Source organism: Lygodium microphyllum, chromosome 11 (assembly GCF_053477565.2).
Source record: "Lygodium microphyllum isolate KBCC chromosome 11, Lygodium_microphyllum_v1.1.10, whole genome shotgun sequence".
NCBI classification, from domain to species: Eukaryota; Viridiplantae; Streptophyta; class Polypodiopsida; order Schizaeales; family Lygodiaceae; genus Lygodium; species Lygodium microphyllum.
The window spans coordinates 80421215-80493303 of record NC_141145.1 but is presented as its reverse complement, the minus strand read 5'-3'; the positions used below and the strand labels follow the sequence as shown (position 1 = coordinate 80493303).

At 39.8% G+C, this 72089-nt stretch overlaps 1 protein-coding gene across 1 annotated transcript; it reads right to left on the bottom strand.

Annotated features, from left to right (window-relative positions):
- Positions 1-34526: 34526 nt before the first annotated feature.
- On the bottom strand, positions 34527-64837 carry LOC148029013 (perakine reductase-like). Its single transcript, XM_087688517.1, has 5 exons — positions 64643-64837; positions 36871-37043; positions 36500-36599; positions 35076-35232; positions 34527-34960 (listed from the first exon to the last, which is right to left on the bottom strand). Exons 1-5 carry the CDS (start codon positions 64835-64837, stop codon positions 34779-34781), a joined length of 807 nt encoding a protein of 268 aa, XP_087544643.1. The 3' UTR covers positions 34527-34778.
- Between the last annotated feature and the right edge of the window lie 7252 nt (positions 64838-72089).

The following is a 72089-nucleotide window of genomic DNA, read 5'->3' as shown; positions in this document are numbered from 1 at the left end:
ACTAGGTTGCCCCCAGAAACCCTAATGCAAACTCCATAGCCAAAACTCAAAAGCTTCATCTCTCCTTCATTTTCTCTCTCCTGCCACTTAAATCAACCTCTTGCCACTCTGATATGACATCCTACTTAGTTCCCAGCAATTACTTTGGCATCAAATCAGCAAGGAGGGGAGATCTTGGTAGATTTGCAAGCATTTCAAGAAGATTCAAGCATAGTGTCTCTTGATACTTATCTAGTGACTCTTGTCACTCATGTAAGCTTTGGCTTACATCAGATCTGAGATTTTTGGGCTACTCCAGCATCAAATCAAGGAGGGGAATACAACATTGAAGATCTAGAAGTTCTTGAAGACCTATTGAAGATTTTCCAAGCATTTGGCTCCACAAGTATCTCTTGATACTAGTCACTTAATATTTTTTGGAAACCCGTACTTGTTAGCACACTCAAGATCATTTCTTTTACTGCTAAAATTTGAGAATTTTGGATTTGATTTGTTATTGTTCCTACAACTCTAACATGGGCAAGGACTCTCCAATAGTTTGCTTTAAGGGGGTCAGGTCTCACTCCTGGCAGACCCGCATCAAGCTTATCCTAATGAAGAAGGGTCTCTGGGCCATCACAAGTGGCAAAGAAAATAAGCCTCATGATGTGGACTTGGTAGTCACTTGGCAAAATCTCAGTGAATAGTCTAAGTCATCAAAGTATGGTCTCTTGATTGAATTTTTCAAGCTTGACATGAAGTCCAACACATCACTTGCCACACATATAAATTACATGGAAGGACTTCTAACCTAGCTTATATGAATCAACATTAAAATGGAAGAAGATGTTTGTATTGGTGTGCTGCTTAAAAGTTTTCCTCTTGAATATAATAATGTATCAACAACCTTAATCAATATGCCAAACCCTAAGCTTGTTGATATCCATGCATCACTGCTAGAGGAGGAAAATAAGCTAAAAGCTAAGGAAGAACCAAGCACCTCTAGAGGTGAACAAGCATCATATGTTGGCAATAGGTACAAAGGCAAGAGGGACCACCTTTTTTGTGATTTTTTCCAAAGGACTAAACACACCGAGAAGTTTTGCCACACCAAAAAAAGGTCCCAAAAGGCCTATCTTATTACAGTTAAAGAAGAAGCAGACCATGGAGCAAAAGAAGAAGAAGAATAAGAAGAAATGGCTAAAGACTGCTATAAAAAGCAGAATGACATCATGAATGGAAAATTACAACAAGGGAATTATGCATCTTCTAGTAGACAGGGTGATGACAGAAATGAGCATTTGTTTATGGTGCAGCACATGAACAATTCTGTGACAAGTGCAAAAGAAAGCAACGATGCGTGGTATGTTGACTCAGGTGCATCAAACCACATGACAGGTCATGCAGAATGGATGGAGGATGCAAGGAAAATGGAAAAACCAGGATTTGTGGAGACTGGTGATGATACTACACATCCTATTGTGCAGATTGGAAAAATTCCTTTGTCTATGCAGGATGGGAAAAAGAAATACTTGTCCGATGTATTTCATGTCCCGAATATCACCAAGAATCTAGTTTCTGTTGGTCAAATGGTTGAGCAGGGCATGTAGGTCAGATTTAATCCTCATGGATGCTTTGTTGAGGATATAAAAAATAAAGGCCGCTTGATAGCAAAAGGAAAGAAGAAGGGCAAAATGTTTACATTGGATGCAAACATGTCTGAATTGAGTGTAGCAATGTTTGCACATGGGATCGGTGTAGTTGCAGATATTGATATCTGGCATAAACGCATTGGTCATGTTAATGTACAACGACTAAAATCAATGCAGGCCCAAAATATTGTTGCAGGATTGCCAAAATTCAAGGTTGCAGAAATGCATAAGGTATGTGAAGCCTGTCAGTTTGGAAAATAGGCAAGGAAACCATTTCCTAGACATGTTCAAGAGAGTAAGAAGCCATTGGAATTAATCCACTCTGATGTGTGGACTACTAAAGCTGCATCTCTTGGAGGCTGTCATTATTTTGTCACTTTTATTGATGACTATAGCAGAAAAGTTTGGGTGTATTTTATGAAAAAAAAAGTGAAATTTTTGGGCATTTCAAAACTCTTAAAGCTATGGTTGAAAAAGAAACATGCCTGCAAATAAAATGCCTAAGGTCAGATGGAGGGGGAGAGTACCTCTCAAATGAGTTTGCAAGGTTCCTGCAGGAGCATGGCATAAAGTAGCAATATTCATGCAGTCATACCCCACAACAAAATGGAATTGCAGAAAGGAAAAATAGGCATATTGGAGAGGTATCTCGTGCCATGCTCAATGAAAAAGACCTGCCAGATTTTTATTGGGCTGAGGCAGTTACTACAGCAGTCTACATAATGAACAGGACTCCCACTGCAGCAATACATGGGATGAATCGAGAGGAGAGGTATACTGGTAGGAAACCAGATATTTCTCATTTGAAATTTTTTTGTTGCATTACCTATGTTCATGTGCCAGATGAGTTGAGATCCAAGTTGGATCCAAAAGCTGAGAAGTGCATCTTTATTGGTTACTCTTTGCAGCAGAAAGGGTATAGATGCTATAACCCTTCTACTCGTAAGTTTACAGTGAGCAGAGATGTTGTTTTTTATGAGATGAGTAGCTGGTATAAACCAGTAAATGTGATTGATAATGTAGATGCACAAAATGGTAATGCTACATAGAATTCACAACAACTGTCACAAGATATTAGTGGACCTGGAGCGTCCTCTAGCAGTGGTTCACATTCTTCGCCATGGATAGACAGATTGAGATCAGGAGAATCTTCTCAAAGCAATGCAGATAGTGGTATACAGGTATCACGAAAAGGAAAAGAGAAGGTAGATTAGCCCATGTTTGATGTGAATGCAGGTCACTCTTATGTGGATGGTGAATCCAGTGGCTCAGAACAAAGCATTGATGATGAGTTGGGTATTCCTTCTATTGTTACACCTGGAGTAAGGAAGACCAGTGATGTTTTGAGAGCATTTGGGAGTGAACCTACTTTGCGCAGGTCTACCAGAGCTAGGTATCCTGTGGATAGGCTGAAATATGATGGATTTACAGCCATTCACTATGCATATATGGTCAAAGTGATACAGGAACCAGAACCCACTTCTTTTGAGCAAGCCATGGGAAAAGAAAAATGGAAAAAAGCCATGGATGAAGAAATGGATGCCTTGGAAGCAAATGCTACATGGGATTTGGTATCTTTGCCTAAAGGTAAAAATGCAATTGGCTGTAAGTGGGTTTATAAGGTGAAGCACAATGCAAATGGTTCTGTGAATAGATACAAGGCAAGATTAGTAGTCAAGGGGTATGCACAAATATATGGCATTGGCTATGAAGAAACATTTAGTCCGGTTGCAAGGATGGCAACCGTAAGAGTAGTCATTGCTATGGATGCATCAAAGGGATGGTCTTTACATCAGATGGATGTAAAGAATGCCTTCTTGCATAGTGATTTGTAAGAAGAGGTCTATATGGAGCAGCCACCAGGTTATGTGCATGCTGTTCATCCTGAGTTTGTTTGCAGGTTGAAGAAAGCCTTGTATGGCTTGAAGCAAGCACCTAGAGCATGGTCTGACAAGATAGGACAGTATCTTGTCACTATTGGCTTTCAGATTTCCAAGGCAGATTTCTCACTTTATGTGAGAAAAACAGAGAGAGGTATTATGCTGCTTGTCATTTATGTTGATGATTTGATTATCACAGGTGATAGTGATGAAGATATCCTTCATGTAAAAATGCTATTGAAGCAAAAGTTTGAGATTAAGGATTTAGGAGAGCTGTGTTATTTCTTGGGCATTGAGGTGATTAGATCACCAAGTGGGATATGGCTCTTGTAGAGGCAGTATGGATTGGACATGCTGTCCAAATATGGGATGACAGGCTGTAAGCCTATTTCAGTTTCTTTGGAGCAGAATGTGAAGTTGAGCACAAATGCACGTGAGCTTCTCGAAGACCCTACTATGTACAGACGCATAGTAGGAAGTTTGATTTATATAACTATTACCGGGCCAGATTTGAGCTATGTTGTTGGATTGGTAAGTCAGTTTATACAGGCTCCAAGGAAACCACATTTTGATGCGGCTAGACGCATACTCAGATATGTGAAGTTCACATTGCAGTATGGACTATTTTATGAGACTGGGGTTCAGATACAGTTGCATGGATACACTGATGCTGATTGGGCTGGTAGTATTTCTGATAGACGATCTACCAGTGGATATGTGTTGTTCTCTTTTGGGAGTGCTGCAGTCACTTGGAGCAGTAAGAAACAGCCTACAGTTGCCTTGTCGAGCACAGAGACTGAGTACAGGGGTGCAGCAATGGCTGCATGTGAGGTAACTTGGTTGCATAAGCTACTTTATGATATGCATCAGCCTACAGATGGGCCAGTTGTCATTTATTGTGACAACATGAGTAGTATACACTTGGCAAATAACTCAGTCTATCATGCTAGAACAAAGCATATTGAGGTGCATTATCACTATGTGCGGGAGAGGGTCTTACTAGGTCTTATTGATCTAGTTTATGTCAGCACAGAGGATCAGGTAGCTGACATATTCACGAAGGCATTGGGCGCAGAGAAGCTGCGCAAGTTCAGAGACCTGCTTGGTGTGCAGGAATTGGGATTGAGCTCGAGGGGGAGTGTTGAGATATTGAGCTCCACTCGTAATATGCCAGGGTAACCGTTGTGCATTTATGTCACCGACTTGTCAGTTGTAGATGCGGTTGGTACACCGCCCATGAATAATAGCTACATGACAGCTATCCTTATCTACTCTAGTTCGTGGCTTAGTTAGTATGCCACCTTAGTTAGTTGAGTTTGGTTTGAGACCCATATATAGGGTTCTTCTATTTCTTTGTACTTGAGTTCTTTTGGCTTACACAAACTAAGAAGAGAAAAAACTGTTTTCAGCCTCCACCTCTGTGTGTATTCCCCCATTGTGCAAGCAAGAAAGCTACAAGTGAGACTCCTTTCTTCTCTCCCACAATCTTGACAGTGACTCATAAGCAACTTCACACTATGGAATAGGAGTGTGTGTCAAATCCAAAATGCTTGTGAGTAGTTAGGTAGTAAATTTTGATTAGTTGAAAAAATAATACCATTGTGTGAATCACACTGAGTAAGTAAGTTGTAGATGGAATGGACTAATTATTTTATTAGCCACACTTGAAACATAAACCCTTGGAATGCATATCTCATACATTGTCAGTAGAGAGGTATTTTCTTTTAGTAGCACTAGGTGAAAGTTTTTCCATATCATCACCTATGTCATTAGCCCTTTTAACTTCAATATAGGATTTGAAAGTGGTGCCATGTGTTGATGTGTATACTATAGGATAGGTAAGTACTTTTCTAAGTGAAGAAGTTGGCCTTCTATCATACTTATATCCATCGCTATGCTAGCTAAAGTAATTTTTTATTTCAATGAATTGTTTAGCTTGATAAATACCCCTTGCATTGGGATAAATATTATATATGTCCCTTTTGTATTTACAATTGTATCTCTCAACCAACTAGATAGCTTCATGTATAGTGGCTAGGTGCATAGTTCCCACTTTGCACGTGAGAGCATCAAGTCAAGACCAAAAATGTATTTATTTAGCTTGGCTAAGTTAGAGATGCCCTCAACATACATGGGCATGTTTAAAACATATTGGAGTAATCTCATGTGGTTAAGCCTCTTTTTTGGGGACCATACTATTTGCACTCTAATTTTTCATTTTCCATACATGACCAAAAAATTTCTACCATTGCTTTCTTAAATGTACCCCAAGTTGGAAATCTATAGGCAATCTTATCTCTATATCTCCACCACATATGTGCATAACCCTTGAATGTAGGGCCACATAGCATATTTTGGCCTCATCCATCAATGGACAAAGAGTAAAGTACATTTCCATCTTGCTTATCCATTCTTCTTATTTTGTTGGTGAGGGATTATCCCCTCTAACATTTGTAAAATTGATCTTTTCCTTTTACTCCTTATTAGAATAATGTAGATTTCTACCATTATAAAATCAATGCAAAATTATCATAGCCATTGAGACAGAAAGCTTGCCTATCATGTTCCACATTTCTCCAAATTGTAAGGATGTTAGGAAAGAAATACTAAGAAGGACCTTTATAAAGGCAAGGAAATATGAGATTAACTATGTAGCACAAAGAATACACTTAACCCTCCCAAATGTGTAAATAATCACAACAGCCACAAAAGGGAACCTAAATAGTCCTGAAGGGAAAGACAAGGAACAAATCCTTGACAAGAAAGAAAAGCTTGGTGAGGAAACCAAGGAATTGAGACAAGCACACAAGGAAGGAAGAGAACTAGTTTAGCACGACCAATCTTCAAATGAAAAATCTAGTGAATGATGCTAATTATATGGGCTAGACCTACAAAACTATTAGAAAACTATGAAAAAATCACAAGCCTTATATGCGAAGACATCAGTAGAGAGCTAACACATAGTGATGGGTTTCAAATCTTCATGCTACCTTAAGGGCACTATGCAAGAAATCATTGGTTATGGATGCCTAAACCAAGTGTAGGAGCACCTTTGTCACATCACGCACAAATCCCTTCTCATTGAAGGAGGAACAAACCTAAACAGAAAAAGAGGCTTGAAAAGGGCCAATGGAGAAAATTCACTTTGGCCAATGCCCCCAAAGATAGGCAAACCACAATTGACTAGGATCAATTCCTAGAGTTAACACCTAAGTGTAAGTAGGAGTATCCATCAACATCAAGATGCAACATGCTTAATGTAGGAGAAATGGTTGAAAATGCAGACTCCCCAAAACAAGGGAAAATTGTATTATCATAGCCTAATGATGTCGCTCAAATTTGACTTAGCAAAATACCATGAGGAGCTAAACAAATAAGAGAGCATTGAGGACAACCAAGCACCTTCCCTAATAACCTAGTTGAGAGCATTGAATCTTCAAATTCCACGCCATCAATGTCCAAAAGAAAGAAGAAAAGTAATGAAAACAATAATAGTAGTTGCAAGTAGCTATAGAAGCCATGAAAACTGAGCCCAAGGACAAGGAGTTGATAAACATGTTATCGAGTCAAACTACAAACAAATCCACACCCACTTCTCATAAGAGTGATAAGACTTTGGATACTTCCAAGAATTCTAAGAATTCTAAGCAATAGTAGCCATTAACAATTATTTACAAAACTTATTCCACTAATAGCTCATGATGATCAATCCAAAGTGGACATAACATAGTAATCACAACCATTAGTCATGGCTACACTTGTCACTGTAAAAATTACATGGTGCAGCGAACAGAATCTGAGAAAGAGATAGAGATAGAGAGTACACAATAGATAAGAGGAGAATTAGAAACTTTCTTTAGCTTCAAACAAATGATACAGACATGGCTCTGTCCACCCGTGCGCTGTCGTATTGCTGCGCATTCGAGGTGTGAAATCCACCCAAAAGTTGTGTATGCGGCATTTGCTACTTTGTACATACTTAATCGATGTGTTAGAATTGTTTGAAAGAATGCAACATGAATGCATCAACATGGATATCACCACTTATTTCTATATTTTGAGAGCTTGTAGCAACATATGAGTAGCCAGTAAGAGCAGTCCCTTGGCAAGGTGGCACAAATGTCAAGGTTCTATCAATAATTTTGCATTCTCTGCAAATGGCTTGTATTTAGCGAGTGTTGCACTAGTTGGCTATCTCAGATTTTGATTTCAAGACTGAACAACTAATTTGTGGAGGCAAAAGTTATTTTGGTTCCCTTCTTTGCTGATCTTGAAGCCCAGATAGCAAATATGTCTTGGTTGGAGGTGAAGATGACCTTGTTCAAATTTGGAGTATAGAGGATCGTGCTGTTGTTGCTTGGGGTGTAATGATTGATGGATATGTGACATGTGGTGATTAAAAGATGGTTAATCAATGCCTTCAGCTTATGCAACAAGAGGGCCTGGCACTTGATTATCTTATATTTACATGTATACTTCTTGTATCCATGTATGGGAAGTGTGGAAGCATTGCAGAAGCAGAAAAGGTTTTGATAAGCTATTTGAACATAAAACTGTTGCATTGAATGCGATGCTTTGAGTGTATTTGGCGCCCTGGTCAAAAATGGGTATATGAGGCTGAAATTATGACTCATGATGAATAGCTGAAAGACATGATTTAAAAAAAGAACCGTTTCTATGGGGAGAAAAGCCAATTTGGGGGAAAAAGAGAAGCTTTTGTTTTTGAAAAGTGTTTTGGAGGGAGAGAAGGAGGATAATACAGCGCAGAATTCTGAGGAGAAAAAGGGAGTCGACGCGCAGGGAATCTCGGAAGGGAGGAAGCTAATTAGCTGAGTCAAGAGCTAATTAGGGGGGAAGAGAAAAAAAAACAGAGGAGTGCTCTGGAAAACGGAAAAGAGGAAGGAGCTCTGGGACGGGAGGAGGACAATCATGAAAGTTTAGCAGTCAAGAAGCTCAAGGTGTTGAAGCGGAAGAAGAAAAGGCCGGAGTCGAAGAGCGATCAGGGGAAAAGTCTGTAACGAAACGTCGACCAGGACTGCAACGCCTTCGACTCTATGCTTCGAGGAAGCAAGGCACCTTCCTCAACAGATGGCAATTCTCTTCTTTTTCTCTGTTATAAGAAAAGAGACAGACGTAAAAAAAAATTGTCCGTCAATGAGAGCATCTTGCAACAGTATGCTGCATGTTTTTGGGAACTCGCAAAAGGTCGTCTCTAATCTGCAACAGCTTAGAGGAACGAACATTGAAGAGGATGAAAGGAACGTATTATAAGGAGTAATCGACATCTTCTGCGGATATTGAAGACATTAACCTATCATAGGGAGGCGTTGGCATGACTGGGATACATGAGGTGGTTGTGAACAAGAGGACGCTGTCTGCAGTTCAATCTGCTGCCCAAGCTGGTAGAAGCTTATGGAGGGTATGGAGGGTCTCATCAACGGTTTTTGGGCTTATTGCATCAGATACTATTCTACAACCTTTGGGTCATTTTGCTGATACAGCAGATGCACACAAATATCTGGCAATATGTGCTGGTGATTGCGAAAAAACAGAGCTTGCACTAATTAATTGAAAAGCAAGGCCGTTTGATGCGAAAGGAGAGGATCAGATCAACTGAATGATCTCGCAAACTCCGATTATAGAAGAGAGACGCCAATGAGCCTGTTGCCATCAAGAGTATATGCAATGTCTTCAACAAAAACATTACTGTGATGCAAAGAAATTGGAAGGCTGCAACAGAACTCTGATCCATGCTTCCATGAGAACATTGGGATTATTATGTCGTGGTAAATCAACAGGCTATACCTCCTGTATTTCCAGCTTGGCATCGCTCTTTGATGCGAAAGATGAAATTGAAGACCTGATTTGAAGGGGCCACTCTGAACTCTTGAACTTGGTTTTAAAATCTTAAGTGAAGCCATATATTGCAATTGTTTTCTGAGTGTTCCGACCAGAGTTGGAGTGCAAGCTTGCCAAGTTTGGCATTTTAATGAGAAATCCGTCCAAGATTCTCTACTAAGATAAAATTTCCTAAAGTACTACCTCCTTTGAAATGTACAGATAGTGCAGATAACCAGGTTAAGGATTGTGATAAATAAGGATCCTAAAACATCTCCAAGTCATTGCAGAAACAGTCCGATAAAGAAACCAAGAAGGAGAGAATTGGCCTTGCTCATCATCAGTGGAGGGCACAAACAGGGAGAAATTGCTTGATCTTGCTCTAAAAATACATAGTATCTCTTGGTGGTTCGTGATCCTGGGGTTGATAACAGAAGATGCAAGAGAACAACAATCAAGAGACTGCATATGGTCTGAAGATCTTTAAAAGGGTACAAAAGCCTTAAGTTGGTGTTACAACAATTCAATGGCTGTTTAAATAGTGCTGAAAGATGAAACATTGAAGATTGTTCTTTATACATGCTCTGAGGGTGAAGAATTTTGCTAGATTGGATGCTTCAAAAGAGATTCACCATACCTGAGAAGTATTACCTTTGTTAACAGATTGGAATAGCCTGATCTCACTTGTTTAATCTTCTAGCCTAAAATTTATCAAGGACTTCTGAAGTTGCGACATTGCTTTCGAAACCCTTTTACATCTTTGGTGAACCCGACGTGAAAGCGTCGCAGAAATTTCAGGATGGGAGACACTTCAGCCTCTATTTCAGCTTCTTCTACAATTCCAGCTGCCTCTACTTCAGCTCCATTAATGACTGTTGCGTCAAGTACTTCAACGGAGGATCTAAAACAGATTTTGCAGAATATGTCCATGTATATGCAGCTCCAAAATCAGCAAACACAAATGTATATGCAGCAGCAACAACAATTGCATCAACAGCAGTTGTCTCAGCAAAGGCAACTCTACTCGGAGCAGGAGAATGCAAACAGCGCGACTAAGGCTATTGAAGCAGTTGAGAGTGAGAAGAAGCTATTTGACGGGCGTAATGTTTCAGCATATTTGAAGACATATGAGATCAAGATGGGATTTTTTGGAGTTCCTGCTGGACTTATGAGTAAGTACTTCCTTCGTCTTGTCACACCTGCTTTGAGAACAAAAGTGACTGATCTTTTTATTCAAAACACACATTGGCAAGATTTTAAGAAGGCCTTGAAAGAAGAATACTTCCTTGAGGACTTTGGTATGACTACTCGGCGGTCATTCCGAGAGTGGGTCTACATGCCAAACAAAGGTCTTGCTGCTTCAGAGTTGATTCGTAAATTCGAAGAGAGGTATAGTCAGCTTGATGCCATTGAACAAAGAGCATTGGATGTTGAAAAAGTTGAGCTTTTCTTGCAAGCTGCAGATCCTGCTCTTCAAGAAGAATTGGGTGAGCTTCTTGAAGATCGCACGAAACCTATGGGTCTTAAAACTGATTGGCAGGATGCTCAGGATGCAGTCTCGACATTGACCAAGAGGAGGATATGGAAGACTCGCCTACAGAATGGTTCCATGACACCTACACCATCATCTACTTCTATGCCTACTTCTATCCCTGTTATTTCTTCTCCTCCTCAGCCAGTTTCTTGGCCTATGCCAGTGCCTACTATTTCCACTCCACCTATTCCTCCTGTTCCACGACCGATGCCTACACCTTCTGCTCCAAAACCATCCGCTCCATCGGTGCCTACCTCTATTGATGATATAATCAAAGGCATCACAGATTACACTTGAGTCAGTCAAAGCAGAGTTAGTGGGAAAGTTGAAGGAGCAGTTTGCTTCAACTGTGCCTACTACTTCTTCTAGTGCTCCTACTGCACCTAGGAGTGCTCCTAGTGCTCCTAGGAGAGATCGGAGATGTATTTGGTGTGATAGTACGGAGCATCAGCATTGCAGGGATTGTGACTCTTTCCAGGATGCAAGGAGGCAGAATTTGGTATATTGGGGGCAAGATGGTAAGATTTGGTTGACTGAGACAGGAGCTCCACTTGCTACCAACTTTGGTAAAGGTGGAATGAAGAAGTTAGTGGAGGACATGGCTGCGCGTACTTCTTATGTGACAGCTAGAGGTGATGCTTCTGCATATGGAGTACAGATTGAGAAGGGATCAGAGACTCAGTCCGCACTATGGACTTATGCTATGGAGACTGCAAACAAGGGGAAAATTCAGCAAACTGTTTTGACTAGCGCAGGCTCTAGCATCAGATCAGAGACAGGTTGGGACTCGCCTGTTGACAGGTATTCTATTTATGCTTATTTGGCTAAATCTCATGGTGCAGATGTATTTGTTGAGGAGAAGCGTAAGAGGGATGAAGAAAATCCAAGTGCAGCTAAGAAGACTAGAGGGGGTGAGTTTGTTACTCCACCTACTGCAGGACCGTCTTCACGATCAGGGCCAGATCGACAGATGGAGGATGCTCAAAAGAGAGAAAAGAGGCAAGAGCCTAGAGAGAGAAAGCAGCCAGGATTCAGATTGATGTCCGATATTGAGACATCTACAGACATGAAGAAAATCTTTAATGATAAGATACTTGGCAGTGAGGTGACTTTCACTATTTCCGAGATTTTGGGCATCTCAAAAAGAGAGTTTCAGGATCAGTTTCAGGAGGTCCTGAAGAGGAAAAGACATGCATTGGCTACCACTGATACACAGGGAGTTTTGATTGGAGAGTTGGATGAGGATGATGATGAGGTTATGGTTGATAATGCTTTTGTTTTGCCGCAGGTAGAGAAGAGGGTTCAGCCTATGCATTATGCTGAAATTGATGAGCCTGCCATGATACCGCGTAGTCACTTTTCGCGGAGCCATTGGGCTAGGGCAACTACAGAGACGATGGTAAAGATTGGAGAGAAACAGGTGCCTTATGTTGCATTGGTTGATCATGGTTCAGAGATTAATCTCATTGTTCGTGGAGTTTATGAGAGTAACAGATGGCCTATGGATGTAGAGCATGGGTGGCGTATGAGAGCCGCCAATAACACTGCAGGTGATTTATATGCTGCTTGCCCTAGTGTCAGGGTTTCTATTGGTGATGTAGAGGAGGATTTTCATTTCTTTGTGCAGGATTCATGCTCTTATCCCATAATTCTTGGTCAGCCATTCATTACAGAGATGCGCATGGAAACAAAGGTCATGGATGATGGATCTGCTTATGCACGGATTCGCAGTAAAGATGGTATGAGAGCAGTTCAGTTTATGACTGTATGTGTGAACCATGTTAGAAACAGGGATACTCTTAGAGATGCACCCTTACCCACTGTGAGGGATTCGGGTTTTCATTAGGTACCGCCGTTTCGCGAGACGACGGTGGTACAGAGGAGAGGAGATTGGAGTTCTCGCCTCCTGGCAGCGGTGTTTTCTCCGCCGGTTATGTTGGGATTTCAGCAAACAGTTCAATGAGTTATCAGAAGACTTCTAGGTTGCCTAGAGCTGCCAGGCAGTATATATGCAGGAAGGAGAAAAATTTGAAAAATGTAGGAATTTTGGAGGATGATGAGCACATAGATGGTATGTATGACAGTGTGATTTGTGCAGATACGATGACAGAAATGGGAGATATGCTGAAAACTGATATGCTGAATTGTCATGGTAATGTATTAGTGCAGTCCCTGGACATGTTTCATGAAATTGCAGATTTTATGTCACAGATTGAGTTAGAGGCTGAGGTAACTCAGCAAAGAGTGTTGAGTGCTGAAGAAATTCAGCAAACAGAGTTTCCAGCTGATTCAGCTTTCAGAGAGACAGAGGGCTGAAAATTTTCAGCCAACAGAGTTTACTGCTGAAATATTTCAGCATTCAGAGTTTGGGGCTGTTTCTATGCAGTCCATAGAGCAGAGGGCTGAGAATATTCAGCCATTGGAGTGCAGAATTGCTGATTTACAGCAAGGTTTATGTAATGCAGAAGAGCATAATGAAGCCAGGGTTGACACGAAATACAAAACTGTGGATAAGAAGGTGAAGCCGATTGCTGTACCGCTTCCACCTGACAGTGATCAGCAAATAGAGAGGGCTGCTAAACAGCAAATTTTGAGGAATCCGGAGCATATTGGTCATAAATTTTCAGCAGAGACACTTGCTGAATTGAAAATTGGAAATGGTGATTTCTTGTTACCCATGGAGAAGCAATGCTTTCAGGAGATGCTTGAGCGTCATGGAAGGGGATTTGCTTTTGTCCCACATGAGATTGGATGTGTGAATCCTGATATTGTTGCTCCTATGGTTATTTTTACTATTCCTCATATTCCATGGAATCTCCGACCTATTCCAGTGCCTAAAGCACACTTGCCAAAGCTGATTGATTTATTGAATGAGAAAATCAGGATGGGAATCCTTGAGCCTTCATCTGCACCATACTCAAACAGGTGGTTTACAGTTCCAAAGAAGAATGGTACTCTTCGATTTATTCAGGACATGCAGCCAGTGAACAGAGTTACTATCAGGAATGTTGGTATAGGTCCAGTTGTGGATGAGTTTACAGAGGCATTTGCTGGACGTGCCATCTATTCTTTGGGTGATTTGTATTCAGGATATGATCAGTTTCAGCTGGCCTTGGAAAGCAGGGACATAACCACCATGAGAACTCCTATTGGGCTTGTCAGGATGTGTACCTTGCCTCAAGGTGCCACTAATTCTGTTGCGCATATGATGAATGCCATGCATAAGGTCCTTCGTGATTACATACCTCAGCTTACTATGCCTTTCTTGGATGATGTGCCCATTAAGGGGTGTGCAGAAGAAGAGAAGAATGAGAGCCTAAATGAGCAGGGATGCAGATACTTTGTGGCTGATCATATTTCAGCATGTGAGAAGATTTTGGCCAGGTTAGAAGAAGTGAACTTGACACTTTCAGGGCAAAAATCTGTTTTTGGAGTGAATGAGGTTGTTATTGTTGGGCATATGTGTGGATATTATGGCAGGAAACCCTCACCTGATAAGGTGAATGCTATAGGCAAGATTGCAGAGTATTGTTCTACTACTTCAGAGGTACGGAGATTCATTGGTGCTTGTGTGTTTTATATGATTTGGATACCTCATTTTGCACACATAGCAGATTGTTTGTATCAGCTGCTTCGAAAGGGGCAGAAATTCTATTGGGATGAGAGCCACACTAAAGCCATGCGGAAATTGAAGAAGTTATTGCAGAATGCTCCTACTCTCAGGAAAGCGGATTATAATTGTGATAGGCCTATTGTATTAACAGTTGACACTAGTCCAATTGGCATAGGTTGGGCTGTGGGTCAAGATGATGCAGATGGAAATAGGTATGCTATTCGGTTTGGGGCGAAAGTCCTAAACGAGAGACAGAGGAGATATCCGCAAATCAAGAGGGAGTTATTGGGGATTGTCACGGCTCTCAAATGTGACAAGGAGTACTTTATTGGAGCTTCAGTTGTGGTAGAGACAGATTGCTTGCCATTGATTGGTATGATCACGAGTTGCTCTACTCCGGATATAGCCATGTTGAGATGGATTGCATACATCAAGTCATTAAATCCGGAATTTAAACACATAGCAGGGAAGGATAATCCAGTGGCAGATATGTTGTCTAGAGCCAGATATGATGATGAGGAGACTCTACTTGCAGAAGAGGATGATGCAGAAATTTCAGCCACTATGGTTGATCATGTTTGTCATGTTTATGATATTGTGGCTTTCATAGAAGAACTCTATGTTGGAGATTGGTTGCAGATTGGCAGGTACCTTAGTACACTAAGCAAAAGAGATGAATGGACAGATGAAGAGTTTAAGAAGATCAGAAGGAAAGTCTATGGTTATTTTCTCAAGGACGGATTTCTTTGGAAGCATCCGAAGAAAAGAGGCGGATTACCTTTGCGGGTTGTCTGCGATAGAGAGACACAGTTACAGGTGATGAGGGAGTTTCATGAGAGTCCTTGGGCTGGTCATAGAGGAGTATGGGCTACTTATGAGAAAATCAGGGAGAAATATTGGTGGAAAGGCATGTACAGAGATGTTTCTCACTTTGTTGAGACTTGCAGAGACTGCCAGATGTATTCAGTAGTGCGTCATAGAGATGAGCTTCATCCGACCTATCCGCTATGCATTCATTATAAGTGGGTAGTTGATTTGGTTACCATGCCTATGGGTCTATGGCAGATGAGATACATTCACTACAAGGGACTGGGGCAATAGCGACGCCGATTAGCGACGGCGTTTATCGGCGTCGCTATTGGCGTCGCTATATGCGTCGCTATTAGCGTCGCTATACGCGTCGCAAAATAGCGACGCATATAGCGACGCCGCAGGGAAAAAAGCGCGGCCGAAACCAGAGCGCCGTTTTCATTTTGTTTTCTTCGCCTTTTGAGAGCGAGAGCGAGGGAGAGAGCCAAGGCTTTGTGAAAGAAGAGGAGGAAGAGACTTGTTGCCGCCGCCACCGCCACCGCCACCGTCGTTGTTCGCGAAGGAGAGGAGGAGCCCTCGTTGCAAAGAGAAGCCGCCCACGCTCGCCATATCTCATTGGTGAGTCTCCCTCTCTCTTTCTTTTACTTGTTGAAGGTTTAAATCGTTCTCTTTTGTTTATTTAGGAGAGGAAAAGAAAGAGAAGGAGAGGGAGAGAGAGGAAGAGAAAGAGAGGGAGAGGGAGAGAAAGAGAGTGAGAGTGCATTCTCTCTCTCTCTCTCTCCCTTTTGCTTGTTTAATGTTTAAATTACTTTCTTCTTTGCTTGTTTAGGAGAGGAAACGAGAGAGTAAGAGAGAAAGAGAGGGAGAGGGAGAGGGAAAGGGAAAGAAAGAGAAAGAGAAATAGAGGGAGAGGGAGAGGGAGGGGGAGGAAATAGGAGAGGGAGAGAAAGAAAAAGAGAGGGAGAAGGAGGGAGAGTGCATTCTCTCTCTCCCTCCCTCTCCCTTTTGCTTGTTTAATGTTTGAATCACTTTATTTTTTTCTTGTTTAGGAGAGGAAATGAGAGAGAAAGAGAGTGAGAGGGATAGGAAGGGGAAGGAAATGAGAGAGGGATAGAAAGAGAAAGAGAGGGAGAGTGCATTGTATCTCTCCCTCTCCCTTTTGCTTGGAGGATGTTTAAATCACTTTATTTTTTGCTTGTTTAGGAAATGAGAGAGAAAGAGAGATAGAGAGGGAGAGGGAGAAAAAGAGAGAGAGAGGGAGAGGGAGAGGGAGGGGGAGGGGAAGGAAATGAGAGAGGGAGAGAAAGAGGGAGGGGGAGGGAGAGGGAGCGAGGGAGCGAGGGAGAGGGAGAGGGAGAAAGAGGGAGAAAGAGGGAGGGAGAGGGAGAGGGAGGAGGAGGGAGGAAATGAGAGAGGGAGAGAAAGAGAACGAGAGGGTGAGGGAGAGGGTGAGAGAAAGAGAGGGAGAGGGAGAGGGTGAGGGAGAGGGAGAGGGAGAGGGAAGGGAATGAAATTTAAGATAATATACGTATCGATAATGGTATGCAATGTGCTTTGCATACGGCCACGTACTTCATCAAAATTAACCCAAAATTATTGTTATAGAAGTGGAGATCCCTTAAATTGAGTATAGGATAATTTCTCTCAGGTCTTATGACTATGAGTAGAATTGATTGAAATAAATTTTATTACTATAGTTGTAAAATTTCATAGATGGCGCGCATTAATTTTAAAATGGATTACTTATACTCAAAGCCGAGATATAACAAAAAATTATCTACCGAGACAAACAAATCGTTGAGCATGATACAAGGCCGAGATATAACATCGGAAAATCTCTCGACTACTATATACAATGCAAGGTTTATGGTCAACTTGCAAGTTGACGTACATCTCCAAAAAGCTATCCATTTAAGCCTCGTTTGCTGTAATGTAGATAAGATGGCAAACGAAGAAGGTCCTATTGTTCAAGACCGCGAGTCGTATCTTAATCAGCGTGTCCCATGTCCTTGCTCTCAATGCAAGTTGGCAATTAGACGAAAACGCCGATTGTCTATAGAACACGTACGACGATTTGGCGAGTTTCAACCTGAGATTATTGATCAGGCGATTGCAGATTTTCAGCAAACGGTATTTTCAAGTTAGCATTTTTCATGCATTGTACTCTCAAGCTAATTGAAAACCATACACAATAAGATTGGGTCTTGTTGGCAAATTTTGTGTCCAGGGGGGTGATGTCTCGACCCAAGGGGGAGTGCACCCTTTGCGGCCAATTAGAAGAGTTCGTGGACGTGAGATGGATGGATGGCAGGAGCCAATAGACCACTCGCAAGGCCCATCTATATCGTCAATGCCAGAGAAGACAGACAACCTTCCCGACTTGCCTACAATCTTGGAGCCTGAGATGGAGGCAATGATCGATGCATTGATTCCCATGGATGTTGAGACATCTGACCCGCTTAGAGAGGAAGCATCCATACCATTATATGATGGGTGCCGAGTATCTCGGTTGAAGACATTGCTTGCACTCTTAAGTGTGCAAGCGAAATACGGTTGGAGCGATACGAGTGTGACTGAGTTATTCAGGTACCTTGCATACAGACTTCATTGTTTTTTTTTTAAACAGTATTATTGTAAATATGGATGGATTTTTCAAGGTGTTTTATGATGTTTTCAGGTTATTGAAATATCATATATTGCCACCTGCAAACACCATGCCTGAGTCTCGTGATGATGCACGACATGTTTTACGGAAGCTTGGCATGGACTACAATAACATCCATGCATGTATCAACGACTGCATATTGTTTCGAGATGAATACGAGACTATGGAGACATGTCCAAAGTGTGGTGCTCACAGGTATCGACAGGACTTGCAAGGGCAGACCATCCCTCAAAAAGTCCTCAGACACTTTCCGCTCATCCCCCGCATAAACCACATGTTTCGCACGTCTGCCATGGCAAGCTTGACAACGTGGCATGTGCAGAATAGGTCTACGGATGGAGTGCAATGAATATCAGCAGATTCGCGCGCATGGAGCCACATTGACTCTACCTTCCCAGGCTTTGCGCGAGAGCCAAGGAATCTTTGGCTCGGTCTCGCCATGGATGGTGTGAACCCATTCGGTCTGCGCTCGACTTCTTACAGTGTGTGGCCTATAGTGCTTGTCAACTACAACATTCCTCCATGGCTTTCTACGAAGAAAGGACATCTCATCCTTAGCTTGCTCGTCCCAGGCCGCTACAAAGTAAAAAATATGGACGTGTATCTTCGTCCATTAGTCGATGAGCTTAAGATTTTGTGGGAGGAGGGGGTCACGGTGCAAGATATGAGCAGGCGCGATGGTCGGCGGTCAGCCAACATTCGAGCCATTCTCATGTGGACGATGCATGACTTTCCGGGATTGGGAGAGTGCTCAGGTGAGCAGACCTTTGTTCACGCCGGTAATATCTATATTTTATTTCATTCAATCAAGTATTCACTAGGTCGTGGATCGCCTTGCAGGTCTCGTTACCTCAGGTTATCATGCATGTCCATTGTGTGGGCCACAGTTAGACTCCCGAAGGTCACGAACCATGAAGAAGATGGTATATCAAGGACACGCCACTTTCTTGCCGGAGGATCATGAACTCAGGGAAGGTTTTCTTGGACGACCTCCAGCACGTATGAACGCTGCAAGCTGGTACGAGCTGAAAATGGTAAACCCGGAATCACATCCAAATGGAATGCGACGGTTCTCAGTTTTCTACGAGTTGCCATATTGGACCCACTTACAGGTCAACCACTTGTTGGATCCCATGCATATTTTCAAAAATGTGGGCAGCTTGCTATGGGACCACATCACAGGAAAGAGAGACACTATAGGGTCACGAATGGATTTAAAGGAGGTAGGTAAGATGGAGGCGCTTTGGCCGCAGTCGAGTGCTGAAGGGGGAGTGCAGCTTCCTCGCGCTCCCTGGGTTTTGTCTACCAAAGAAGAGCGCATTGTGAAGCAAGTAATCAAGTCTATCCGCACTCCGACGGGTATGATGCGTTCTCTCAGGTCCGCATTTTCTAAAGATGACCAAATGTCTGGGCTAAAATCCCATGATTGGCATAAGATATGTCAGGTTTGTGAACAGAATGGATTTTAATAAGCGTGGACATTTTGAAATTTGAAAAGTGACCATTATTCTCAATGCTTTCTCATTTGTGGCAGTTTGTCCTACCGATCGCGATCGCGGGATGCCTAACTCCAGAAATTCGCGGGGCCATTTACAAGCTGTCGACTTTGGTGCAATGGATCTCACAGAAAGAGATTAAGACGTCCTCTATTGAATCCGCAAGGCGGGGAGCAGTTGAGACGGTCTGTCTCTTTGAGAAATACTTGCCCACTAGCATGCTCACGATACAAGTTCACCTTCTTGTGCATCTTGTGGACGAAGTGGAGATTGCCGGACCTGTCCATACGCGATGGATGTTCTTCCTGGAGCGCTTCATGAAAACCCTGAAAGGCTTTGTGCGACAACGAGCTCGTCCGGAAGGTAGCATGGCGGAGGGTTGGTTGGTGTCAGAGGCATTAGTGCATATCTCACAATGGCTACCAACGGTGGAACCAGACAATGAAATGCTATGGACGCTCAAGGACGATGACAGGCTGACTGGAGATGTGGTGGTTGGAAATGGGGTAGAAAAAAGAATGGATGCCTCAATGGAAGAGAAAGTGAATCGCTTTTGTATGTTGCACCATGCCTCCATGGAGACGTGGCTCGCCAAGTACCAGATTGCAAGGCAAGATCGAGAGGAAGCGCGAGCTGAATTCCGACGCAGTACGCGTCACCGACCGATTCGATATCCCGAAGGCATGGAGGAGATGCCGCGGTTTATGTCAACACGATGGTTGCATGGAGCCTTGATCGCAGCTTCCAGCGAAGGGGCAGAGGTCTCAATGGAGGAGTGGGAGTTCTCGAGGGGATGTAGTCCAAAGGTAATGAGGGGTTTAGAATGTGTCGTATCTGAATTTGTTTGCTACATCTAATTTGAGTGTTTCAATGTGCAGTACAAAATATATAGTGCAGCGTGGTCGCGCGGACGGCATTTTCGGGTGGAGCGTATTGACAAAATGCGCTCCACAATGGACTGTGGTGTCATGGCAAGGTTTGAGCAAGAGAGCCGGCGACGAGCAACGGATCCGAACACGGTTGTGGATGAGATGGAGTATTTTGGGAATTTGCAAAGTATTATTACGGTGGATTACCGTAGCTTCTCCATGATAATATTCGATGTGCAGTGGTTCAAAGTGGTACTTGGAGGAGCTGGCGCAACGGTTCGACGAGGTCCATCTGGATTTCTCGAAATAGATTCCGAAAAAAAATGGATGGATTTGCGCGACACCTTTGTGTTGCCGGCACATTGTGAACAGGTAATCTTCTAGTCATTTGCTTGCTAATTGTAATACGACATGCTTTATGTCACAATGGTTTGAAGACGGTTTGTAAGTGTTTGTGAACAGGTAATCTTCTATCCAAATCCCCGACAACCTCGATGGTGGTATGTTATACCTTCAACTCCTAGAGGTGCGAGAGTATACGATCAAAGCGATGTTCCAGGCATAGATGAAGAATATATGCAAATAGAGGGATCGAAATTACAAGGGGTGGAGGCCACCGCAAGCTTGGAGCCCGCATCGGCTAACAATGATGGAAATACAGAAGTCGTAGAATTTTTTGAGAACGAGGCAGACTCGTTCTTTTGTGGTGACATGTCTATCGACCTTCCAGTGTATGCAGAGTTATGTCAGGAGATTAACATGGGACCATAGAATACTTCATTCTTGGAGAATTGTATTACTCAATTCGTTGTTTAGATCTTCCATAAAGGTAGATAAGATATGCATTTTAAGATGGATTTTTCAAAAATGATTTATATTAATGCGCTTTGTATAGTTTCAATTGATTATTCTAACATTATTTTTTATCTCTGCAGGTATCTTTATTTTCAGGATGAGTCGAGGGATGAGCGATGAGGAGTTTCAGGAGATGATGGCACGTATGTCTCCAGATCAGCTCGCGAGATTCAGAGAGATAGCAGATCAGGAGCTGTCTCGTTCTTCGTCAGGGCGCTCTGCTAGATCAGCTTCAGTGCGATCAGATGCTTCAGCTTCGAGCAGACGATCTCGACGCTCGCGACTTGGGCCAGAGGGAGGGACTGCGACTGCAGGAGGATCAGGGGGGTGCTGCTGTGGAGACACGGACGCGGTGTCTCCGTCTCGTCGTTCAGCTAGAGCTCGGTCACCTCCAGGATTTGTCACACCTGTGGGGACGTCCACTCCAGTTACTCCGGCTTTTGCGCAGCCGTCGGCAGATGTCACGCCTTTTGGTGGCACTCCTTTTGGTGGCACCCCCTCTGGTGGCACTCCTTTTGGTGGCACCCCCTCTGGTGGCACTCCTTTTGGTGGCACCCCCTCTGGTGGCACCCCTTTCAGTGGCACTCCGGGAGAGGGTACCCCCGTCGGTACACCGGATGTTCAGGGGTCTCCTGGATATGCCCAGGAGCGTGGACGGAGATGGGAGAGGGCCCATACGAGGCACACTCCTAGGGATTATGGATACCTAGTGGATGGCAGGTCAGGAGCTATCATCATGAATGATGAGGGGAGGAGGGTGATAGCTCGCATGAGGGAGTTGTGCCAACAAGTTTTTCGGCACAACGTCCTGGATCATTGGAGGAACATACCGGAGGGGAGCAAGGAGTACATAGTAGCATCCTTGCATGAGGAGTTCCCGGTGCCAGCCGCAGTGGATAGATTCTCTACGGGCTGGATGATGGATTGCATGCGTGCATACATGTCACATAGACGATCCGACGCACGCAAGGCAATCAAGAGTGGGGCTCCAAAGCCCGAGTGGTTAGATGCAGAGGACTGGCGCCGACTGAGGGAGGAGGCTACAAATTCGCCAGGACGTTGGAGTCAGCAGCGGGAGGCGGCGAGGGCACGAATCGAGGCCGGATCGGTACATCATCTTGGGAGTGGCGGCCACAGGACATATTTGGAGGACTTTGTAAGTTTCTCTTTTGTTTTGCTTATTTGTTTTTTTGAGATATTATTTGTACTGACAATCATATTTCTAACAGTTAGCATTTTGTTTTCTTTGCAGCACTCCATTACAAATCGTGATCCGCAAGGCCTTGAGACTCAATATGCAGAGAGGCACGGTCTCAGATCATTGATTGACCGATTGTACAGACGCGGCGGCCCAGTAAGTCTCTCATCTTTCATGTCCGTAGTTACCATGAGATATTTGAATGCATTATTGTATGGTGGATTGATATGTTGTTTCTTTTTCTGCAGAATCCGTTTGATGCTCCTTTGCAGAGGGACGAGCTTTCGGGGGACGACGATTTGTAGCTCGCCCTCGGATCCTTAGCGCTCACATACCTTTAGTTTTTAGTCGCCCGATCTATGTAGACATTTTCTATGTATTAGTGATATTGTTTTATGATTGTACCAATCGCATTTTATGCGATATCATGTATTTATTTCATCTATCAGTTTTATGATTTCAGTATAGATTCTTTTTGTTTGCAAACGCTTTGTATGCAGCAGTGCAGAAACTATTTTGTATGGCTCTCATACAGCACACAGTGCTATATGTGGTAGGGCAGCTTGCTGCCCTGCCACAAAATTTTTTTTTCCTCTGTTACCGTCGCTATTTGCGTCGCAAATTTACTGCAGGCGTCGCTATTGTCGTCGCTATCAGCGTCGCAAATTCTCTGCAACCGTCGCTATATGCGTCACTATTTGCGTCGCTATATGCGACGCATATAGCGACGTATATAGCGACGCAAATAGCGACGTATATAGCGACGCAAATAGCGACGCATATAGCGACGCAAATAGCGACGCAAATAGCGACGATTCCATGGCGTCGTCAATAACGACGCTTTTTGCGACGACGGGGGCAAATTTTGTTGTTTGTATTTTCGTCGCTTTAAACGTCGCTATAAGGTCTATATCTTGTAGTGATTGTTTTGGCTAGAGAGGATCTTTCTAATCATGTTGAGGGCAGATCTTTGAGAATGAAGACCACTAGTGCAGTGTGTAAGTTCTTATTGGAGGAAATTTTCTGCAGGTATGGTTGTGTGGGTAAGATCACTGCGGATCGTGGTGAATTGGATGCAGATGAAGCTAGGGGGTTTTTCTCTCAGCTAGGAATCAAATTGGCTCTAACCACAGCATATAATCCAGAGGGAAATGGAAAGAGTGAAAGAGGGCATCCACCGATAGTGAAAGCATTAGCCAAAGCATGCAGAGGACGGATTGGAGAATGGCCAAGACTTCTACCATTTGCTTTATGGGCTGATCGTACGACTCATAGTGTTACCACAGGATATATGCCTGTAGAGTTGATGTATGGTCAGAAACCTGTTATGCCGATTGAGACTTGTGCTTTGACTTGGTCAGTTTTACCTTGGCAGGAGGATTTGACGAGAGAGGAGCTCTTAGCTCTTCGGATTCGACAGTTGGAGAGGAGACCTGAGGATATTCAGCTAGCTATTGACAGGTTGAAAGTTGCTAGACTAAGGAATAAGGACAGGTTTGACAGCAGGCATCGCTTACGGCCAAGAGCAATAGAAGAGGGAGATTGGGTATTGGTCTTTGATAGCAGCCTTGAAAATCAGCATATTGCACTTCGGAAGATGGTGAAAAGATGGTTTGGGCCGTACATAGTCAGACATGTCTTTGATAATGCAACATATGAGCTGACTGAATTGGATGGGACAGTGCTTAGAGTGCCTATTGCTGGAAAAAGAATCAAGATTTTCAAGAAAAGAGATGATGAGGATTATGCATTGGAAGAATTTTCAAGAGAAGAGCAACGACAAGAAACTCCAATGGAAGAGACAGATGATATGGCTGAAAATCTTGTTGATCTACCGGAAATGCTTAACGAAGAGCTTGATTTGTTTGTGGAACTTGATGATAACGATCATGGGTAGTTGGCCCATCCGGAGGATGCGCAGGATTAGAGGGGGTGGATGTCGTATTGCTGCGCATTCGAGGTGTGAAATCCACCCAAAAGTTGTGTATGCGGCATTTGCTACTTTGTACATACTTAATCGATGTGTTAGAATTGTTTGAAAGAATGCAACATGAATGCATCAACATGGATATCACCACTTATTTCTATATTTTGAGAGCTTGTAGCAACATATGAGTAGCCAGTAAGAGCAGTCCCTTGGCAAGGTGGCACAAATGTCAAGGTTCTATCAATAATTTTGCATTCTCTGCAAATGGCTTGTATTTAGCGAGTGTTGCACTAGTTGGCTATCTCAGATTTTTGATTTCAAGACTGAACAACTAATTTGTGGAGGCAAAAGTTATTTTGGTTCCCTTCTTTGTTGATCTTGAAGCCCAGATAGCAAATATGTCTTGGTTGGAGGTGAAGATGACCTTGTTCAAATTTGGAGTATAGAGGATCGTGCTGTTGTTGCTTGGGGTGTAATGATTGATGGATATGTGACATGTGGTGATTAAAAGATGGTTAATCAATGCCTTCAGCTTATGCAACAAGAGGGCCTGGCACTTGATTATCTTATATTTCCATGTATACTTCTTGTATCCATGTATGGGAAGTGTGGAAGCATTGCAGAAGCAGAAAAGGTTTTGATAAGCTATTTGAACATAAAACTGTTGCATTGAATGCGATGCTTTGAGTGTATTTGGCGCCCTGGTAAAAAATGGGTATATGAGGCTGACATTATGACTCATGATGAATAGCTGAAAGACATGATTTAAAAAAAGAACCGTTTCTATGGGGAGAAAAGCCAATTTGGGGGAAAAAGAGAAGCTTTTGTTTTTGAAAAGTGTTTTGGAGGGAGAGAAGGAGGATAATACAGCGCAGAATTCTGAGGAGGAAAAGGGAGTCGACGCGCAGGGAATCTCGGAAGGGAGGAAGCTAATTAGCTGAGTCAAGAGCTAATTAGGGGGGAAGAGAAAAAAAAACAGAGGAGTGCTCTGGAAAATGGAAAAGAGGAAGGAGCTCTGGGACGGGAGGAGGACAATCATGAAAGTTTAGCAGTCAAGAAGCTCAAGGTGTTGAAGCGGAAGAAGAAAAGGCCGGAGTCGAAGAGCGATCAGGGGAAAAGTCTGTAACGAAACGTCGACCAGGACTGCAACGCCTTCGACTCTATGCTTCGAGGAAGCAAGGCACCTTCCTCAACAGATGGCAATTCTCTTCTTTTTCTCTGTTATAAGAAAAGAGACAGACATAAAAAAAAATTGTCCGTCAATGAGAGCATCTTGCAACAGTATGCTGCATGTTTTTGGGAACTCGCAAAAGGTCGTCTCTAATCTGCAACAGCTTAGAGGAACGAACATTGAAGAGGATGAAAGGAACGTATTATAAGGAGTAATCGACATCTTCTGCGGATATTGAAGACATTAACCTATCGTAGGGAGGCGTTGGCATGACTGGGATACATGAGGTGGTTGTGAACAAGAGGACGCTGTCTGCAGTTCAATCTGCTGCCCAAGCTGGTAGAAGCTTATGGAGGGTATGGAGGGTCTCATCAACGGTTTTTGGGCTTATTGCATCAGATACTATTCTACAACCTTTGGGTCATTTTGCTGATACAGCAGATGCACACAAATATCTGGCAATATGTGCTGGTGATTGCGAAAAAACAGAGCTTGCACTAATTAATTGAAAAGCAAGGCCGTTTGATGTGAAAGGAGAGGATCAGATCAACTGAATGATCTCGCAAACTCCGATTATAGAAGAGAGACGCCAATGAGCCTGTTGCCATCAAGAGTATATGCAATGTCTTCAACAAAAACATTACTGTGATGCAAAGAAATTGGAAGGCTGCAACAGAACTCTGATCCATGCTTCCATGAGAACATTGGGATTATTATGTCGTGGTAAATCAACAGGCTATACCTCCTGTATTTCCAGCTTGGCATCGCTCTTTGATGCGAAAGATGAAATTGAAGACCTGATTTGAAGGGGCCACTCTGAACTCTTGAACTTGGTTTTAAAATCTTAAGTGAAGCCATATATTGCAATTGTTTTCTGAGTGTTCCGACCAGAGTTGCAGCGCAAGCTTGCCAAGTTTGGCATTTTAACGAGAAATCCGTCCAAGATTCTCTATTAAGATAAAATTTCCTAAAGTACTACCTCCTTTGAAATGTACAGATAGTGCAGATAACCAGGTTAAGGATTGTGATAAATAAGGATCCTAAAACATCTCCAAGTCATTGCAGAAACAGTCCGATAAAGAAACCAAGAAGGAGAGAATTGCCTTGCTCATCATCAGTGGAGGGCACAAACAGGGAGAAATTGCTTGATCTTGCTCTAAAAATACATAGTATCTCTTGGTGGTTCGTGATCCTGGGGTTGATAACAGAAGATGCAAGAGAACAACAATCAAGAGACTGCATATGGTCTGAAGATCTTTAAAAGGGTACAAAAGCCTTAAGTTGGTGTTACAACAATTCAATGGCTGTTTAAATAGTGCTGAAAGATGAAACATTGAAGACTGTTCTTTATACATGCTCTGAGGGTGAAGAATTTTGCTAGATTGGATGCTTCAAAAGAGATTCACCATACCTGAGAAGTATTACCTTTGTTAACAGATTGGAATAGCCTGATCTCACTTGTTTAATCTTCTAGCCTGAAATTGATCAAGGAATTCTGAAGTTGCGACATTGCTTTCGAAACCCTTTTACAGCGCTTCCATAATGAAGCTTAGATGGCGATCTAGATGGATAGAAGATAGGTGAAGAGCTTAAGGCTAGCTGGAACAACTCTGACTGGGTGAAAGATAGATAATCGATGTCTGTGAAGGGATTTAGCTTTTATAGCCCATGAAGGCGGTTAGGTCGACCTACCATATGAGCCTTCACTAGTCGGCCAGGGAATATTCCCTTTACCGTCGAACCGAGGGGGGCCATTGTGAAGGAAAGTCAATAGATACTTTGAAAAAGTGTTGACAAAGAAATGGGCCAACTTAAAGAAAAGAAAGTATATAGTATGGGACGCTGGTCCCCCCTGGGACCCCCTAGCCAAGGGCCGCTTCCGCAGGCCCTCAAACCCCAAAATAGGGGCCCCTTTTAACTCCCTTCCTCGGCAACTCGATGCAATGTGCCTCAAGTTACTACTAGCTTAACTAAGTCCAACCCAAAGATTAGACCCACAATGGTCACCTTTTTTTGCCATCCAATCACATAGACCTCATCTGATATACAAGTCAAGACTCAACCAATGTCCATGCTCACATTTGGCTTCTCCTCATAATGGGGGCCTTACAACTTTGAGCACCATGGATCATTGGTGGCACCTTATGAGGGTGGGGCATTGAGCATATCTAACTATTACGTCCAATAAGAAATGCAATGTGATAGCCACAAATCCTCATGAGATGAATAGGAAAACCTTGAAAGCGCAAGAAATCTCTCACTTGACCAATCTTGCTCATCTTTCCTTGAACCTTCAACCATGCTAAAGTCCAAAGCAACGATCAAAATGCTAAAGACAATGGCAATGGAACAAGCCCACTTAGAAAATAGGAATGCCATAGAGAGCCTTATCAAATTGGATGCTTGGCTAAAGATTTTCACATACATCCACATCCATGCCAATATGGGCATGCTGCCAAAGGAACATGAGGAATATGTAGCATATCCCCTAACATGAACTACAACATGCTTCTAGATGTTCTAATGCGACACATTTCAAATGAGGAAGCCAAATAATGCCACTTAACTCTCACATTCAACAATGTGCTCTACTAGCAAAACCCATTCTATATAGAACAACTAAAATGATAAGTAGAAGGATGAAGTTAGTTTGAGAAACATTGGTTTTATAATCAAGTTTCAATGGCTAAACTTGGAGGGCCAATTAACAACTCTCTCTTGGAGGAGATATGAGCCATATGGTAGTCTTAAAGAGACTCAACAAGTATAGCCTCTAATTCTTTTCATATACTTGCTACTGTTTGGGATATGGACTAAGGTGGCCTAATGCTAGAATATCCCTTGCTTGATGAACTCCTTATGAAAGAGGAGCTTCATGTGGCTATTAGGCTAGGGAAAGGAATTGTAGTAGTGGATATTGCACAATCTTTATTTTTGCATATTTTTATGCACATAAGCAAAAAACAAGTGCTTTCAATGATTGTGTATAAATAAAACTAAGTAGAGAAAACCCCAGACACTCCTACAAGCAATGGCTATCAAGTCAAGGTAACAAGTGCTTTTAGTGATTGTATATAAATAGAACTGAGTAGGAAAAACCCCACACAGCAATTATTATGAAGCTAAGATATCAAGGATCAATGTTCAACTGACTTTAGAAAAGTGATCATTTTTTCATTCGAGCCCTTTTTCTTTTGTTCAAAGTGGATCAATTGCATATACTTTCACATCTTTGCCAAGTAAATGCATGACAATGGAGGTTATTAAGTTGGCAGATCAAATGTTCAAAGCCTCCAAGGACTATTGTTCCCCTTGAAAAGCCTCCAAAAATTTTCCAAGTAGTGGAGGGAAATGCAAAATACCTCACTAGAGGAGATGTGAAGACCATGCCTATAGAGATCATCCTCCACACGCAAGTATGTCTCAATAGGCATATCTATCAACTACTCTCTCTTCCCATAAACAAGGTCCAATTCCAATGAGAAAACAAGCTTCTGTCAATGGTGAAATTTCCCTTCATTGACCAAGCCTCAATGTCCAAGATAACCCATCTCAAGTCCCAAGAACCACTCTATCACTTTCTCTTTGACATCAATCGATTTATTCCTTCTATCAAGCTATGCTGAGTCTGTTCAATGTTACCATCTTATCCCATGCATAGAGCTTGAAAATCCTCTTCTAATGCATTGTGTATCAAAAGAAATGAAAGGAAAAAAGTAATGCTCGCAAAAACACAGCATTGCATCTAGGGGTCCTCGAGTTGGAAATGCCTAGTGACCTCGGTTGATCAATCCCTAACCCCTTAGTATTGCTTTCTATTCCACTATGTAAACTCGAGGCATATCAAGGGAAATACATAATTAGGGATTCTCAGCTCACCTACATTGGTTATGCCTATTTCTCTATGTCACTGCCCTGGCACAAATTTATAAAGTGGCTTACCTAGCTCCTATGTTGAGAATAGCAAATGATGCTTGATATGTGTGCCCAAAAGAGGCTGAAAGATAGAAATATGATGCATGCTCTAGGAAGAGATGTCCAGAATCCAATAAGCATAGTGAGGTACAATGGTACTATCCAAAAGCTATAAAGGCATGTACTTGTTGACACTCATTTCAATGTAATGGAAGTATCCGTTTGAGTCATTGTCAGTGTCATTGTCCATCCTACACAAGAATGTGTTTATGAGTCCAAGCTTCCATCTTGGAGCCTAATTTACTTGTGTAACAATTATTCTATCTAAGTCTATGTCACCATGAGTTGTGTATTCATCTTCCATCCTCCATAGCTCTTGCCATGCTCTAAATCTGTGTTTTGACATGGTATCAGAGCTCAGCTAAGCATGGTATAGCTCCATACAGTGCTTCTCTAGTCTCTCTTGGTCATATTTGTCTAGCTCACATCTAGCTCATGACTCCATCTTCAACTTCATCTTCATCTTCCACCTTGTGGCAGCCATAGCCACACTACACCTACCCACCTTGGAGCTTCTAGATCTCTCTCTATAGGCCATATCTTCCAATGATTCCTTCTAGAGATATCTGTCACTACTCAGGACACTTCCTCCTAGCACTTCAAACATAGACATTGGTGGTCTACAGCTTCAACAATGGCAAAATTCATGGTCGTTGTCCTCATTGCGCCTGCGTTCATTAGACAACTGAATCTACGCATATGTGCTGCGACGTCCAATCAAACCATAGGGCTTTGAAAGGCCACTACTCAAGCTTCCTTCTCACCAAATCTTGTGCCAAATGATCCATCCCACGAGCTTTGCAGCAGTAGACAAAAAATCAATCGGGTTCAAAAACCCTAATTGTGGACTCTATAGCCTCTTAACCTTCAAGCTCATTTGTCACTTCAATATCTTACCTCCTTCAACTCAAGCTTGTCAATGCCACTCTAGCCTATTGTAACACTGAGTTTTCAGTAAGGAAATCACAACAAATCAGCAAGCAAGTGCTCCAACATCAAGATTCAACTCGGAGATTCAAGAACAAGATAGTACTTTTTGATACTCATTCAATGTTGATACATACTAATCTTCTTGTGTCTATCGACACATTGAAGTATAATTCTTCTGCTGAGTAGACTTAGAATTTGAAGCTCATTCTCAATTGTGGGAATGACCAAAATCAAGTTTTTTATGAAGATACTTGTTATGAAGAGTGATACAACTCTCCTTGCGAAATTGTACTACATAGAAGGTGCCTTTATTCTATCAACATGAAGAAATGTAGATGCCTACTCTAAAGTGCAATCAATGATTTCATTTGAATTTTTTGAAGTCATTCCAGCTGCCTTGGTCATCATACAAAACTCAAAGTTGGTGGTACCTTTGCTTGAGGGGGACAAGAAGAGCAAAGTCAAGGTCAAAGAAGCTACAAGCAAACTAAAGAGTGACAAAGCAAGCAAAATGAAGGACAAGATGTTGTATGATCTCAAAAGAAAATCCCATGTAATGTCAAGCCATGATTCAAAGCCATATGAAATCCCAAAATCTATGTATCCCAAGATTTATGTCATGGTTCAACAAGTCATGTCAAGTCACAACAACGTACCTATTTGTATCCATCTCAAACTCACTAAGAAAAAGAACCGTACAAAGAAGACTAGAGCACAAGATAATGAAAAACAAGCCAAAGATGAAAAGCATGAAGAAAAGACCAAGAAAACCAAAGATAACAATATGAAGATCGAGGACATCACCAAAATTTTCCAAAGAAGCAAACGAAAAATGAAGAAGATACATTCCACTGTTAACATAAAAAACCTTCCCATAAGTGGATCATGTTTTCCCATAGTGGATCTTTGTTTCCCGTAGTGGATCTTGTTGCCCATAGTGGATGTAAAAGCCCTTACCAAAGATGTAAAGTTTCAAGCTTTAACTTGACTAGGCTACCTATGAGCTAGTCTCTTGGGCCATATCATCATGTAGGGGGGGGCAAAAGCCACCAAGTGTAGAAACTCATAATTTGAGGGGGGGTGTTGAGAATAGCAAATGATTCTTGATATGTGTGCCCAAAAGAGGCAGGAAGATAGACATATGATGCATGCTGTAGGAAGAGATGTCAAGAATCCCATAAGCACAGTGAGGTACAATGTTACTATCCAAAAGCTATAAAGGCATGTACTTGTTGACACTCATTTCAATGTAATGGAACTATCCGTTTGAGTCATTGTCAATGTCATTGTCCATCCTATACAAGAATGTGTTTATGAATCCAAGCTTCCATCTTGGAGCCTAATTCACTTGTGTAACAATTAGTCTATCTAAGTCTATGTCACCATGAGTTGTGTATTCATCTTCCATCCTCCATAGCTCTTGCCCTGCTCTAGATCTGTGTTTTTGACATCCTACTCCTACAAATCCTCACAATGTGTAAGGCATGGAAATATTTTGAATAATTTTGCACAATGCATTCAATTTTATACCCTTCTTTCAAATCAACTGACATGGCCAACAATTTCAGAAACTTTTTTTTACTTTGTTGTCTTTTGTGACCCAATGAATTCGATTAATTATGGGAGAAATTTAAAGTAAATATGACAAATGACATTCTCCATGGCTTAGCTTGTGGTCATGGTGATTTTCTTTGTATCCAAGAAATGGCCTTTAATATTGGATGGATGTATTAGGAAGACATATTGTCGTAACATGGATGAAGTCTTGATCAATTCAAGGGAATGCATAAGATGGATAGATCATTGGTTTTAGCTACTAATAATTCTTTGATTTATGAGAAGATGGATGCAGAGATGATGCAATTGCAAAGCATAGCCTCTTTAGTGGACTCCACTTTCATTGGGTGTCAAGGACATTTTTGGATGTGCTTGCTATTGTGAAAAATTTGCAGAATATTGTGTTCTTTTGGATGATCTCGGAGGATCAAGAAAAACATATAATTTGCCTATTAGCAAGATTATGGGGAAAAGATAAAGTTATGCTAGCAACAATATCATGGAATTGCAACATTGTTGTTGCCAAAGGGACACATTGGTTTCCCTGAGGAGATACAGTGGAGTATCTATGCTCTATATAAGACAATGATAGGCAACATATAAGCCATAGGGGATATCTTGGATCTAGTTAACTACACTTTTTGAGTGAAACACGGATACCCACTACCACCCACTTTGTTTAGGCTCTATATAGACGAAGTCTCAGACTATGTTGATAGAGAGAGGGGTGGAAGCTAGCTTAGTTGGGGTGTTAATGCCTACATTGATTTATGAATATGACATTGTGCTTATATCTAACTTACCTAAGGGCTTACTAAGACATTTGGATGCACTATCACCTTTTTTCAAATATAGAGATCTTGGGGTGAACCTTGAGAAAACGAAGGTTATGATTTTCAATACCTCTGCCAATTAGGTGGCAAAGTTCAAGTATCAATTTACTTTTGATGGAGAGCCAATGGAGTTTATCAAATAGTATGAATACTTGGGAGTCACTTTCAAAGGCCCACAATTTCTTGGAGAGACACTAAAGGCTTGACAAGCACAAGCATATGCAACATTAAGTGCATTGGAGAGACTCTTTACACACATACAATTAATTCCATGAACCATGTATCAAATTATGACTCTTTGATGCACTAGTTACACCTACACTCCTCTACAAGGTTGTCATTTGGGACCCAAGCCTCTTATCGTACAAGGAGACGAGCACTCACATATTATGATGGACCAAAGAGAGTTTTATGATGGAATCATGGGAGCATATGGAGTAACCACTAGCCATGACGACATCACATATGATACAAGTGAAGAGCTCAACTCTACGCAAAATTATCAAAGCTAAGATGGGACCAACAATTATGGTGATTGAGGTCCTACTCTAGACATTGACTTTTTTACACAGATTATGGGAGCTCCCTAATGATAGATATCGATGGCTAGCATTGGCTTCATCTAAACAATTAAAAACCAAGGATAATAGCCATTGCTGAAATTTTTAGATGAGTATATGGATGAGTTTGCATGGTTTACATGTTGATATATTATCCCCCTATGATTCAACTTGGATTGCCTTAGACTCAAGCTTAGCCAATCAAAGTTGAACCAAGTGATTAAAGCGAACATTTTGAGACTAGACACAAAGAAGACTTAGACTAGATCCCTTTCCCCACATGGCAAGAGGATGGCACACTACCACAATCAAATTATTCAACTCTCTAAGGATAGCTTCATCACCCATCAAGCTATATGGATACGTAGCTGCCACATGGAATGTGCACAACTATTGGTAAGATCCTACCTCAACACCTCACCTAAGGATTAAGGCAAGCAATGGAAGGGTATCAAAACAAAGGACCACATGTGCCAACTTTGTGATAGAGAAGCATTAGATTTGTCCATGTATGGTACTTTAACATTTGAGGCAAATACCACTGTTTCTTTTGAGAGATTCTTGGTCCTATGTGACAAGTGATGCAATTTAAGAATTGGTGATGTTTAATATTCTTCCTCTAAGAGCTCCAGAGATGGAAAACTACTATTGAATGGGAGAGGAGTCTCCCATAGTCAAGTCCACCCAAATAGAGAGTTGTTACCAACTTTTTCATTACTCATAATCGAACACATGATTGGCCACCACCATTACTAAAAGACAACTAGCAAGGCTACATCATAGAAAAGCTTCATTTTCAAGGGAGGGATGCCTCCTTAGAGTAAGACACCCATGCCCATCAAGAAAAGATCTGAACAACTTGATCGTAGACAAATCAGAGCTATCATTAAGCGCCATAAGAAATGTTTTATTTTTGCGTTGCTTTGTTTTATGTCTCAAAGTTGTAAGTTCTTGTTGCTTAAATGGTTGCCTCACTTCACTTTTTAAATTCCTCCCACTACTAGCCTATATGTTGCATACGTTTTTGCATCACTAGGCATTCTATGTCACACACACACACACACACACACACACACAACATAAAGGGCACCAATGTATGAGGTTCAAAATTTGTATGTACTAGTTTGCTTGATTGACCAACATGGGTTCGAAAAACAATTATGCTTTATACTCAATACTCTTTTTCTTGCTTAATCTAGACCATTCTAACATTCTTGATATTTTGCAAACTATCCTAGCTCTTGATATTATGATGGAGCTAATAATAGCACACAAGGTTCACATGTTCCAAGCTCTAATTAGCCTCACTTGAGTGCCTGCTTTTAGCAATCAAGTACCAAGACACATATATTTGGTTATGCGCTATGTGGGGAAATGCTGCAGCTAGATAGCAGGAAGTAGAACTAGCCAGATTGTTTAAAAGCTCACTTTACACATCACACTTTCAGTGGGGGAGTGTCTGCATATTGGAATGATTTTTTGCTGACCTCCTCATCATATCTGTCCCCAGCAACTTCATGTGGCGGCACTGCTGCCGTTACTTCATCCAAATCCTCCTTTGTCAGATGAACTTTGAGGGCACCCATATTCTCATCAAAGTTTGCTTTCTTGGTTGTACCTGCCGCAAAACACCGTTAGAATGCACTGTATTTCACAATGCACTGTAACACCATGTCACTAAGAATGCATACAAGATGCTTCCATGTCACTTAGAATGTAATAGGCACCATCACCTGGAATAGGCACCACATCATCCCCCTGATGTAAAACCCAGGCCAAGGCCAACTGCGCAGGCGTGCAGCCATACTTCTTTGCTAAGTTGGACACACGCTCATAGAATATCTTGTTCTTCTCCAGATTCTCGCCTAGGAACCGAGGTAGTACTCCAATCTGATTCAAAATAGATGTGAATCAAGAAAATTGTTATCCTGACGCTTTTTTATTGATACAGCCCACCCTCTTCACATACATGATGAGCAGTGACCATACATGTCCCACACAAGAACAAATCTTAGGATGGCTGGCATATGTGAGACACAAATGCAATACGTCAAGAGAGAAGCAAAAGGTAGACAAAGAGGGAGACATTCTTTCTTCCAACTATGACAAACTTTAAATTATTATTTTCCAGGATTCAATTGGTCTCATTACTTGTTGCTTGCAGCTAAAGATTTGTATTTATCAGAAGATATGCCATCCAAGAATAAATCCAACATGCAAAGGGGATTACCTCGCAAGCCTGAACTGGACAATTTTGATGGCCAATTCAACCAAGTTTTGGGTTGTTGAATTCGAATTGGTCTACACTGAAGAACTTACTCATACCCTTTTGAATTGTCACTCTAAGAGAGAAGCAAGGTGGGCAACTCTCCCTCGATTCACTTTCATAGAGAAGCTACTACATGGACAACTGGCTATATGACAAGGCAACCATTCTAAACTGGAAGTCGGAGAACCTCAAACTGAGATTACATTCAACAGTACATGACTGTTCAGAAGTAACTCCCCACTAATTCTTATATACCTTCTAAATGGGAGAAAGGGGGTTTGGGTGTTCATACCCAGTAACTGCATCATATGCATGTCAAGCTCTGTTCATATATTTATGGAACAAGAGTGCCTTCATCTGAACATAAGTACTGGCTTTACTAGCAAAACCAAATTATGCCACTATCTGGGCATCTGAAACCACAGACAAGTATCATCTGGTCTACACAGTTCCTGCACCTAAAGCAGGTAACCATTCCCTGTCCTTTGTGACTATTCCCAACATACTCAACCTACCTTGTGTTAAATCTTGAAAGGGTTCTCAATGTAACATATCAGTTGACAGCTTCCTTCCGTTTTAACCGGTCCATGACCATGTGTAGTCAACATAGTTATGCAATCAGGAAATGTCTTGCAATCATCCTACTCACCCCACTACTATCCCTCCATAATAGAACAACTTGACAGACCGTTTACTTTTTTGTCAGCTCAACCCCAGACCAGATGTTGAGATGATGGCAGGTAAAGCTTCGTACAAATATCAAGAAGATGCATTTTGATCAGCTACTGACGCAAACAAAATGTTTACCACGATTACAAACACCAAACTTGAAAAGCATTTGCTGAGATCTTGACTGATAGTGTGAGATCTCTTCAGATGAGTACTTACCATGCGAGCATCAGTGCTCTCCAGCTTTTCAAGAAGTGCCTTACCACTAAAAAATCCATGACCAAGTGGACTGTATGCAACTATTCCAATCCCCAACTCTCTGTCAGAAGGCAGTGCACAAGTTACACACTCTACTTTACAAATAATCCTAGAAAAGTAGTGCCTGTTCCCATACAAGCTGCAATGCATTTACCATCCACAAGCACAGTTTTGAAACATATCTGTCATACACATGCAGTAAAATGAGATCTTATTACACTTACAATACACATGAAACTGCGGTCACCTGGTAACATTCAGAGTTCCCGAGTCCTAAGCCATGTTTTAGAGGTTACAAATGCAGATCACCCTTTTTACAGTTGAAAGAGTACCTGCACGTTGGAACAATCTCTTCTTCCACGTCTCTTGACCATAGGGACCATTCAAGCTGGACCGCAGTGATTGGATGAACTGCATGTGCTCGCCTTATAGTCTTTGCACTGGCCTCAGACAATCCAATATATTTCACTTTGCGTTCTTCTACCAGCTTTTTTAATGCTCCAACCTATGTTTAATGATAAACAAGACTAGAGTTTCAGTGCATTCATGAATTTCCAAAGCCATGTAAAAGTCATACACCAGCAACACGAGACAATCTACCACTAAGAATGTACACTCCATCTTATCAATAAAGAACGATTTCTTCAGTAATAGAAGAAAAATCAAACGTGGATCTTATAATTTGGCCTTTCCAGCAAACATAAAGGAAAGGATAAAAACAAACAATTTGTAAAACTGTAATGCAGTACTACCTTGACATGCATAGAGTAATTGCAGGAAACACAGGAGTTTACCGTCTCTTCAATTGGATACTAGTTTACGGGCGGAAGCTTGGAATAGTGATCCCTGCGGATTACTGGATAGCCTTCGGGCGGATTATGGACAAGCCTACGGGCGGAACTCATTGTATTTCAAAGATAAAATGATGGAATGTTAATAAAGAACTTGCTTGATATTGTTTTTCTATGTCACGTGATAAGATTACGTGAAGGAACCAGTGCTTAATGGATTAATTAAAGAAGCTGATTGTTATATGTCAAATCAATGTGTTAGATAATTACATAACTAAAAACAAACTGAGGAAAGTGCGGAGGATGGGCCATGGGTCCGCCGTCCTACGGTTGGGTGGTCCCGGTTAGCCGGGAACTTTTCTCAAAAATCTCAAAGAACAGTGGGATGATCATCAAAATGAATAACGAAAGCGATGACCTATAGTTATGTCTTACCCGATTTATGCTGTTTTAGGGGAACGGAATGGGACTATGCCTTATGGCAGAGAGATTGAGCTTTGCATCCCTCTCGTTTCCCATTCTCCTTGAACCAAGTGTAGCGTGAATCCGCTTCAGACTTGGCGTTTCTGCGTAAAGTAGTTCGCTCGGGTCCGACGCTGGTTGCTGTTAGTTAATGATCAATCAGGAAAACCCTAATTCCGGTCGATCCTAAGTGGGAACGGCCAGGATACTTCCGCTATGTGGCAGACACGGGAATACCTAGATCGCAAATCCCGTAACATTCCATGGGAGTGTCGGGCGGAGCTTTCTAGACATCCTTTCCGATGGACTGCTAAGACGTGTCCTGGATGACACTAAGAGGACACGTTACAGCCATTCATACCATGGACACTACCACTAATGACTAAGATTACATTGACTCTCTAAATCAATAAGAAAGCTGGATGATGATGCATTCCATGTTTTTTCACAATGTATCCGTGTAGCAACACATCATTGTGGCTGCATGGACAAATAAAAGATTTATTTCTAGTTGCATATTGTCAAAATAAATGTGGAATTTTGAATGGGATTTTTGGAGAAATTTCAATGTTTAAAAAATATTTTTAGCTATATTTGTGAAAATTTAAAGATTTTTAATAGAATTTTCAAGTTTTTAGTAGGTTTTTTAAATTTTCACATTTTTTTAAATTTTCAAATAAGATTTGCTATCCAAAATTTTGTGACTATATATAGAGAATGACATCTCTCATTCGTGGTTGACCATTTTCATACAGCTAGAGGAATATGCCTACAAATTTGACCCCCTACCATCGAGTGAGCAGTGTAACCAAAGTTGTGTACCATTGGCAATATACAAATTAATGCAATTTCACCTATGGTTTTTTGGTTACTTTGCCTATGGTGTACATTGGTATTTGTGCAGTGTTTACTTTCTAGTTAATATTTATACTGGTTATTTTACTTTACTCATTTTTTGTAATATGTAGTATTAATTTTGGCACTATGTTAATAACAACAAATGTATATGAATTTCATGTTGTGTTGAATTTATGTACCTATTCCTATGTTTTGGGTCCATTGAGAACTATGGAACATGTATAATACCAAAATTGGTACCATTTTGCACAAAATTTGGTGTTATTATATACTAAATTTGGTACTATATAAAGCAACCTTTGTAAATGGTAACTAGTATATTGGGCATTTGTACCTCTATACATTTTGGTACTATGATGTACCAAAGTTGGTATTGTAGTGTAGAGAATTTGGTAGTGTCATACAACTTGCATATATGCTAAGTACAATGCTTAGCATATGTATCACTATCCTAGATTGTGGTTTTAGTAAAAATTTAGAAACACTATTTTGCACCAAATTTGATATCGTTGTGTACCAATTGAGGTACAATTTGCACCAAATTTGGTACTGTATAAAGTAGCATGCGCAAATGGTAATTAGTATATTGGATAGCTATACTTTTGTTCAATTTGATACTATGATATACTAAATTTGGTTGTAGCAAGGTACACAATTTATCCAATTTGGTACTATGATGTACCAAATTTAGTTCCAAATTTTGTATTGTGGTTTAAGAACACTATTTTGTTCCAAATTTAGTACTAAACCTAAATTTGGTATTGTGGTTTAGGATCATTGTTTTGTACCAAAGCTGCTTTAGGATCACTCTTTGTACCGAATTTGATATTGTAGGCTTACTTGTCAAAGAGGAAGCAAAAAAAAAAAACTAAAATATAAGAAGTCTACAAAGTAAGATTCTATTTGGGAAAAGCACATATTTGGCCACTATAAGTATGGCGAATGGGGCCAAGGCTATTATGCTTGCATCTTGGTCACTTCCATCATCATATGACATACTATTGTATATGTTCTCATATACCTCAGTGGATAATATGAATTGGTTATGGATTCTAGGGATAACCTCCGTGGGAACTGTATAGCTTAGACAAGATGTGAGTAGATTATCACTAGAGGGGTCTAATCCAATAGGATATATAACACATATTTGGCCACTGTAAGTATGGCAAATGGGGCCAAGGCTATTATGCATGCATCTTGGTCACTTCCATCATCATATGGCATACTATTGTATATGTTCTCATATACCTCAGTGGATAATATAAATTCATTATGGATTCTAGGGATAACCTCTATGGGAACTATATAGCTTAGACAAGATGGGAGTAGATTATCACTAGAGGGGTCTAATCCAATAGGGTATATGTATCAACTTTGCCTTCAACCTAGCCATAGTACAAGCCCTTAACTATTTTTCTAGCTCTAATAATTTTGTTATTCCAAAGGTCCTTTTGTGCTCTTGTTGTCTAATACATCACTTTTGTGCATTTTGGAAGGTAGAAGTCCTTGTTGGGCTTGGTTGCCTTGATTGCTAAGATGTCCTTGGTGGACAACATGGAGCACAACACTTTAGGGTCTCCTTCATAAATTTCCACGTTATGATTATGACTCATTGGCATGGAAAACATATCTCTATTGAATGCAAAGTTTTTTTTTTTGTCTCTTTTTAGATAATCTCAAAAGCTTCATCAAGTATAACTTCGTTTTCATGTGGCAAGCCTAATAATTCAAAAGATTGCTTGCTTAGGTTTCCTAGTAATGTTGTCATGTCTATTGTTGATTTTGTAGAGAACTATTCATTTAATTTGCAAAATGAGATTCAATACATTCATTGGTGGTCAATCCAAGTAACCAGATTGGTACACGTCTCATATGTGAGAAACTAAGTAGGTGTTTTTGAGAAGACACTACATTTTCACATATCAAATGACAAGCTCCATGACACATTGTTTGTTCAATACTGTTTTATGGTTTCTAACAAGTGCCTAAAACAACAAGGGCATCATCTTATTATTGGATATGGTCAAATGGTGCTACTTCTCAATTTAAGCACACAAACCTTTCTATTTCAGGGCAAGGTACTATCAACTAATAGGCTTGCACATGATGCATAACTTCTCCACCTCGAGACATGGAAAAGGAGAGCATTATGGTGCACATGTTCTCATAAAGAGAACCCTCACTCATGAGGAGCTAAAACCAATGGTTCACCTTTGAAGGGTGCAGCTAATTATGTTAATTTTCCAAATGAAAAATTTCAACCCACAAGAGAAGTGCATAGGTGCGGTACTCAAAGAGTTTTTTGATTTGGTTCAAAGGATGATGTGCATCATAATCTATTGTGGGGTTGTCAGCACATTACGAACTCCTGCTCACTCCATTGTGTTGATGGATGCTCAACAAACAACCCATGTATTGTGTGCTTTCAAGTGCTCTCATGATTTTGTGATCCATGTGTGAATGGGTAGTGGAGAAAATACAATAATAGACAACACATACACCAACTTGTCCAATTTCCACATCCTTAAAGACCTTCATAGTCACATCTCTACTATCTATTGCAGTCTTGTCTAGGAAAAATGATAATGATATTCATCGCAAATTCCAAGCAAGCATTCCTTTGCATGATATTCACTATTGATAGGCTTTGGGCATAATATGGATGCTTGGTTTGCAAAACACTGGCCTCAGCTACTCCTTGTACAACAAATGGAGCAGGCACATATATGACCTTTTCCATGATTCCCAAACTTGTTTTGGTGTATTTGATTAAAAGCGTCTTTGAAATATATCATCTAGATATAATATACATAGTAGTATGTATATCTCTCTTTTGACTCCCAAACAAAGAATGGTTTAGTGTCTTAAAGGATCTAAGTGACAACATCACTGTAGGATAAGTACTCTTGAATCTTTTGTAGAGCTCAAGCTATCACATGAAAATAGTTCAAGTTAGAGCTCAAACTTTCACAACAAAATGACCCAAATATTTTTATGAAAACCCATATTTTTAGAATAGTGCTAAAATGATGTTGTTCTTACCAAATTGGTACTCTTACTAGACTAGGATATAGTACCAATTTGGTTTTATAGAATACTAACTCCAATTCAAGGGGTAGGGGACCAAATGTGTTGCATTACCAATTTTGGTAATGTATAGGACCAATGCAACACAAAAAACCACCAAATTTGGTATTGTGCATACAATTTGGTATTAGCAAATGTACTTTTGGTAGTATATGTTAGTCCTACTATTTATTTTAGCTTCATATTTGGTGCACATGCTTGAGTACGATATAAGATATAATGAAGCACCAAATCTATTCAATAGAACCAGTGCAACACAAAAAAGTATCAAATCAGCTGTACTGCACATTCACTTTGGTACCCGATAAGGTACTTTTGGTACCATATGCCACTCTCGCTATTCAAATCAGGTTAGGTTAAATTCTTGCCCTGTCATTATTTTTGCTACAAATTTTCTTGGACAACATCTTAGTTCTCCTTGTCTTAAACATTGGACTACAGCTAAACAAGTTTGAAGTTTTTGAAAGGCACTAAAGATTTTGGGTTGGTTTATTGACACAAAAAAAACTCCGATTCTCTGCATTCACTTCAACTTTTGGGCTATATAGATGCAGATTGGGTAAGCTCTCACTTATCTATGCATTCTACGAGTGGAAATTATTTCTTTATCAATGGTTGTGTTATTTCTTAGACTAGCAAGAAATAATGTTGTGTTGCTATTTCCACTACTACAGAGGCTAAATATGTAGCCGGATCTTTAGTGGCTTGAGAGTTAGTATGGCTTTGAAAAGTTCTATAAGATATTGGGCCTCTATTCCTGTTCTGTTTCTATTTTGTAAATCCTCTGTAGATCTTCTGTAAGTGTTCTGTGATATGAGGGTGTACTTTGGGAAAGTTTTCTAACTTTTGGAAATGATGAATCTAAGTTCAAAAGAGCTTTAAAAAAATGGAGGAAGCAGCTATTGAAGACTGAAGAGAAGACTGAAGTGAAGTGACAGTAGTGAGCTATGAAGAGTCACTGTAGTGGCTCTAGTGCCCTTTCATGCCTCCCATACCTCTTGGAAGGGTTATCCACAACCTAAGAAGGATTATTGAGAGTGATTATTGAGCATTGTAGTGAGGAGATGATGTAATATTGATTGAGAGAGGAAGAGAGAGTCAGATATAGTCAATTCTATCAAAATAATGTATCTTTCTATGAGAGATTGAGAGAAAAGAACTACGAAGACAATGAAGATGAATACTATGTGATTATTTCCATTCAAAAATGGTGTATTCTTTTGTGTTTCTTGTTCTATTGATGGATTCTATGAAGATGTTGAAGATTATGGTGGATTCTATCAAATCTGTGGGAGATATCTACTATGATGATGCGTGAAGATTTGTTCTTTTTCTTTGTTTTGGTTCTCTAAAGAATTAAACAAAAGCTTGTTGATGTTACAAGATGGATTTTCTAGCAGTAGAAACCCCTTTTCCTTGGTGTCTCTCTTGGGGCTCCATGTTTTTGGTGCGCAACCGGGGAAAACTGGTATCAATAAGCATTAGAAGAGGCTAAAAATGAAGAAAATGGCATTTTCAAGAAGAGGAGAATCCAATGGATGTTTGCAAAGTTTCTTCTTCCACTAAAGAGTTGGAGATTCTCATTTCAAAAGCCACTTTCCACAAGAAGTTCGTCCCACAATGGGAGAAACACATTACCATCATGATGCAAGCTCTATGTAGTGGACTATTTCCTCTTTCAGTTGAAGCAACAGAGACATGCATCTTGGTGGCAAGTTGTTTGGGAACAAACTGAAGAGTAGAAATAGAGAGAATGACCATCCATGGAAGATTTGACATTCATTGAGAAGTTTTCAGACATCATCAAGTGGGAGATCATGAAGAAGCTTCAAGAGTTGTGGTCATTGGAGGTTCACGAAAACAAGAGAGAAAAGAGTTGGAATTTGTTCATGGATGTTCAACAACAGGACACGTGGGATGCTTGGTGTTCTGACAATCTTCTATTTGTCCAATTAGCAATCCACTGGAAGTTGGTAGATAGAGTGTTCTTTACAACATACACTATTGAAACCCTTAGAAGTTTGCATTATTACGATGATGGCACAACAACGATCCTCAAAAGGATGAGTTTTGACACCTTCATAACTGAATACCTCCCTTTGTGTAGTGGGTTGAAAGCTGAATTCAGAGACATAGAGAAAAAGGAAGTAGAAGAGATGTTGGCCAAAGAGTCCTCTAGAGATTGAAGCCCCCTCCGATTCTGTTCTGTTGAGTACAAATCAAGTGGTTGGAGCTAACCCCCTAATGAATGATGCAATCAAGAGGCAAGTACTAGAACAAGTTTAGAGGTACCTGAGAAGAGAGAAGGCAAAAATCAAGATCGAGAATGAGCTTGCAGCAAAAGCCTCCTTTGACATAGTTTGGTGGTGGCGGTGGTCAGAGATCGGAAGTGGAATGTTACAGATGTGGAGAAAAGGGTCATATTTCACTAAATTGTCCAAACCCTAGAAGATCTGTGGATGACAAGCCCTTATGCAATCGATGTAAAGGAGAAGGGTACACTCAAAAGATTATCCAAGTCCAGCTCCTGTGAAATCTACTTATGATACCCAACAAAAGACCCAAGAGTTTGCTTCCAATTTGGTGGAATTGGAATTTGGCCGCAATAACGCGTGCAAAGAAAGGAGAACCCGTAGTTCCAAAAGAGGACGTTCCTTCTGCTAAGACTGTGAAGTTCAACCTCCCTCCGGAAAAACAAAACAATGCAATCTTGAGTAAGGAAGTACAGAGCACTGTCAAGATTGTGGGAGAGAAGGAAGGAGTCTCACTTGTAGCTTTCTTGCTTGCACGATGGGGGAATGCACACACAAGTGGAGACTGAAAACAGTTTTTCCTCTTCTTAGTTGTGTGTAAGCCAAAAAGAACACAAGTACAGAGAAATAGAAGAACCCTATATATGGGTCTCAAACCAAACTCAACTAACTAAGGTGGCATACTAACTGAGCCATGAACTAGAGTAGATAAGGATAGCTGCCATCTAGCTATTATTCAGGGGCGGTATACCAACCGCATCCGCAGCTAACAAGTCGGTGACATAAATCCACAACGGTCACCGTGGCATATCACGAGTGGAGCTCGATATCTCAACACTCCCCCTCGAGCTCAATCCCAATTCATGCACACCAAGCAGGTCTTTGAACTTGTGCAGCTTCTCTGCGCCCAATGCCTTCGTAAATATGTCAGCTACCTGATCCTATGTGCTGACATAAACTAGATCAATAAGACCTAGTAAAACCCTCTCCCGCACATAGTGATAATGCACCTCAATGTGCTTTGTTCTAGCATGATAAACTGGGTTATTTTCCAAGTGTATAGTGCTCATGTTGTCACAATAAATGACAACTGGCCCATCTGTAGGCTGATGCATATCATAAAGTAGCTTATGCAACCAAGCTACCTCACATGCAGCCATTGTTGCACCCCTGTACTCAGCCTCTGTGCTCGACAAGGCAACTATAGGTTGTTTCTTGCTGCTCCAAGTGATTGCAGCACTCCCAAAAGAGAACACATATCCATTGGTAGATCGTCTATCAGAAATATTACCAGCCCAATCAGCATCAGTGTATCCATGCAACTATATTTGAACCCTAGTCTCATAAAATAGTCCATACTGCAATGTGGACTTCACATACCTGAGTATGCATCTAGCCGCATCCAAATGCGGTTTCCTTGGAGCCTGCATAAACTGACTTACCAATCCAACAACATAGCTCAAATCTGGCCTGGTAATAGTCATATAAATCAAACTTCCTACTATGCATCTGTACATAGTAGGGTCTTCGAGAAGCTCACCTGCATCTGCGCTCAGCTTCACATTCTGCTCCAAAGGAATTGAAATAGGCTTATAGCCTGTCATCCCATATTTGGACAGCATGTCCAATCCATACTGCCTCTACAAGAGCCGTATCCCACTTGGTGATCTAGTCACCTCAATTCCCAAGAAATAACGCAGCTCTCCCAAATCCTTCATCTCAAACTTCTGCTTCAATAGCATTTTCACATGAAGGATATCTTCATCACTATCACCTGTGATAATCAAATCATCAACATAAATGACAAGCAGCATAATACCTTTCTCTGTTTTTCTCACATAAAGTGAGAAATCTGCCTTGGAAATCTGAAAGCCAATAGTGACAAGATACTGTCATATCTTGTCAGACCATGCTCTAGGTGCTTGCTTCAAGCCATACAAGGCTTTCTTCAATCTGCAAACAAACTCAGGATGAACAGCATGCACATAACTTGGTGGCTGCTCCATATAGACCTTTTCTTGTAAATCACCATGCAAGAAGGCATTCTTTATATCCATCTGATGTAAAGACCATCCCTTTGATGCAGCCATAGCAACGACTGCTCTTACAGTTGCCATCCTTGCAACCGGACTGAATGTTTCTTTATAATCAATGCCATACGTTTGTGCATACCCCTTGACTACTAATCTTGCCTTGTATCTGTTCACAGAACCATCTGCATTGTGCTTCACCTTATAAACCCACTTACAACCAATTGCATTCTTATCTTTAGGCAAAGGTACCAATTCCCATGTAGCATTTGCCTCCAAGGCATCCATTTCTTCATCCCTGGCTTTCTTTCATTTTTCTTTTCCCATGGCTTGCTCAAAAGAAGTGGGTTCTGGTTCCTGTATCACTTTGAACATATAGGCATAGTGAATGGCTGTAAATCCATCATATTTCAGCCTATCAACATGATACCTAGCTCTGGTAGACCTGCGCAAAGTAGATTCACTCCCAGGCGCTCTCAAAACATCCCTATTCTTCCTTACTCTAGGTGTAACAATAGAAGAAATACCCAACTCATCATCAATGCTTTGTTCTGAGCCACTAGATTCACCATCCACATAAGAGTGACCTGCATTCACATCAAACATGGGATGATCTACCTTTTCTTTTCCTTTTCGTGAAACTTTCATACCACTATCTGCATTGTTTTGAGAAGATTCTCCTGATCTCAATCTGCCTGTCCATGGCGAAGAATGTGAACCATTGCTAGAGGACACTCCAGGTCCACTAATATCTTGTGACTTCTGCTGTGAATTTTGTGTAGCATTACCATTTTGTGCATCTACATTATCAATCACATTTACTAGTTTATACCAGCTACTCATCTCATAAAAAAAAACATCTGTGCTCACTCCAAACTTACGAGTAGAAGGATTATAGCATCTATATCCTTTCTGTGCAGAGAGTAACCAATAAAGATGCACTTCTCAGCTATTGGATCCAACTTGGATCTCAACTCATTTGGCACATGAACATAGGCAATGCAACCAAAAATTTTCAAATGAGAAATATCTGGTTTCCTACCAGTATACCTCTCCTCTGGAGTCATGCCATGTATTGCTGTAGTGGGAGTCCTGTTCATTATGTAGACTGCTGTAGCAACTGCCTCAGCCTAGTAAAAATCAGGCAAGTCTTTTTCATTGAGCATGGCACGAGATACCTCTCCAATATGCCTGTTTTTTCTTTCTGCATTTCATTTTGTTGTGGGGTATGATTGCATGAATATTGCTGCTTTATGCCATGCTCTTGCAGGAACCTTGCAAACTCATTTTAGAGGTACTCTCCTCCTCCATCTGACCTTAGGCATTTTATTTGCAGGCCTGTTTCTTTTTCAACCATAGCTTTAAGAGTTTTGAAATGCCCAAACACTTCACTTTTCTTTTTCATAAAATACACCCAAAATTTTCTGCTATAGTCATTAATAAAAGTGACAAAATAATGACAGCCTCCAATAGATGCAGCTTTAGTAGTCCACACATTAGAATGGATTAATTCTAATGGCTTCTTACTTTCTTGAACATGTCTAGGAAATGGTTTGCTTGCCTGTTTTCCAAATTGACAGGCTTCACATACCTTATGCATTTCTGCTACCTTGAATTTAGGCAATCCTGCAACAATATTTTGGGCTTGCATTGATTTAAGTCGTTGTAAATTAACATGACCAATGTGTTTATGCCAGATATCAATATCTGCAACTACACCGGTCCCATGTGCAAACATTGCTATACTCAATTTAGGCATGTTTGCATCCAACGTAAACATTCTGCCCTTCTTCTTTCCTTTTGCTATCAAGCGAACTTTATTTTTCATATCCTCAACAAAGCATCCATGAGGATTAAATCTGACCTGCAAGCTCTACTCAACCATTTGACCAACAGAAACCAGGTTCTTGGTGATATTCAGGACATGAAATACGTTCGACGGGTACTTATTTTTTCCATCCTGCATAGACAAATGAATTTTTCCAATCTGCACAATAGGATGTGTAGTATCATCACCAGTCTCCACAAATCCTGGTTTTTCCATTTTCCTTGCATCCTGCATCCATTCTGCATGACCTGTCATGTGGTTTGATGCACCTGAGTCAACATACCACACATCGTTGCTTTCTTCTGCACTTGTCACAGAATTGGTTATGTGCTGCACCATAAACAAATGCTCATTTCTGTCATCACCCTGTCTACTAGAAGATGCATAATTCCCTTGTTGCGATTTTTCATTCATGATGTCATTCTGTTTTTTATAGCAGTCTTTAGCCATATGACCCATTTTACCACAGTAGTAGCATTTAACATTGATGTTTGCATTTTGGCCTCTTTGCCATCCACCACGACCTCTTTGGCTCCCCCTGCCTCTAGAGTTACCACGTCCTCCTCCATAGGAATGGTTTTCTTGAGTTTGCTGCATATTCTGATTTCTACCACGACCTCCAGATCGGCCTCCTCTACCTCTGCCTCTACCTCTTCCAGCATTTGAGTAGAAGACAACTTCTTTTGAAGTTCCTCCTGAAGAAGATGCACCACCATTTCTCTGCTCCTCAGAAATTAGAAAAGCAATCAACTCCTCAAAATCAGGAAATCTTTCACGAACGGAAATGGATGTTCGGAACTGTGCATAATCCTTTCCTAGACTATTCAAGGTCACAGAAACTAAATCATCATCTTCCACTGGCGACCCAATGGAAGCAAGTGCATCTGCAATATTCTTCACCTTCATATGGTAGTCATTGATGCTCATACTTTCTCTTTGCACATTGTGCAACTCTTGCTTGAGCTGCATTTTCCTGGCTTGCGTATTTGTGCTATATATTTTTGACAGAGTATCCCATGCCTCCTTTGGCGTACTTGCATCCTGAATATGCACAATCATAGAGTCTGAAATACTGATAGACAGCCAATACATAACTTTTCTGGCTCTCTCATGCCATCCTTTAAATGCCTGCATTTGCTGTTGATTGGGAACATCAAGAAGAACTGGTTCTTCTTCAGTTCCTGCAACGAATTCCCAATATCCTTTTCCCATAAGGAATATCGTCATTCTAAACTTCCATGCTTGGAAGTTGTTCTTGTCAAGATTTTCAATGACAATCTGTGAAAGAGAATCAGACGCCATTACAGAACACTGCAAAAAATTCTGTCACTGCAAAAAACACAGCTTCAGTCTCACAAGGGCAAATCTGCAAAACTGACGAAAGTGGTATTTGACCACACAGTCACTTCCTAGTGACGATTTTGCATCAACAGGCAACAAGGATGATTCTGTAACTCCCAATGTTTCTGCGCACAGGCATACAATGCAATTTCTACGGTAACTTTTCATTGACCTGTAGAACAGTGGTCGCACAGCAAAAGACAGGGCCTTTTCCTGAGTGTATGCGGAAAACTTCCGCCTCCAAAATGGGCCCTGAAATGGCCTCGAATAAAAAAAACAGGGCAACCAAGGGCTAAAGCCTCCGCCCGCAGCATATACTGCCCTGTTGCTACACCGCGAAAGGCATCTCAATCTTAGACAATGTACTCTTGCACTTTCCAGCTGTGCTACCTGCAGAGACTTACTCCCAAACTCGAAAAATGAAAGCAACATTGGTCCTCTTACCAAATTACCACGAACTTGGTTTACTTTCTTGAGCTCCTTACCACGAACCAGGCTTTGATACCATGTCAAGATTGTGGGAGAGAAGGAAGGAGTCTCACTTGTAGCTTTCTTGCTTGCACTATGGGGGAATGCACACACAAGTGGAGGCTGAAAACAGTTTTTCCTCTTCTTAGTTGTGTGTAAGCCAAAAAGAACACAAGTATAAAGAAATAGAAGAACCCTATGTATGGGTCTCAAACCAAACTCAACTAACTAAGGTGGCATACTAACTGAGCCACGAACTAGAGTAGATAAGGATAGATGTCATCTAGCTATTATTCAGGAGCGATGTACCAACCACATCTGCAGCTAACAAGTCGGTGACATAAATGCACAACGGTCACCCTGGCATATCACGAGTGGAGCTCGATATCTCAACAAGCACTACAGAGCAAAGATAGGAGCAGTGGTCTAGAAAACAGAGGATGTAGAAGTATCTCCTCATGAAGAAAAAGCGGAGATGTTGCCACTCCTAGAGGAAAAAGGGAAGATAAAAGTGGGTGTGGCCCCATTTTCCAATCGATTAGAAAAGTTTGTGGATCCTATCAAAGAGTATGATTTGGTCAAAGACCTAGAAACCCATAAAACAAACCTAACATTCAGATAGTTGTTGATGTTGTCTCTTACTTACCGAAAAAGATCTTAAAGCATATTGACAAGAAGACGCGGCCTAAGGATTTCTCCCTCAATAAGAGAAAAGTCCAACAGAGCCTCAAAACGTGTGAAGGAAGTAGATGTGGCTAACACCTTCTTGGATCCTAGAACCTAGAGATTGGCGTATGGATTGAAGGGTGCTTTATTTTATATGCATTGATTGATGGAGGCTCATCAGTAAACATAATGGATCCTAGAACCCGGAGATTGGAGTATGGATTGAAGGGTGCTTTATTTTATATGCATTGATTGATGGAGGCTGATCAGTAAACATAATGGCGGATGTGACAATGAAGGATCTAGGCTTGCAAGGAATGCAACCTACACATTGGCTTATCAGGTTGGTAGACCAAAGCAGAATCAAACCGGTGTCAAAGAGTTTTCTGTTCATGGTATAAAACATAGAGTTCTTATGTTTACAAAAGAACTTCATTAGGTTTCACATGAGAAACTTTCATACATAATTCAGTCATTGTTACCCAACATCCGTCTTAGATATCACTTAATTTCATAAGTTCTTTTGTAATTTTCATACAATTTTCAATTATACCATGTATATTGACAAAAATTAAGTCTATGGGAACCCACAACTTGATCAATTGAAGGTAATTGACAGTTTGTAGGCTAAGTCACATTGGTTCAAGAGGAAAATTTGGTTGGAAATCAAGAGGAGTGCCAAAAGTCCACTAGGTTTGTGTGGGACCTGAAATAATGGTCTTATATGACTTATAAGTGACCTAAATGGTCAAACTGAAGAGTGGGAGCTGAGGAGGATGCAGCCCGCATTTTTCAGCGCAAAAAATGGGCCTGCATACCTGTGGCAGATGGAGGATGATCTGTGAGCTATGGTGCATGCTCTAAAGCATGCAAACTCAAGGCAAACTGAAGCTGAAGAAGGAGATACAAACAAGGAAGGTGAGAGCTCTTCTTGCCCGTCCATTTGGTATGATGAAAATGAGTGGTATGATAGTCCATAAAAGGGAAAAACCTGAGAAAAAGTATTCAGCCTGCTTTTATGTACATCTTCTTTCATTCTTTTACCATATTCATGGTCTAATGAAGCCCGTCTTGTACCCAAGTACTTGAGTGACTTTGGGGCAAGCAAAGGGGAGGATTTTGAAGGTGTATGGGTTGTTATGGACTGAAGAAACTAGTCATAAACAAGGCAGCCCACTGTTCTTCTCCATTTTGATGAGTAAATAAGAGATCTATGTGGTTGTAAGAGAAGGAATTGACCTCTTAACATCAGGGCTTCATTTGTGAATGATTAGAGAAGCTTATTCTTGGGATTATGTGCACTTTTGGAGCTTGATTATGGGCTGAAAATTACTGTTTTAAAACAGGACTGAAGTAAAATTTATGCTTTGTCAATGCATTTCATGAGTTTTTGATCTATGTCTTGGATGTAATTGAATCTACCATCAAAATACTTGTATCTTGGAGTTGTTATCCATTCATGTTCATGAAATAGAAACCGTTTGAGCTTACATTTGGAATATGAATTTGGATTAAATCTGAGATTATCCCTAAATGTATTGGCTTATTAACCGTATATGCATTTGATGTGATCAAGAAAAAGTCTTTCATTCCATTCATGTATGCTAAATAAAAAACAAAGCTTGAGATCTTCTTCTTCAACTAAGTCATCTCAAAAACCCAAATCTTATCAAACCCCAATCTTTTATCCTTCTCTTAACCTTGAATCCCACACTCCTCTTCTGCTCTAAACCCCAGTGGAAGACCTTCAGCCCCCAACACGACGACAGTGGTGAAGCCGACGTGAAGGTCAGCCGCAGAAGAGAAAGTACAATGGGAGAATCATCAAGTTCGGGAGGATGTGCCTTGCAGCAGTTGCTTCGTATGATGCAAGAAAGCCAACAACAACAATTGCAATTTCAGCAGTAGTTGCAACTGCAACAACAGTGGAGACATGATGAAGAGCAGAATGATGCTGCTGCCATTAAGGCTTTGGAAGCAGTTGGGCAGGAGCTCAAGCAATTTAATGGGAAAAATGTGTCCTCTTTTATATGCCTCTATACTGACAAGATGGTCTTCTTTGGAGTTCCTCATCATGCTTGGAGCCGATACTTTGCCCGTTTGGCCGTGCATGGCCTCCAGGACCAGATTCATGGTCTTTTTCAAAAAGATGCGGGATGGTCTACATTCAAGAAGGCTCTTTGAGAAGTTTTTTTTCTTGAAGATTCTGGCCTCATGGTGAAGAAAGTCTTCACTGAATGGGTTGAAAGGCCCAATAAGGGTCTAACCGCCACCGCTCCACGAATTTGAAATCAAATTTGCTCAACTAGATCCTAACAATCAGCAGGGTATGGAAAGCCAGAAGATTGAATTATTTCTAAAGGTTGCGGATCCTTTTCTTCAAGAGAAGCTAACTGATCGGCTTGAAGATCTTGACTCTGAGAGGATTGAAGACTACTTGCATTAATGTCACTAAAGCAGTTAATATGATTGCTCGAAGAGAGCAGATATGCCTAAGGTGGGGATCTACCTCTTCACCAACTGAATCCATGAAGGAGCCGGTTCCTGTATCTCGACCTCTTGTCTCTATGGCCGAGCAACCAAGAAATCCTGCTGTTCCACCTCCAAAGAAGGATGTCATGGACGAGCTGATCAAGAGCATGCGGGATCTCCACCTTAATCTAACGGAGATTAATTCCAATGTGGAAAGGCTTGATGTGAAAGTGGGAGCAAGAGGATGGAAAACTGTCCAAAGACCCGTACGAGAAGGCTTCAAAAGACGTTGTATCTGGTGTGATAGCCTACAGCATGATAAGAGGGAGTGCAGTGCATTCTGTGAAGCTAAAGTGCAAAAATTAGTCTTTTGGAAGGATGGTAAAATTCATGCAACCGAAACCGGGCTTCCTCTTGAGCCAAATTTCGGTAACGGTGGCATGAAGAAAAGACTGGAGGATTTGGTAGCAAGAGCAGCCTATGCAGCAGTTGATGCAGCTACCTATGGGCTGCAAATTGAGCCAACTAATGAAACTGTTAAAGCATGTAAAACTGATGCAAAATCTAAAGTGTGGATGCAGGCCTTAGATCGCATGGAGCAAGGCAAGGCAACCAAAGATGATTTAACTACTGCCAGTCAATGCATCCGAGGAAGAACCGGATGGTCCAAGCCAATTGATTCATTTTTAGCTTTCTCTTGGTTGGCTGAAATTAATAATCATGAAGCTATGATAGAAGAAAAGAGAAGAAGAGATGAAGATGTTGCCGGTCCCTCCTCTTCGGGGCCAACTAAACGTGTGACAAGAAGTAAACCGGATCATCAGAAGGCTGCTGAGAATCCACCGACGCAAGAGCTTGATATGGGAAATGCCCCATAAGCAAAGAAGACAGAAGGAAAGAGAAAAGACAAACATCCCGACTATAAGCTACAGTCTGACATAGAGGCTGCGATGGATCTCAAGCGAATCCTAGAAGAAAGGATTCTTGGAAGAAAATTTGAATTTACATTAGGTGAAATTCTCGAAATTGCAAAACGAGGATTTCACGATGTAATAATTGATGTAATTAAATGGGAAAGAAAATATGTTGGTGAGGAAACTAAAGAATCTGCATATGTTTTTTTGCAAGCACTTCATGTGTATTTGCAGGATGAAGAGAAGCTGAAAACTCAAGGGATTCGATTGGAGGTAATCAAAGAATTGGTTGCAGCCATAGAAGCCAAAGATGAAGACATCTATGAAGCACAAATTGAAGAAGTTATTGCAGAGAATATTATGGTGGGTTCTTCTCAATCCAAAGAGTAACCCATGCATAAGAAAGAAGCTCGTCTTCACAACATGCAAGAAGAGAATGATGCTCATTTTATTCCTAGTAGTCACTACTCCCGTACCCATTGGGCAAGGGAGACCACCGAAACCGTTGTCAAGATTGGAGAAAGAGAGACTCCATGCATTGCCCTTATAGACTATGGCTCGGAAATCAACATCATGTCAAGAAGTCTCTATGAGAATGGCGGATGGGCCATAGATGTGGACCCAGGATGGCGCATGAAGGCAGCCAATAGCTCCTCTGGCGATCTTTATGCGGCATGTCCTTATGTACAAGTTACTATTGGTAATGTAAAATATGAATTTCATTTCTTTGTTCAAGATTCCTGCAGCTATCCTATCATTCTTGGTCAACCTTTTATTTCTGAGTCTCATTTGGAGACAAAGGCCCTTGATGATGGTTCATCATATGCTCAGATAAGAAGTAAGGATAATGACAAAGCTATCCAATTTTTGACTGTATGTGTAAATCATCACCGGAATAGAGATCGATTGAGAGATCATCCTGTACCTCCTAATGCCTGAGAATTTAATGGATTTCGAGTAGCGCTATTGTAAGTGGAGGCTATGACGGTGCTTCGTATCATAAAAATTTGCCTCCACATGTAAAGGGGGCTATGCGAAAAGCTGACTTGTAGGTTTTTATGGCCAACAGTGTGGGCTGTTATAAACAGTTTTCAGCCATGAATAGGGCTAAAAGAAAGCATTTATGTCATGTGGAACGAGAGCTGAAGGAAATTAATGTTTTGGCTGAAAATGAAGAAATTTCAGGGCTATTTGATGGGCTGATTTATAATGATACATTAGCTGAAATACATGCAGCTATTCATGCAGAAAATCCAGCTGGAAATCAGTCCATACAGGTATGCACATTGGATATTTATGACATAATTCAAGAATTTGCAGATCAAGAAGCTTTAGGACAGCCATACAAGGATGAGGTAAGAGTAGAAACAAAGTACAAGACAATTGACAAGAAGGTCAAGCCGGTGGCTACTCCACTACCTCCTGAAAGTGAAGGACTGGGAGAAAGGGCATCCAAACAGCCAAGCGTTCGTGATCCCAAAGATATTGGTCACCAATTTACAACTGAAAGTTTACAAGAGCTAAAAATTGGTGAAGACTCTTTTCTCTTGCCAACTGAAAAGCAAATCTTCATGCAGATATTAAAGAAACATGGAAAAGTTTTTTCATTTCAGCCACATGAAATTGGCTGTGTGGATCCAAGTGTTGTGGCACCGATGGTGATTTTCATGGTCCCACACATTTCTTGGAATCTTAAACCAATTCCGGTACCAAGGGCTCATTTGCCTAAGTTACTAGAGCTTTTAAATGAAAAGATAAAGATGCAAATATTGGAGCCATCTTCAGCTCTGTATTCCAACCGATGGTTTACTGTGCCTAAAAAGAATGGATCTTTGCGATTCATTCAAGATTTATAGCCTGTCAATAAAGTCACTATCAGAAATGTTGGTTCGGGGCCAATTGTTGATGAATTTGCTGAGGCTTTTGCAGGTAGAGCAATTTATTCCATGGGTGATTTATATTCGGGTTATGACTAATTTCAGCTTTCTTTGGAGAGCCGAGACATTACCACAATGAAGACGCCTCTTGGTTTAGTCCGCATGTGTACTCTACCTCAAGGAGCTATAAATTCAGTAGCTCACATGATGTATGCCATGCATAAAGTATTGAGAGATTATATTCCCCAACTAACTCTTCCTTTCCTTGATGATGTACCAATCAAAGGATGTGAAATTCATGAGAAGAATGAAGAACTCAATGAGCTTGGATGCTACAAGTTTGTTTCCGATCATATTAATGATTGTGCTCAAATCTTGTCTAAATTGGAAGAAGTCTATCTTACTCTTTCAGGTGCTAAATCTATTTTGGAGTCGAAGAAGTTCTTGTGGTAGGAAATATGTGTGGTCCATATGGCCAAAAGCCTTCTCCAACCAAGATTGATGCTATCAGCAAAATGCGGGAAATATGCATAAATGTTTCGGAGGTGAGAAGATTTCTTGGAGCATGTGTTTTCTATCTTATTTGGATCCCACATTTCGCTCATGTTGCTGAAAATCTTTATCAACTGCTAAGAAAAGGCCAAAGGTTTATATGGGAAAAAGAGCATACTCAAGCTATTCGAAAATTGAAGAAATTGCTGATTTTTTCCCCCACCTTAAAGAGGGCTAATTACTCTAATGGACAGCCTATCATACTCACAGTGGACACAAGTCCTATTGGGATAGGATGGGCAGTTGGTCAAGATGATCTTGAGGGCAACAGATATGCAATTAGCTTTGGAGGGAAGGTTCTTAATGAACGTCAAAGAAAGTATGCTCAAATTAAAAGAGAACTTTGGGGAGTTGTAACTGCATTGAAATGTGACCGGGAGTACTTCATGGGTGCACATGTAATAGTTGAAATAGATTGTCTTCCACTCTTGGGCATGATTGCCAATTGCTCCACTCCCGACACAGCTATGCTAAGATGGATAGCCTATATTAAATCCTTAAATCTTGATTTGAAACATATTGCAGGAAGAGATAATCCTGTTGTAGACATGCTTTCATGTGCCAGATATAAGGATGAAGAAGAAATGATGGATGAGGAAGAAACAGAGTCTATATTTGCTAAAAATGATGCTGTAATTGCAGGTTCAGATCTGAAAATAGCAAGTATAGCTGTACCTAATGATGGTTCAGTTGTCAAAAAATGCAGGTATATCATTAATTACAGCAAGTACAATAGGTTCAGCTGCTGTCACAAAATTTACAGCAGCAAAGAAAGAAGAAACAACCATGGAAGGATGGTGGGCAGCTGAAAGATAGCATGCTCAATGTTTTGTTATGGTTTGTTCGCACTTTAAAGAAGAATATTATGCAGGTGATTGGCTAAAAATTGGCCAATTTCTGAGCACTATGACAAAGAAGGAAGATTGGACTAATGAAGAGTTCAAGAGAATTAGGAGAAAAGCTTATAGCTTCTTTCTCAAAGATTGCTACCTTTGGAGGCATGCGAAAAAGAAAGGAAGAGCGTCTATTCGTGTCTTAGGAGACAAGAAGACTCAAAGACAGGTAATGCAAGAATTTCATGAAAGCCTATTGGCTGGTCATAGAGGCATATGGGGCACTTTTGCCAAAATAAAAGAGAAATTTTGGTGGCAAAACATGTATAAAGACATTGAGCATTTTGTTGAGTCTTGTTATGTTTGTCAAATGTACTCTATGGTGAAGCATAGAGATGGGCTTCAGCCTACCTTTCCTTTATCCATTCATTACAAATGGGTTATTGATTTAGTAACTATGCCTACAGGAATTTGGAACATGAGATATCTAGTACTTGCTAGAGAAGATCTCACAAATCAGATGGAAGGAAAAGCCTTGACAACAAAGTCCACTCAAGCTGTTTGTAGGTTTTTACTTGAAGAAGTATTTTGCAGGTATGGCTGTGTTGCCAAAGTAACTGCTGATAGAGGAGAATTGGATGCCAATGAGGCTCGCCATTTCTTTGCTCAATTGGGAATCAAGCTATCTCTTACATCAGCCTACAATCCTGAAGGCAATGGTAAGAGTGAAAGAGGTCATCAACCAATTCTCAAAGCATTGGCAAAATCTTGCAGAGGAAAGATGAGAGAATGGCCTAGAATGCTTCCATTCGCGTTATGGGCTGATAGAACTACCCATAGTGTAGTAACAGGTTATATGTCGGTTGAACTAATATATGGGCAGCCACCTATTATGCCTATTGAGGAGTCTATTGTCACATGGAGTATCTTGCCTTGGGATGAAGGCATAAATAGAGAAGAGCTGTTGATTTTGCGCATAAGGTAGATTGAAAGAAGGACAGAAGAGGTCAAGATAGCCATTGAAAGGCTGAAGGCAACAAGATTGAAGAATAAGATGAGGTTTGACAAGCATCATCAACTCCGTCCAAGAGCTATACAAGAGAATGATTTGGTACTTGTCTATGACAGCAGGCTAGACAATCAATATAGTGCTCATAGGAAGTTAGCCAAGCGATGGTTTGGGCCATATGTGGTGATAGTAGTACATGATAATGCTACTTATACTTTGGTTGAAATGGATGGGACCATGGTCAAGGTACCAATAGCCGGTAAACATATCAAGCTCTTCAAAAGAAGAGAGTCTTCTACTTATGAGCTTAATGACTTAGATGTGAGCCATCTACTTGAAGACAAGAAAGATGAAGAAGACTTAGAGGATGAAGATGAAGATATGTCAAAAGAAGAGCCTCCTTAATCTGCAATTTTGTAAAATGGCACATGCTGGAGGATGTGCAGGTTAGGAGGGGGTGAATGTCAAAGAGTTTTCTGTTCATGGTATAGAACATAGAGTTCTTATGTTTACAGAAGAACTTCATTAGGTTTCACATGAGAAACTTTCATACATAATTCAGTCATTGTTACCCAACATCCGTCTTAGATATCACTTAATTTCATAAGTTCTTTTGTAATTGTTATACAATTTTCAGTTATACCATGTATATTGACAAAAATTAAGTCAATGGGAACCCACAACTTGATCAACTGAAGATAATTGACAGTTTGCAGGCTAAGTCACATTGGTTCAAGAGGAAAATTTGGTTGGAAATCAAGAGAAGTGCCAAAAGTCCACAAGTTTGTGTGGGACCTGAAATAATGGTCTTATATGACTTATAAGTGACCTAAATAGTCAAACTCAAGAGTGGGAGCTGAGGAGGATGCAGCCCGCATTTTTCGGTGCAAAAAACGGGCCTAAGATGTATTAATTTTGCTTCTGTCTGGTGGGTAGATCAATGTTTGTGATGTATTAATTTTTATGTGATGAGTTCGTGCTCGTTGAATAATGGACTTGTTTGAGAGCTCTCTTTTCGATTATTGATACTGATGGTGATGGTGGATGGAAAGCCTAAGATGCAAAGCTGAGGAACCTCTCATATTCTTTAAAAATTTTTCACGAATTTCTATTGTTTATAAGATGTGTTACTTGATAATGGTGTTTTCCTTTAGTTGTATTCTTTCTTAGATATAGGTGACAAAGTTGGGGTCGTGGATTGAAGACAAAAAACTAAATTGAACTCTTTAATAAACTTATATCCTTCTTTTCCTTAGGTTGTGAGGACACTTCCTTTCCAAGTGTGGGGATATGTTGAGAGTGGAAAAAGACTGAAATTTTGATTGATTTTTATTATTTTTGAGGTCTGATTGGCTGATTTTTGATGGATTTTGAGTTATATTTGGTTGTTTTGGAAGTGTTTGAGAATTTTTTAGATGATATTGATTATGTTTTGGAATCTCATGATGATTCTTAGTAGAAATATGAAGCTCTATGATGTTCTGATAGGTTTTGTTAAGGTTCTGATTGGTTATGATACCTTCTGTTTTGTTCTGTTTTTCTTCTATATGAAGCATGGACTAATGATTGATGAAGGTTGAGGAAATTTGAAAGCTTATTGAATAGTTTTTGATAGTTTGGAATGATTTTAGTATGAGTTATGAGATTTTTATATTCTCTGTTAAACCTCTGTATACCTTTTGTAGAGCCTCCATTCCTGTTCTGTTTCTATTTTGTAAATCCTATGTAGATCTTCTGTAAGTGTTCTGTGATATGAAGGTGTACTTTGGAAAAGCTTTCTAACTTTTGAAAATGATTAATCTAAGTTCAAAAGAGCTAAAACAAATGGAGGAAGCAGCTATTGAAGACTGAAGAGAAGACTGAAGTGAAGTGACAAAAGTGAGCTATGAAGAGTCACTGTAGTGGCTTTGGTGTCCTTTCATACCTCCCATACCTCTTGGAAGGGATATCCACGACCTAAGAAGGATTATTGAGAGTGATTATTGAGCATTGTAGTGAGGAGATGATGTAATATTGATTGAGAGAGGAAGAGAGAGTCAGATATATTCAATTCTATCGAAATAATGTATCTTTCTATGAGAGATTGAGAGAAGAGAACTATGAAGATAATGAAGATGAATACTATAGGATTATTTAATTTCCATTCAAAAATGGTGTATTCTTTTGTATTTCTTGTTCTATTGATGGATTCTATGAAGATGTTGAAGATTATGGTGGATTCTATCAAATCCGTGGGAGATATCTACTATGATGCTGCGTGAAGATTTGTTCTTTTTCTTTGTTTTGGTTCTCTAAAGAATGAAACAAAAGCTTGTTGATGTTACAAGATAGATTTTTTTTGCAGTAGAAACCCCTTTTCCTTAGTGTCTCTCTTGGGGCTCCATCCTTCTTGATCATGTTTGTACATTTGTATATAGGAGCTCGGTTTTTTCCCTTATTCTCCCTAAGGTTTTTTGATCCACAGCTCAAGACCTTTGTTTGAGTGGGGGTGTTGGAGCTATATATAGCTCGCCCTATCTAAACTAGGTATCACCTATATATATGTAGATTATTATCAAAATGAGATAGTCTTAGGGAGTGTACATGGTGTGTCTCTTCACTCCCTCTCGCATATCTACATATCTTCTCTCTACATCTCTCCAGTTTTTCCCTTGTGCTTTCCAAGGTTTTTTTCATCCACAACTAGAGGCTTTGGTTTGAGTGGGGGTGTTGGAGCTATATATAGCTCACCCTATCTAGACTAGGTTTCACCTATATATATATAGATTGTGATCAATATGAGATAGTCCTTGGGAGTATACATAGTGTGTCTCTTCTCTCCCTCTCGCATCTCTACATATCTTCTCTCTCTACATCTCAACACCATGGTTGTGGAGCCTTTCTATACAAGGACTTACACTATCAGATGCATCCTGAGTAGGTCCACTGATAGAAATAGTGCCTTGTTGTCCATTTTTGACATATGGGCCTTGTGAATTGTCATCATATATTGCAGCTTGCTTGGCACCATACCAAGATGCTAACTCATCAAACATGACATCACGGTTGAGCAATATCTCTCATGTCATCAAAACAATGTACTTATATGCCTTCCTTTCCTATAACTATCCAATGAAAACACACTTCACTGCTTTAGGGTCAAGTTTCTTCCATTTATCATTAGGAATATGGTCATATGCAATATTGCTAAATACTTTCAAATATCAAATATCAAGCTTGCAGCCACACATTCTCTCATAAGGTTTATTTTCACGTATTCATGTAGTAGGTGTTCTATTCATCACATAGACAGGCATAAGTGCTACTTCAACCCAATAATGCAATGGCATATCCTTCTCATTTAAGATGGCCGTGGTTGCCTCCATAATTACCCTGTTCTTTATTTCAGTAACTCCATTCTACTATGGAATAAGTCAATTGCCTCCTAATCCCATGCTTTGCTAAGTATTTGTCAAACTCCTTTGAGAGACATACTCTCCATTATCATCAGATTATAAGCATGAGACATAAAAGTTAAGGTCTTTTTTAGCATGAGATTTAAAATACATAAAGTTTTTCAACATCTCATCTTTATAATTTAAGATGTATATCCATGTATACTTATTATAGTCATCCACAAATGTCACACAGTATCGAGAGCCACCAACAAGTGATGTATTATTCGCACGTCCCTAGACATCTGAGTGCACAAGCTGTAAAGATATACTACTATTCCTTGTATTATTGGCAAATGGAAACATGGCTTGTTTTCAAATTGACATGTTAAGTATACATTTCCCAAATCAGCATACTTAAACCTTGGTAGCCCTATAATAAGCTCCTCATGTAGCATATTTTTCAGTTGTTGGACATTTATATGTCCAATCTACTTATACCAAGTATCAATATCTTGGATACTTGCCCCATCATGAGTAAACATAGAAACATTCAATTCAGGGATGTTTGTATCTAGTATAAACATCTTGCCATGTCTCTAGCCTTTAGCAACTAATCTACTTCCTTTACCATACTCCTCTATGAAGTAGCCATCTCTATTAAATTGTACCTATAGGTTCTGCTCAACCATCTAACCTACAAACTACAGATTCTTAGTGGTTGATGGAACATACAATACATCATGAAAGTGCTTTTTTCTATCATCGGGTATGTAAACAAGAGAAGAATCCCTATGTGTGCTATGTCATGTTGAGAATCATATCTAGTACATACATAGCCATTATCACCTACTTTTAGCTCATCAAACCACTCGCCATGTGGTGTCATGTGGTTTGAGGCATCATAATCTATATACCAAACATAATTAGACTTTCCATGTTGCTTGCCCTTGTTGTGTACATAAGTCATAGCAAACAATCTCTCACCAATCTTTGACGCTGCATGACTAGAAGTGAAGTAACTTGGCCAAAAACCACCAGATAAAGTCATTTTGAAAAAAAAAGATTTTTTGAAAAAAAATGTAAAAACTCATGGCATTTTTGACACCTGGATGGAGAGAAAGCATTTTAAAATCATCCTCATACCACATCCAATAGGTAGACAATCAAAATACATTTTTAATAAAGCTCAATTGGCTCTTGACAAGTAGCCAAAAGAATGGGTCAAGTGCATGCTCCCCCTCATGGCCATAAATATACCCCCTCTCCTTCACAAAGAAAGCAAGAAGGAAGACCTCTTGATGATGGAAAAAATTATCTATTTCTCTTTTCCATTGTAGCTTGAGCCTTAAAGGAGGAAAACACCCCTCTTCTACCTCATTTCCATTTTCTCTACCCCCTGTTATGCCTTCCTCCCATACAGCCATATTGCTAAGCAAAACACTAGCAAAATTTTTTGGACAACCACCAACTCTCCTTGAACTAGCACACCAATATTTCTTGACATCCATGGCTCCATGAGGTCACAGAAATTCAAAAACACTTTTGAAGCGAGGGAAGCAAAGAATGCGGCCGATGGAGAAAATGATGCGGTAAGAATTGGCAAAACTCCTGTTATAGCAAATCTAAAAGAGGTAACATCTCGTCGATTTGGAAAAAAATTAATTTTTTATAAGCTTATCGCTATATTTGACTTTAAATGATTATAAACGCATTTTTAAGAAAATGGATATGAACTGTCGCTTAGAAAAATAGCCTAAGTAATATAATAATTAACTATTTAGTGAAAAGAATCTTGCACTTGGAAAATGATTATATGCTTACCATTAAGAAAATATCTTAATTATGGTTTATTTTGTGATATTTATTATTATTTTATTAATGATGCATATGATTATAATAATAGAAAAAATGTAGATGGTGCTAGGAAAGGGAATGCTTTATAATTTTCTTCTGAAAGTAACTATCTCTATTTCATTTTGCTAATGATTTATAATAATTTCATTTTCTCTTGAAAGTAACTATCTCTATTTCATTTGCTAAATAGATGCATATGATTTTTATAATAATTTATAGAAAATAATTTAGATAATACCATGAAATAATCGATGTTTTAAATCAACAGAAAGTTGTATAGGAAAATATATACTAGAGACACATAAATTAGCTGCGTAGTAATGCAATTCGATATCTGAAAGATGAAAGAAAAATTACACTTATGATTTTTGCATTGCCTAGAATAAAATTTTCAGAAAAACAATCAATATTACACTTAGGACATAACTAAATGAAAATTGATCTTTTTAGATAACGTTGAAAGTTCGAGAGATGGTCGACATCCTCGATTAAACCATAGAATATGAGTAGAATAAAATAGAAATTGTTTTCTTGTTGAAAACACATGCAATGTTAATATTAATGATTATATTAGCAAGAGCATCAATATCATGAGTTGACCCACATATGAGTCAGTGAGAAAACCCTACCTAAAATATCAAGAATGTTGAAGCAAAAACAACTATGAAATACTCGACAACCATGAAACTATCAATATCAGGAAATTAAATAAATATTGGAGGTCTATAGGACTTGTTGGACATTGATAAGAATTTGTCGATAAAATTTCTAAAGTCTAAACAGAATTGGAAAAGCATTTGAAATCCTACTAAGCGCGGGTTAGGGCAGGGTAGTGCATGAATTGCCTGCCATAGGTATAAATGCTCATATTTTCTTTTAGGGAAAAAACACCAATTTTTTCATAACGATAAAATGGACTTCAAATTTGCAAAATATCTTGCAGATTCTGAAAAAAGAGTTGCAAGCAAGAGAGCTGAGCATTGACTTAACCTAGGGACAAGTCTTAAAACCTTGATAAAAATTATCTTAGGGGAAAGATGCGGCAATTGTGCTAGAACTCCGTTAAGGTTCCCTGAATCCTAACCAGTTGCTGGAAAAAATCGTTGCACTCCATGAACCAAGGGTAACTATGATGACTCCAGTCGGATGAGAAGCCCTTGCGGGACACCTTTGATGGAGCTAGCTGATACATCAAGACCTTAGTTGTCAAATTAGGACCCTAAGCTTGCATGTTGATCCTCATGGGCATGGTCAGTACCTTCCATTACGAGGTGCACTCTGGGAAACCTAGATGATAGACCCTATGCATTCTCATGAGTGTCGGGCGAAGCCGTCTAAGATAGTTCCCCGATGGACCACTAAAACATACTGCCAGGGAATTGTTAGGTAGGCATGTGACAAAACTTCACTTCTTCATAGATAAGCAAGGATACATGCTCATTAAAGTCAAGCATTTCATCCTTGACTAAAATTGAGGTATCAAAGGACTTATATTCTGGCCCTAAACCATTCAAGATCACAACCACCATATCATCATCATCTACCTTAGCTCCTACAACAGTTAACTGATCTACAATATGCTTTATGTTGATCACATAATCTTGAATGGATCGTCCTTTCATGTCCATTGTATTAAACTTCTGCTTTAATTGAATTTTAAGTGCACTAGTAGTCATGCAATAGTATCTTAGCAAAATATTCCAAGTATCCTCATGTGATTTGCAATTCATTATCTACATGGCCAGTCTGTTAGATATACATAAAGCAATGTAACACTCTTCAGTCTCTTTTAGTTGATGCATGATGAGCCCTAAGCTATTTAAGAATTTTTGAGCCTTTTCATGAAGCTTAGGTTCACCATCCACATTTGTGAGGACCAAATCCTAATAGCCCTTGCCAATGAGGAAGTTCTCCATCCTGAACTTCCATATAGCAAAATTGTTGTTGTCTAATTTTCCACCCACTATTTGAGTTATATTATTAGTTCTCTCAATATTTTCCATCTCTACAACTTTATGTATTCAAATTTGCAATCTAAAATAGATAGCATCGACTCCCTACAGACCAAGTACACTTTGCACATGACAATTTTAGTCCTCAAACTTATGATAGTAATTTGACTACAAAAATCAATGTTTTCTTAGCTTGAAAACATGGAAAGTATCTCTACACATATATCATAACAACCATGTTTAGTAGCATGCTAAGTAGGTTCCATTCAATGCATGCAGCACATATATGTATGTTCCCAAAACCATTTGTAGATCATAGTCTACAATTTTCAGCAATAATTCTTTGTGCAAAATTGAAGAAATTTTAGGCCACAAACATCCTCAAATCACATTAGACATGTGTTATAACTCGTAGGGAACAATACATGATCACCTAGGCATAAATGCTTGCTCAAATTTCCATAATTGTAATAGACAGTTTTCAGCAAGTTCAATGCTATAACCAACAGCATATTGTCTATGCAAATAAAAGTATTTCCAGCTCAAAATAGCCTCAAAACATCTCTGACATGTACCATAACCCTCCGGGCTCAATGCAAGTACATGCAAGCATCAATAGTGGTTTATACGACTACTAGCAATGCCAAACAAGCCAGAACCTGTAAACAACCATTCCACCATACAACAATAGTGAAATTAGTCTAGATTTCAAGTATTTATAGCCCACAACATCTCACAAGACATCCACATCCCATGTGGCAAAGTTTAGGCATTGACGGGTACTAAGCAAGCATCACAATGCGTCAACTATCAAGAATAATCTATCATACATTCACATATAGATTTCAACTTGATCTTGCCTTCAAAATTTGAGTTTTAAACTCTTCAAGGCCATTCCCAAATGCATGGGAGTAAAGGCATATACATTGCCAAGCATCAATAGAAAGCAATGGAGTTCAATATAGCTCCCAATGAGCTATAACTAAGTAGATGTATGTTGTCTCTATATGATTAATAGTAGACATGCTCTATTTTCTAGCCAATCTCTAATTCAAACATTCCACACATGAGTTGAGACCAAAAATGCCAATGCTATGGAGTCTTCTTCCATCCTTGACAAGATTTGCATGGAATTTGTCTTCAACATGGGGCTCCAAATGCAAGCATAGATTCTATTTATTGATACCCTCTTGCTGTTAGTCCAAAAATAGGTGCAACCTATCCTACCCACGTTTTTTATTCTACTACAATTGTTGAGGTCAATGGTCATTGTCAAGAGCTCAAATCCTTGCCAATAACCCTTGCAAAAAAGCCTCAATAGGCTCTAATTACTATTTGGTAGTTAGACCATAAAAACATACCTAGACTTGAGCTATGGATGCCAACGCTCCAAGACAACTCTTTCCTCTTGCAACCCACTCACAGATCTCTTCCTTCCAGCTCTTGCAACTCCAATGCCAAGCTTTCAGGCTTCATAATCAACCTTCACACAAAGAAATATTTGAAGAGAGAATATTTTCACTTGGTCATTCTATTGGAGCTCACAATTCCTTTGGGTAACAACATTCTTTTAGGAACAATTATGCAAATGGAGGTCCTAATTCTTATGGATAGTAGTATCCACATGTTAATAATCACTCATATAGCCACACTCAAGTTCAAGGAAATCCCCATAACCACTTTTGGTAGCCATCCATGCCACCTAATTACTTGGGACAGCCTCAAGTATATGATGGGATGAAGAATTTAGTTGGGAAGCCCCCTATTGCACATTGTTTACTAAGGGTTTGTGCTTTAAATGTGGATAGAAATGGATCTTCAATCACATGTCAAAATGCAAAGCAAAGAATGCTAGGGAGCATGCTAATCAAAGAAGAGACACATGGTAGCATTGCATTTCAATTAGAATACGGTTCTATTTATGAAGAAACAGATGCAAATGAAGTGAACACCAATAGAGGGTTTTATAATCCCATGGATAGGTTTCCTTTCGACCTCTATGACTATTACATAGATGATTGATCTATATTCTCCAAAGTTGTGCTCTATTTCACATGATGCATGGATGGGATGTAAAGGGGATAACACACTTCACCTCAAGGGATTTAAGAATGGAAGAATTTCTTACATTCTTATAGATATGAGAAGTGCTCATAGTTTTGTGTCTTCCAAATCTCTTGAAGGGTTGAAGTTATTTTCTTATGAAATGGAGTGTTCCTTACATGTGCAAGTGACTAATGTGTGGCTCATGAAATTAGTAAACAAGTGTTTCCATGTATTCATATTGTCCTATCATCGACTTGCACTACCCAAATCAACCTTATGGCTCTGGATATGGGACCCATTGATGTAATGCCTGAATGAAATCATCTTAAACACCATGGATAGTTCTATGGACTTGGAGAAGCAAAAAATGGAGTTTTTGTGAAAGGGACAATTATAGGTAGTATTGCATGGGATTGAAAAGGAAAGAGTGGAGCTAATCAACCCAAAGAAGATTCATTAGAAGATTAATGCTATGTCATGCATTTTCACACTCTCGCTATTAAAAACGGATGGAAAACAATCTTTGAATTCTAATCCTTGCCTTTGCAAATTAATGTAAGAATACAGAGATGTTTTTTATCCTCCTTCTTCTCCACCATCAAAGCGTGAAATGAATCATCCTATTCATTTGGCTCCCAACACTAAACCCATCGACAAGCCACCATGTAGACTATCAAAGTGTGAAAGGAAAGAGGTGGAAAAACAAGTGAAAGAGTTGCTACAAATGGGGTTTATTCAACCAAGCTAGTCCACTTTTTCTCAACCCTTGCTTCTAGTTAAGAAGAAGAATGGATCCTTTTGCATGTGTATTGATTATATAGATCTCAATAAGAAAACAATCAATAATCGATACCCAATCCCTTGCATAGATGACCTCTTGGATGACCTTAAGGATGGCAATGTATTTACAAATATTAATTTGTGTTTGGGCTATCATCAAATTCAAAGAATGAAGGGGATGAACATAAAACAACCTTTCACACAGAGAGAGGTCTCTATGATTATTTAGTGATACCTTTGAGCTATCCAATTCTTTCGTAACTTTCCAAGAATTAATGAACAAAATACTTTAGCCTTTCCTTTATGAAATAGTCATTATATTTTTTGATGATATCATAATCTAAACTAAGAACAAATAAGACCATTTGCAACATGTAAGAGAAGTGTTTGAGTTCTTAAGCCAACATAACTTGTACACAAAGTTCCAAGTGTACATTCATAGCAAAAGAGGTGGAGTACTTAAGTCATATTATTAGCGAGTAGGGTATTACGATGGATCCAAAGAAGGACCAATGCATGGAGGGTTGACCTATTTCAACCAACACAACTTCCTTGACGGGATTTCTTTGATTCTTCGCTTTCTACTATCAGTTCATTAAGAAATATGCACTTGAAACAATATCGCTTGCAAACCAATTAAAGAAGGAGACATTCTTTTAGGATGCTGTAGTAGAGAATAGGTACTGAGTTGAAAACACTATTGTTTTTAACACCTATATTTTTCTACCAAGATTTCACTAAAGAATTCACAATTCGTATAGATGTAAGTGGTCATGGAATTGGGACTATTTTTGTACAAGGTCATGGAGTGATTGCATATGAGAGTAGAAAGCTTGATGATAAGGAAACAAGCCTTCATATTCATGAGCAAGAAGTGTTAGTAGTACTCCATGTTATTGAAAAATGACACCATTATCCTTATGGCATCCACTTCAAGATAAAAAGTGATCATTGAGTTTTGTTGTACTTTCTACTCTATGTTATCAACAAATGACACCATTACCTTTATAGTAGCCACTTCAAGATAAAAAGTGATTGTCAAGTTTTGAAGTACTTATTTTGTGGCCTACACTTTCTCCAAAGCAACAAATATGGTTAGACACACTTTAACGTTATGATTTTGAGTCTTCCTACATGGTGGGTAAGGATAATATTGTGGTTGGTATGCTTTTACATACGCGGGCATGTTTGGTATCAACCATCTCCACTGTAAGGATTGGATCAATGATATCCAAGAAGAATACTTGTTGGACTAGCATGTTGCACTGATTATGCAAAAATTATAGCAAGGTGATGATGGTGAATTTCCAAATTAAAAGTGGCACAATGGTTTCTTGTGGCTCGAAGGTTAGGTCTACTCGACTCCTTTATCTAATTTAAAGCTAAAAATACTCTAAGATATACATTTCTCTTCGATGGGAGGGATTTGAGCCTTTTCAAGACTTTTGACACGGTTTGTGATAGTTTTTATAGGAAAGTATTGTGGAAAGATGTGAAAAACTTTGTTTTTCAATGCTTACCATGCCAACAAAACAAAGATTCTTTTATTGTACTCGATGGATTGTTGCAACCATTACCTATTCCCTATGGAAAATGAATGAAAATTTCATTTGATTTTATCATGGAATTTCAACTACCAAGTAACAACTTACTAAATGAAATCATCTTCTTCTTGGTAAGACACAATATTCAGACAAACAAGTGGCAATAGATCAATTTATGGAATAGGTTTTTAAATTGCATGGTATGCCTATGAAAATTGTCTCCAATCAAAATTCAAAATTTATGGGCAAATTTGGGAAGATTTTATTTAGCTCTATGGGCACCATCCTAACTCCTAGCATCACATATGATCCTCAACTGATGGTCAAATGGAGAGAGTGAATAAATGGTTTGAAATTTATTTGAGATGTCATAATACACAATCATGTTGGGATCATTGGCTTCACCTTGTTGAAATTTTCTATAACAATACCTATCACATGAGCATCAAGATATCTCCTTTTGAGACTCTCTATGGATATAAGGTTCAAATGTTGTCCAATGACCTTTTTAGGCTCGTAAGTTATCAACCCATTCTCATCAATGGGTGGTAATTCCTCAACCACTTGAATTTTAGGTCCAACATATTGCTTCAATTGAGAAACATGAAATACATCATGTATCTAGATAGTAAAAGGCAATTTAAGTCTATAGGTAAGTTCTCCAACTCTTTGAAGCACTTGATAGGGACCATAGAATCTATATACTAGCTTTTTATGTCCTTCTTTGAGAGATTCATAACAATATTTTAGGACCTTCAAAAATACCCAATCTTCCACTTAAACTCCACATATATTGTGTTTTTATATGCATAAGACTTCATAGTGTCTTGAGCCTTGCAAATATTTTCTTGAAATTGCTTCATAAGTGGTTCCATACACTTAAGTTCTTGTTTTACTTGAGTATTGTTAGCATCATGAAATAGAGTAGAAGGTACTTGAAACTTATATCCATAAAGAGCCTCAAAAGGAGACATCTCGATGCTCATGTGGTAGGTATTATTGTAGCAAAATTCAGGGAGGTGAAGCCAATGATTCCAACATGATTGTGTATCATGATAATAACATCTTAAATAAATTTCAAGCCATTTATTCACTCTCTCCTTTTGACAATTGATTTGAGGATGGTATGTGGTGCTAGGAGTTAGGACGATGTCCATAGAGCTAAATAAAATCTTTAAAAAGTTGCTAATAAATTATGAATCTCGATTGGAAAAAATCTTCATATTCATATCGTGCAATTAAAAAACTCATTTCATAAAGTGATTCACCACTTTTTTGTTGAATATTGGGCCTTACTAGGAAGAAACTGAGCTAGTTTAGTAAGTTGGTCAACAATAATAAAGATTTCATTCCAACCATGCTCTGTAGTCTAAAGACCCATGATAAAATCCATTGAAATGTCCGCCGTCCATTTGCCATAGGGAATAGATAATGGCTACAAAAATCCACCATGTAGAAGAGAAGAATCATTGTTTTGTTGTCATAGTAAGCATTGGAAAACAAAACTTTACACATCTTTCCACATAACTTTTCAATAAAAACTCTTATGAACCTTGTCAAACATCTTGAAAAGGCCCAAATGCCTTGCCATTAGAGAGGAAGGCATATCTTGGAGTATTTTTAGCTCAAGTATCCCCAACCTTTGAACCACATGAGACCATTGTGCCACTTACAATTTGGAATTCACCAGTATGACCTTGCTATAAATTTTCAATGCTTGTTGTAGCATGCTGGTCCCCAACAAGTACTCTACTTGGATGTCATTGATCTAATCTTTATATATAGTGGAGATGGTTGATATCGGACATGCCAATACATAAAATTGTATAGTGACAACATTATCTTTACTTGCCCTATAGCAAATCCAAAATTATAGCTTTGAAGTGTGGCTAACCATCTTCATTACTTTTGAGAAAGTATAGGTTGTGAAAGGAAGTACTTCAAAACTCAATGACCACTTTTTACCTTGAAGTGGCTGTCATAAAGATAATGGCACAATTTCTTGATACATTTCTTACTCATAAGCATAAAGGGTTCTTTCTTTCTCGTTAAGTTCTCTAGTCTCATGTACAATCACTTCATGATATTGTACCAAAACAACCCCAATTTCACAATTACTTGCATTCGCACAAATTGTCAACTCTTTAGTGCAATCAGGGTAGACCAATAAAGGTGTTGAAACAAGTAATATTTTCAACTCATTAAAGTTATTCTCCATTATAGATAATGCATCTTTATTTAACTAGTCACTAAGGGGTGTTGCCACATGTGCATACTTCTTGATGAACCAATGATAGAAAGATGAGAGTCCAAGAAATCCCCTCAAGGAGATTGTGTTCATTGGAGTAGGCCAATCCTCCACCCATTGGAAATTATTTGGATCCATGGTAATACCTTGCTCACTAACAATATGACATAAGTACTCCATCTCTTTTGCCATGAAAGTACTCTTGGACTCCTTTGCAAACAATATGACCTAAGTAATCCACCTCTTTTTCCATGAAAGTACACTTGGACTCCTTTGCAAACAACTTATGCTACCTCAAGAGCTCAAACAC

Bases quoted from the DNA above. Each gene is read 5' to 3' on its own strand.
- LOC148029013 (XM_087688517.1), bottom strand. From the start codon at position 64,837: ATGGACATGAAAGGACGATCCATTCAAGATTATGTGATCAACATAAAG. The intron at 37,044-64,642 runs GTATCCTTGCTT...CATTAAACATAG, and splicing joins TGCTTGACTTTAATGAGCAT to GTTGGAGCATTAAAAAAGCT. The intron at 35,233-36,499 runs GTAAGTACTCAT...ATTTTGAATCAG, and splicing joins AGAGCACTGATGCTCGCATG to ATTGGAGTACTACCTCGGTT.